Raw genomic sequence first — 72,089 nt, 5'->3', positions numbered from 1 at the left:
GGCACATTATGATAGCTTGGAAAAAATAATCTAGATCTTATTAAATAATTTATAATCATTAATAAGTTTAACCATGTCATTAATATTTATATATAATCACCAATAATTCATGTTACTTATATAAAAGAATAGAACTATAAAAACATAAGTGTGTTTTCAAAGTTACTGTAATTGATATATTTGTTGGTCAATGTAAGTTTTTCAGGTATTCCATAAATGGGATGATGGGACTTAATGGGTTAATGACCTCAGTTTTAAATCAGAGATTTTTTTTCATGGGGGTAGTACTAGAGACTTCCCCCGAGAAATTATGCACTGTTTACAATTTTTAATGCATTATCATGAGGCTAATTATAATATTTTTACCTGATAATCTTTGATGCCTGTGGCACATATACTAACCTCTCTGATGGCTTATTTTTGCCCTGTCTCCTTTTCTATATAGTTTTGTTAAAGATTTCTAATTTTATTGGTATTCAAAAACAAAATGTGACCTTTGAAACTTTTTTCCCTTGTGCAATCTCTAGTTTATTAATATCTGCCTATGTTTTTGTATACATTTGTGAGAATTTAATTTATGATTTCATAACCTTAGGAGTTACATTTTTGTTACACTTTTTTCTTGAATATTTTTAATAATATATTTTATTTAAGACAGTACATCTAAGGTATTATCATTTCAGCATATAATATTTTTAAGAATTATTAATGATACATTTATATAATTTCTGTACTAAATCCAGTATATATTTTATATTACAGCAGCATCTCAATTCAGATGCTGACTTTGTATCAGAAAATCTTATATTAGAAAATTGATCTTTATTAAATTCCTGTAAATTTCCAGTTGGAAAAATCAATACACATATCAGGTTCTTCCAACCATGCTTAAATATCTTTGTTCTTATAAATTTAAAAAAGTGTTAGCTAACATCAGAAAATGTCTTTAGGTATTTCATTCTAAATCGAAAGCCATCTTTATCAAATATGATGGAACAAAATATATTATGAAGGCTTGGCTAAGAATAATCTGCCTACATGATTACATTTTAATTATTTCAATAAAAGTATGTAGGGATGAAAACTACATCCTGGAATATGTTTTTGGAAAAAGTATTGATATATAAATATCAAGAACTATGAAAGGAAAAACACTATGACCTAGATATATGGAGAATGAAATCATATGCTGTAACAGACTTGTCATAATATCACTTGTAGATAATATATCTTGCAATAGAAATGAAAAGTATTTGTTGTTAAATTTTATATAGTCTTAATGCTCATTATATCTCAGTATATGACCCTGCACTGTCAAAACAGGTAGCCACTAGTTACTTATGGCTCTCAAGTACTTTAAATGTGGCAGTGTAACTAAGGAAGTGCATTTTAATTTTGTTTTAAACATACAGATACAATTATATGAATTTCCTTATAACATCTTGTCACCTCATTCCATGAACTTTGAGGTTTCTGATTTGTATTACAATTCAGTTCAAATCACTTTCTAATATCCATTGATGTTTATGTTTCAAATTAAAGATCTGTTTGTCTTCATGTTTAAATTTTCTATATTTGTTTATCTGTGGTAGTATTGATTTTTCTCTATTCTCTCTGTAATTAAGATGAATTATCATCTTCCAATATTAATGTCACATAGAGTTCTCTATTTTCAAATTTCTTTTAAAATTCTTCTCTTTATTTATCAAGTAACCAAATTTTCTTGCTGATTAACTCCCCTGGATTTAAAACTTAGTAAAATTAAGAGTATCAAAATCAATAATCTGTTCCTGGCAACATTTCATCACCAATCAATATCTCTTCTTCACTGCTCTCAGCTCAGCCTCTCATTCACCAAGCAATATATGCCGAAGTCTCCAAGGCCACCGTGATTCTCTCACTTGAGATCCCTGGTCTGTTCTCACATGCCTAAAGAACAACCTATCCCTGAACACTGCCTTGTATTCATTATTTACAATTTCCTCTTCTCTCTGATTTTTCTCTCTACTTCTATTCCTCTTTCCATATTTCTTGAAATATTACAGTATGATACTCAATGTAGGAAATGCTTTGCTTACACTATTTTAATCTTTGCAAAAATCTTAGAAAGTTAATTATATTATCATCCATTGTACAGTAAAAAGAACTACAACTTCCTTGGCAGCTGCAAGGAGACTCTGAGTCCGAATATGAACCCTGATCTAGGGGGCGGCAGCTTTTTCAGTCACAACGGTGTGCTGCCTTCACTGTCTCTATGGATTATTCCACATTAGGTTCATACCTTCCTTAAAAGACTGCTGATTCCTTCATGCTTCAAGCATTGTCAGTGTTTGTCTCCATAAATTTTCCACAACTGGTCTGAGATGATATAACCTTGATAGAACCAAACACTGTTTTTACCTCTTCACAAAGCATCCACTTTGACTGAACATTTTTTGTTGCTTCTTTTTTTTAACTTTTATGTTCTTTCAATAGCCAAACCATATCCTCATGGAATTTATGGGTTCTTTTTTGTGGATTCCTTCAAAATTATACATTCTGATACCCTGCATTACTCCTCCTATTTTCTTGGTCAGTCTAAGGTTGAATATAGAACCTTTCTTTCATTCCACTGTGAATTGTAATTTAGTACCTGCTGGATGATCCAGAGGTGAAGTAAATCCTGTAGTCACAGTTCTTATACCAAATGTCTTCAAAGCCCTAAAGCTCACTACAATGCTCAGTAAATGTAGAGTTCTGTGATGTAGAGACTACATGTACATCTGAGGTGCAAATTTCTTCCTATGTGACCTTGCTGTTTTTGAGCAGCTGTTTTATTTAATAAACTTTTTTAAAACTTAGTATCACTATAGAAAGCATTGGGATGAAGAAGATAGAAGAAATACACTGGGATCCCAAACACCTGCATTTGTATTTCACTTAAGACACATGGTAGTGTATACAAGTGTTACCTTGAAAATGTGCTTTGATGTTATTCTCCTCTTTTATAAAAGAGGCAATAATATTCATCACACAGTGCTATGCAGAAGGTCAGAATAGATATCCACATGAAAAATTATAGAGCAAAAAATTATTCAATGGTTTTTGGCTTATACGCAGCACTCATATTCATTTCTTGCCTTTCTTCTCATTTTCAGATGTCCAACACTAGCGTTTTCCTCCAAATTTCAGAGCTGTTCATCAGAGAATTCTGGACATTTCCCTAAACTTCCACCATTACTATATTTTCACCATTCCTTTTATTTAGATAATATTTATATGTTTCTAAATAAGATTAATTCATTGACTTATCTATGTTTATGCTAGAGAATTATGGCTATTTCTGTTTCTCAGTATCTGGTATTGTGTGCATTGGAACATGAGTTAATCTACCTTAGATGGCAACTGACTGACAACACACTTGCACTGTGAGCTTTGACGAACTTCCTCAGGCCACTGTAACAACAGCAACAATGGTAGTAAATACTGGCACCTAAAGTGGTAGACTGATTTTCAGTTTGTAGAGTTACTTTCCAGTACATTATTTTACTAAATTGTAACTTGAGTCTATTGAGCCACATACAGCTAATAGGTATAAAATTAGGTATCAGACTTTTAATTTTAAAAAATAGTGGTTATTAATGGCCATGCTTGCAATTTATTCATCTTCTGTCAAGGACACCAATACTGTAGTTAAAATGGGTGGCAAGGTTCACAGACCTATACCATAGTGAGCTATTAATAAACTCTAGATCTGAATTTGAATCCAGTTTTCTTTATAAATTATGATGCATCTTTTGAACTTCCAACTTTTCTAGGCCAAAATTAGAATATATAGGAATATAAATTTATATCTCCATTGTTAGAGAGACCAGATTGCCTCAGTGGCTATATTTCTTTTTATTAGGTTTATATAGCCATTCCTTTACTAATGCATTGACTAATTTGACAGTGATATTTGAGGTACTACTTCTTTATTTGCCATTTTATTCCTACTGCATTTCATTACCTAGCATATTCTGAGGGGGTATCTTCTATTATTTTATAAATTCTGTGATATCTCAAGATATAAATGCAGCTGTTTTTGATCCATTGATCTTTTATGGGGACTAATTACTTCTGAATCTCATAAATAAATTTAACAAATAATGGTTTTCTTAATAATTTAAATATCTAAAGGAAATATATCAAGATCTGAAAAAGATGGAGGTTCTCACCCTCATCATCCATCTCATTTTATATGTACATTAACTTTGAAAGTGAGGTAGATAAAATGCACAAGTACATATTATTTTAAATGAGGAATCAAGATTCAGTATAATCAAGACCCTTAGTTGGCAATATTAAGAACCTATATTTTCTAATTAATAATCTAGTATTTCTATTTCTAGCTAGAAGTTATGTTATAAATATTCCAGAAACATTCTTTTTACCTTGTAAAATGAAGGTCATGTAACACAGAAAATGAAGGAGGTAGGAAATGATCTTCATTCTGTAGAAAGCAGCAGATAAAAAATTTGGTAACAGAATCTAGAGGACTTTTTAAAAAGCCAATGGACATTTACTATTTATAGTTTTCTAATGGAAAAGAAACTGTCTTTGTCCAGAAATTGCTTTCATTTTGTGTACCTTTCTCTGCTTCAATGACTAGGGCTGTGGGCAGAACTTCCCAAATTGAAAACCCTTGAAAACTACTGGACTTCAGGGAGGAAGTTCTGTGTGGTACCTGCAAATGTGGCAGCTTCTTAGCAGAGGTGATTCACAAAGCATCAGCACAAAGGAGTACATGTGGAGTGGGTTTCAAGAAAGGGGTCTTTTCCATTTCTGCTATGAAAGGATTGAATGTCATTTGTTAAACATGGATTGCATTCAAATATATTTCAATCACTAATCTGATGTGCCAGTTCACCAACATGTTCATCATCCAAAATCCTTGTGTCATCATCCCATTAATTTACCCCAAATTACTCATCTACAGAGGCCAAACATGAAACCTCAATTCATCACTGGTTTTATTATTTCCTTTTTTTTAGATTCCTTATAATTATTCATGAACTTTTTTTTAGCGTTTCCTTTTATTTAAATAATTTTAGCACAGTGATTCATGCATATAATAAAGAATGAAAAGAGACATTGCAATGAATGGAAATAATGTTTCACTTTGAATTTCCTATTTTCAGGCCTTTGGTGATTACTTACATTGGAATTAGGACCTAACTTATATGTTGTATTCACAATATATCCCTTGGATTCTTAAATTTAAATTTAGATTACTTAAACTATTTCTTGTTCTGACTTCAAATATTTGAAATTTTATATTAATAGCTGAAAATTTCTATAGCTCACCTTCAGACATTTAAATACTGGTGTTTTTCTCACACTAGATTTGGTCACAATATTAACTGTTCACCATGTAAAATGAATAGCCCTCTTGCCTTTCACTCCAGCATTCCTCCATCATTTTCATAATTCATTCACTTCTTACAATTTTTTCTTATATCCTGGAGGATATATGTACTCTGTGTATAATCAGAATCAAAGCCCCTAATTTTGAAAGATTTGAATACAATAAGCAATATAGATTGTATTGTCTTATTTCATCTGTTTAACATCACAACACCTGTGCGAATCAAAGAAAAAATGGTCTTGGTGTCCAGGTCAAAGGATTATTTATTATTATCATTACTGTTATTATTTTAATATTTTATTTCTCACCTTCATTTCTCTTAATTTTTAAAGTATATTTGCATAATGCTTGATTATAATATTATTGAAAAGTAATAATCTTTCATTATGGAAGAAAAGTATATATCAATAATCCCTATCTTCAACTTTATCTTAGTAAAGATAAATTTGATGTTACTTTATTATAATGGGCTTTTATGAACCTGTACTCTTGATCTAACTCTATTGTCTCTCTCATGTTCTCTTTTTGTGTTTTTCTCCATCCAGATGTTTTCACAAAACATATGAGAATTTCCTTAATAAAAATATGTTTAACACTTTTATATTTACTTATTTATTTGGATGTAAAATGTAAGCTCAAAGTCATGCTCATTCAAAATATCAGAGTCACTAACTCCTAGTGTATCCAGTCTTCTTCTTCTTCTGTTTTTTTTTTTTTTTTTTGGTATAGGGAATTGAACTTAGGGTTGCTTAACAACTGAGCCACATCCTCAGCCTTTTTTTAAAAAACAAAATTTATTTAGAGACAGGCTGTCTCTGAGTTGCTTAGGGCCTCTCTAAGTTGTTGAGGTTAGCTTTGAACTTGAGATCCTCCTGTCTCAGCCTTCTGAACCACTGGGATTACAGGTGTGGGCCACTGGATCCAGTACATACAGTCTTCTTGAAGAGAAATCTAGGGCTAGTGTAGCCTTATTTAAATTATTTGTTTTTTTTTTTTTCTCTTTTGATAATTTTAGAACTTTCTTGTTATGATTCAGACCTTAAAATTTTATGATTCACACATTTTCTGGTGCAAATTTCTGTTTTAAATGGTATTTGTCTGGAATCAATGAGCTTGTATCTTTCTTCAGATCTGGAAAATGTTGTTTCTGTACTTTCTTTTTTCTGAAACATTCCTTCTCTCCTTGTTTGTTTTCACTTTTGGGGGACTTCTTTTCATAAAATATTGAAATCTCTATAATTCTATAATTTCTCTCTCTTTTCAAAATTTCAAATAAATCTTTCACTTTTATGGTCAGCCTTTCTTTGAGGGTATGCAGTGGTGCCAGACATTGAACTAAGGGCCTGATACATGCTAGATAAATGCTGTACAACTGACCTACATCACCAAGCTCTCTGATTGTAGTGATGCAACAGAGAAGCATTCTTGTTTTATAGATGAGAAGGCTTCTTGAATTCTTCTGTAGGTACATTTAGATGGGTTTCTTTTTCTTTGTTTTATTCAATTCTGGTAGTTTCCTTGAACTAGCTCTGTTTTCTCAGGGTTGAGTGTCATTTGTAATGACCTTATATATTGGTGCTGCCATTTTCACTTGTATGTTGGAAAATCAGTGATTGTAATATCAAGAACTGCATGTATACATTTTGGGATTTCCTTGGCTGTTGTACAAATCTTTCCATTTGAAATGCCTCTCTTCTTCTATTAAATTCTCATGGTATGATCTATGAATATGGTTAGAATAGACTTCTTTCCTATAAGCATAATGTTTTAGGAGTTTTGCTATCTCCCAGAAGAAATCTAGGCACTCCTCAAAACCCTGCAAACACTTCTATCCCAGAAATCTTAATTCTTTTCATGTGGTTTCAGTTGTTCAATTGGCTATGATTTTATTGGAATTGAAACTAAAAATTCATGAGAAAGGAACTATATTTTTCTTGTTTTACAGTGAATTCTCAATATGTGGAATCATTTTTATCAAAATAAAATTTACAAAGTGGAGATGTAATTCAATTGAATTTTTCTGGCATTTTTGTAAAAGTCAACTGATTATATATGCATATTAGATATTAGATTGTATATTATACATTTTTATTAGATAAGTATATCAACATTAGTTTGTAAATTCTATGTTCTACTTCATTGATATAAACCTTTCTCCTTTAGGTCAATACCAATTATATTGATTAATATAATTATAGTGAAATCTGAAACCAGATACTGTCAATTTTACAACTTGGCTCTAAAATCTTCTAATTATTATGGGTATTTTAGGTCCTATGGTTAGGGAAAAGACAGATGAGGATGGGAACCTGAGGTTAAGAGAATAATTCTGTAAAATGGGCTCAATGTGCTGACCCCCATAGGCTTTCTTTCCCAAGAAGCAATTCACCTGCAGCCCTGCCTGGCCTAGTGATATATCACATTGCTCAACAAAATGCAGACCCAAAGTAATGTTGATAAGAGGAACCTAAGTTAGCCTGAAGGAGGAGACATTTGTGACCAGATCTTGAAACTCTAGGTGTGGCGGGCGAAACCCAGGGCCCAGGGTTACGCCACGTGCATCTAAAGATGGTGACTGACAGAGAGTAAACGGCGTCCTGATTATGCCTGGAGAAGGGCAGAAAGCGTTTACCATTGGCTGTATGATAATCAGTTCTGCCACCTAGTGTGTGGACAGATATACTTTACATGTATGCTCGAGCGAGTGATCGCTTGACCTTTAACAGGATTGGATGGACATATCTGGTTACAATTGCTTATGCATGAGACTGCTTATATATTGAGGGTGTTATTTGAATAAAGGGGAAGCTGCTTCATGAACCTCTGAAGTGTAGGTGTCTTCTGTCCTGCTGGTCGGGCCATAAGTGCGAGAAGCGGCGCAGAGCCGCTTGGAGCAGTCAGGCAAAGAAGCCGAGGTTTTCCGTAAGGGGAGCCGCTTGGAGCAGCCCCGGCGGCAAGCAGCGGATTTCAGTATCTAGGGGCTAAGGATAGCTCTGGGAATATGGCACCAGAAGCCAGAGAGAGAGTCTAAGCTCAGCTTACAATGACATGTCAATCTATAACATTCTAGAACATTTTGGCAAGTGAAGACTGTGCCCTAAAAAGAACCATACATGAGAGTGAAAGATAAACACCTCCAAACAGATTCATAAAACCTGTTATGGTTTAGGTAAGAGATGTCTTTCAAATCTCATGTGTGAAAACCTGGAAGAAATTTAACACATGAAATGATTGGGTTATGAGATCCTTAATGAAGTCGTTGCAGTAATCCCCTTGTAGCGATCAACTAGATTGTAACTGTGGGAATATAGGATAGGGTATGGCTGGAAGAGGTGGGTATTGGAAGCATGCCTTTGGGGTATATATTTTGTGAGCTGAGCTTAGACTCTCTCTGGTTTCTGGTGCCATATTCCCAGATGCTTTCCTCTGTCACACCCTTCCATCATGGAGTACTGCCTCACCTTGAGCACCAGGGATGGAGTCTGCCATATAGACTGAGACTGCTGGAACTATTAGTCCCCACATAAATTTTTCTTCCTTAAATTGTTCTTGTTGGGTCTTTTGTTCACAGCTACAAAAAAAGTGGACTAAAACAAAACCTAACACAGAAATACAAGAATTATGATAAAAACAAGGAACACAACACTTCCAAAAGTTCACAATTCACCAGCAACTACCACCAAAGATTTGAAACGGATGAAATTGCAGATTAAGAATTCAAAAGAATCATTGTACAAATGATCTATTAATTCCAAGAGAACACAGAAAAGCAACTGAATGAATTATGGAAGCTAGTACAGAATATGAATGAGAAGTTCAATAAGGAGATAGAAATATTGAAAAGAAACAAACAGAAATCTTGGAATGAAAGACATAATAAATCAAATAAAATGTTCAGTTGAAACTCTCCCTAATAGAGTAAAATATGCTAAAGACAGAATTTCAGAGCTGGAAGACAAAGTGACCAGCCTTGAACATTAAGACAGTATTAAAGAAAATAAAATAAACAACTATGGTCAGAATATGCAAGAATTCTGGGACAACACTTGGAATTGAGTAGAACTGTGAGGTACAGGCTTAGATAAGTGATAACCTCTTTGTAAAAATAATAACAGAAAAATTTCCAAACCTTGAGAATGAGACAGACATCCAAATTTAGGAGGCATTCAGAACTTCAAATAGACAAAATAAAAAAAAAAAAAAATCCTCTCCATGATACATTATAACTAAAATGACTAACAGATAGAACAAGGATAGAATTTTAAAAGCCTCAAGTGAAAAAAAAATGTCAGGTCACATTTAGATGCAAGCCTATCAGAAATACTTCTGATTTCTCTAAAATCAGCTCTAAAAGTTGAAAGGTTTCAAATTATGTATTCCAAGTCCTGAAAGATAGTAATTGTCAACCATAACTGTTATATCCAGCAAAATTGTCATTCAAATTCAAAATGAAAATAAAATCCTTTTAAATAAGCAGACGCTAAAAGAATTTATGAGAACTAAATCCTTACTACAGAATTTACTTAACAAAATACTCCACACAGAAGAAATAAAAAACAAATGCAAGATCACAAATAAATCTCGTTGAAGAGTAGCTAAGCAAATAAGAAACAGCACCAAATTTAATATTATAAATAAATCAAAATGGTAAGAATTGGGGCTCAGAATGTGGCTCAGTGATAGAGTGTTTGCCTAGTATGCATGAGGCCTTGGGTTCCATCTTCAGCACCACCTCCTAAAGAAAGGTAAGAATTAATAAACAACTCTTTGTAATAACATTGAATGTAAATGTTATCAAATCTCCAATTAAAAGATTTAGTCTGGCAGAATAGAAGAAAACACAGGACTCAACTACATGTTTTTTGAAAGAGAAACTCCTTACAGGCAAAGAGTCAGAGACTGAAAGTGAAAGGATGGAAATTAATATACAAAGTGAATGAAACTCAAAAACAAGCAGGAGTAGCTTCTCTCACATCTGACACTGCAGACCTCAGATCAAAATTAATCAGAAGAGACAACGACTATCACTTTATACTGGTAAAAGGAACAATCCCACAAGCAGACATAACAATAATAATTATTTATATCCCAAAAGTGTGTGCAACTACTTACATAAAAGAGACACAACTCAAATTCAAATCTCAGATAGACCCCAGTACTATCAGTAATTCTGAATGATTTCAACACGCCTCTGTCACCATTAGAGAGGTCATTCAGACATAACTTGGTAGAATCTTTGAAACTGAAAAATAATATAAATAAAATGAACTTAATAAACATCTGTAGAATATTTCATCCAGCAACAGCTGGACACTCTGCTTAGCAACTCATAGAATCTTCTCCAAAATAGAGCATATTTTAGATCATAAAACAACTTATCAAATAGAAAAAAAATTGATAAAACTTTTTGCATCTTATCAGATCATAATGATATGAAATTAGAAATCAATATGACAAAACCCTACAGAAATTATATAAACACATGGAAGTTACAAAATCCACTTTTGAATTACAAATGGGTGATAGAAGAAATAAAGGGAGAATTTTTTAAAATCCTTAGACTCAAATGAGTCTAAGAACTTTTGGGACACTATGAAGGCAGTTCTAAGATTGAAGTTTATAGTTATGAGTGCCTACATAAGAAAATCAGAAAGATCCTAAACCAACAAACTAATCATGCATCTCAAAGTCCCTGAAAAACAATAAAAACATTGCAAAACTAGTAGAAGGAAGGAAGTACATGAGATCAAAGATGAAATTGAGAATAAAAAAAGTAAAGGATGTATAAAATAAAGAGTTGGTTCTTTGAAAAACTAAACAAGATTGAGAAGCCCTTAGCCAAACTAGCTAAAAGAAAAAGAGAAAATTCGAATTAATAAAAATTAGAGATTGGAAAAGAGAAGTCACCATAGACATCACTGAAATCTAGTTGATCATTAAGGACTATTATAAAAATTTATATTCCAAAAATTGGGAGACCTAGAAGAAATGGATACTTTTCTACAAATAGGATCTGCCAAAACTGAATCAAGAGCACACAGAAAACTTAAATAGGCCAATAACTAGCAATGAGAAGGAAGCAATAATCAAAAGCCTTCCAACAAAGAAAAGCTCAGTGGCAGTTAGATTCTCAGCTGAATCCTACCAATCCTTTAAAGAAGAACTAAGAGCAATAATCCACAAATTATTCCCTGAAATAAAAAGGGATGGAACACTTCCAAACTCATTCTATGAAGCCAGTATCACATTCATACCAAACCGGATAAGGACACATCAAAGAAAGAAAACTACAGACCAATATCCTTGATGAACTAAGATACAAAAAAATACCTAATAAAATATTAGAAAATAATGCTCAACAACCTATTAAGAAGATTTTACACCATGACCAATTTTGTTTTATTCCAGAGATAAAGAATGTTAAGGATAGTTTGATATATACAAATCAATACATGTAATTTACCACGTTAATAGAATTAAGGAAAAAAAATCACATAATCATCTCAATAAATGCATAGAAGGCCTTCAACAAAATTCAGCACCAAATCATGATAAAAAAGAACACTGAAGAAACTAAGGATAGAAGAAAATACCTCAACATCATAAAGTCCATATATGCAAAACCCAAAGCCAACATCATAATAAGTGTGGAAAACTGAAAGCATTCCCCTTTAAAATCTGGGGCAAGGATATCTTCTCACACCACTCCTACTTAGTATCGTGCTAGAATTTCTAGCCAGAGCAATTAGGCAAGAGAAGGAAATAAAAAGTGCTAAAAGTAGTAAAGGAAGAAGTCAAAATATCACTGCTTGAAAATGATATGATCCTATACCTAAAAGATCCAAAAAACTCCACCAAAGACTTCTAGAGCTAATAAACAAATTTTACATTTCTTTCCTCTTTCTCCCTTTCTTTTTTTCTCTCTCTCAATCTTTCTGAAAGGCAATTTTTACATTTAAAGAATCACCTTTTGTTTTCACTCTATTTCTTAAGTTTGTTCATTTTCTGTTTAATTGTCTGCTGACTGACCTATTTATTGTTCCTTTTCTTTGGTTAAGTAAGGTTAGCAACTTCATTGAATTGTATGTTTGTATAAAAATGGCTTTAATTTGTACTTCTTTTTCTATATTCTTAAAAGATGAAAGCTTAAGTGATTGATTAGAGAAATTTGTTGCTTTCTATATAACCACTTGGATAAAAAACAAAAACAAAAAATTAAACCAACAACTGTGGTTCCAGTCTTAAGCAAGCATGCCCCCTCTCTCCCTGTCTTTCTCTTTCACTCTCACTCAGACTACTTATGCTGGGGGATGGGGTGGGTAAGGTGCTATGTGTGAGAATCTTATTATGAGGCCCAAATAATGTGAAAATCTGAATCCCTCTGTTTAAAAACTTTAATGAACTGGAGCCCTAATTCAATAGTCTCCAAGAACAGAGGCTGCCAAAAACTACATGGGACAGCTTAAAAGCAAAGCTTCCAATTCAGTTGAATCTGGAGATGACTGCAACCAGGTTACCTACTTGAATGAAAATTTCATCTGAGACCACAAGATAGGAGGACCACATTAAACTGCTTCTGGAATCTTTCTGCGTAGTATTTATGCTATTGTAAAAGTCTGTACCTATTAGTTGTGAGTAATTTGTTAGTAGATATGGATAACTAATGCAATATCCTAGTCTTTATTCTCTTATATGGTATGTACACAATATTTATGATAATTGAAAATTTCTTTGGTATTGAAATGAACGTGGTTGTTTTTAAGCTTTCCTCTTATTTATTTTCTACTTATTTTCTTTGACTTCATTCCCTTTTCCTCTTTTTCCTGTCTATGAATTATTTTGTGACAGCAGTTTCTCAACTAACCAGCTATATATACAGTTGTTGTTTCATGGTTTATGAGTCTTTAGCTTTCACATGTAATATAGGAATCTTAAAACCCTTTACCTATATTTCTCCCATCTAATTCTTTGAGCCGATTGTCTTTCATACCTTCTGCAGTGCTACAAACCACATGACATGTTATTTAATTTTGCTTTAAGTAACCAATTAACAAATTTAAGAAAAGACTCTCTTTTCAAATTCACCAATTCCAGTTCAATTCATTTATCTGTGTGAATCCAAATTTCCTTTTTTGGTGGGGTGGTGATACCAGGGATTGAACTCAGTGATACTCGACTACTGAGTCACATCCCCAGCCTATTCTGTATATTATTTAGAGATCGGGTCTCACTGTGTTGCTCAGCACCTCGCTTTTGAACTTGCTATCCTCCTGCCTCAGCCTCCTGAGTTGCTGGGATTACAGGCATGAACCACTGCACCCAGCCCAAATTTCTATCTTATGAATTTTTCCTGGACTAGTTCTGTTTAATATTTCTTTAAGAAATGATGATCAGAAATGTGTTTTTTCAGGTTTTTTTGTTTGTTTGTTGGATATTTTGCTTGAGCGTGTCTTTATTTCATACTTTTTTGACACTTTTTATTTCAATGCATATAATTATAGGCAGAATTTTCCAGAATTTAAAATCTGTTAATATACTGCTTTTTTGGCATGCATAATTTCTGACATGAAATTTTTCTTTTTTATAAAATTATTGATGTATAACTCATTTATTAATTAATTTGCTATTAAATGCATAACATTCAATAGTAATTAGTATATTCATGGAGGTATATAGTCATGGACTTAAATAATTTTAAAGTATTTTTGTTAACCTTTTGGGAAGGAAGAATTGTTTATTTTTTTCCATCACTAAGTTCATGGTTGAGTCCTGTATAACCACTGAAAGGTTAACAAGAAAAAAGCATAAACATATATTTAGTATAAATTGTGCATTAGAGAACATCAGAAATGAAGAGTCAAAGGAACAGGCAAATTTTTGCATTTTTATGCTTAGTTTTCATGAAGAGTGGCTAGTTGTTGAAAGGCATGATCAGACAGAGTAGCTCCTGTGTTAATAATCTTCGGTGATCTTAGCCATGTCTCTTTATTCAGATTCTTATTGGTGCCTAGATGCTTTCAGAAAGGATGTTTCTTTCATTTGGTGTATAGTGAGGGCACTTTCTTTTTTTGTTTGTTTATTTTTGAAGTGAGACTCACTAAGCTGCTCTTAGTCCTGGGCTCAAATTATCCTCTTGCTTCAACCTGCCAAGTAGCTGGGGTTACAGTTGTGTACCACCACATGGACTCTGTGAACTACTTTAGAAAAGTGTCATCTAAATTTTGTAGGATGCTTCAGGGGAGATGAAACAAGGGGAAGATGAGATTGTACTTCCTTCTGCTTTTTTTCTCAGATGCTATTTGGGGATAGCACCTCATCAACCCCCAAAGAAACTATATCCTTTAACCATTACCTTTGAAATTTCCTTTACTCCCTTTACCAACCAGGTTTGTGTTACTACAAGGCAGCTAACTTATAAAACAAAGAAGTTTATTTTTCTTATTCAGAGGTTTGAGGGCACGGCCCCTTCATCAGCTCAGTTCTGGAGAACGCCCACCCAACTGCAGTCGAATTATGGCAGAGATGTGTTTATGTGAGGAAGAGTTTACATCACCAAACAGGAAGTCAGAGAGAAAGACTGAGTTCCTCCATCCCTTGGAAGGGCTCACTCCCAATAATCTTAGGTCCTCCCTCCAGGTCCCACCTCCTAAAGGTTCGACCACGTCCCACTGCTGTCATCCCATCTTGGAGACAAAACCTTCATCTCAATGGCCCTTTGAATGATGTAAACCATATCATGCAAACAATATCACCCATTAACACCTAGGAAAAGTGGTATTCTACTTTCTATCTCTATAGTTTTGCCTATTCTGAATATGTCACGTAAATGCAGTCATATAGCATGTGACAATTTGTGAGTGGCTACTTTCGATTAGCATTTTTTTCAAGGTTTATCTATGTTGTAGCATAAACCAATACTCAATTCCATTTAGTGGTCAAATTATGTTCCATAGTACAGATAAATCACATAATGTTTATTCACCCATAAATTTATATACTTGATTATTGCCAAGCTTTTATTACCATGAATACTATTGCTATGAACATTTTTGTATACAAGTGTTTGTGATGATATATTTTTATTTCATTTGTATATGTGCTTAGGAATGAAACTATGGAATCAAATGGAAAACTCCAGGTTCAACTCTTCCAGGAACTTTCACATTGTTTTTCAAAAATTTTTCCCACCATCAGTGTATGAGAGTTCCGATTCCTTCTCCATATCCTAGCCAACTTTTGGCATTACCTGTTGTTTTGATTATGACCCTCTTAGTGAGTGGGAAGACAGATATCTCTTTGAAGTATTGATAAGCATTTCTTTGATGACTATCCAAGATAAACATCTTTTCACATGATTGGTAGATAATTTTATGTTTTCCTTAGAGAAATGTCTTCTCAAATCTTTTTCTCATTTTTAGTTGGGTTAGTTGTCCTTTTGCTATCAAGTTATAGTATCCCTTATATATTCACAGTTAACATGATTTCAAGGCTGCTGGATTTCAAGGCTACTCTGGAACTGAAGAGAGGAGAATAGAAATAGGGAGATTAAAATATCACAAACCTCCTCTTGCTGTTCTTATTGGGTTTCAGCATTTTTTCTTGAATAAAGGTTCATTATTTGTTTTGCAAGTCTGGCTAATCTGAAAAGCTATTAGAAAGTTGGACTTAACAACTTCGTGCCAATATTTTTATAGCTTTTGTCAAAGAGCAGATTTTCAGAGTTCTTACTCTATCATTCCTGAGGTATTACCAAGGATTCGTTTATTGTTAAATTTTTTTTTTTTAACTTTTGCAGTCTGAAAGTTAGAATCTGTTCTGAAGAATATTTCTATGTATTAAGCTACTCCTAAAGTTGATGACTTAAAAAGCATTTTACAATATTTATGAGTTATACTGGACAAAAATCCACACAGAATGTGGTAGGGATGGGGTTCTTGTCTTGTAATTGTGGGACCTCAACTGAGAAGTTATAACCTGAGAGTGAATTATCATTGCTTAGCTTCTCCTTACTCTTCTTTAGATTTTCATTTTTTTTTTTTACATTAGTTAAATGTTATTCCTTGGGATTGCAGATATTTCCTTTTTCTTCTCAAACTTAACCTTTCTTTGGGTTATTTAATCTCACTACTTCAGTTAACGGCTCCACAGATCTGTCTGAAATTCATTTTTCTTTCCTGTGTCTTACACGCATATGTAGCAAAACTGTCTACACTTAACATGTCACAAATGTTCCTTTCCAAATCTGTTCTTTTCACTGTATTTCCTAATGAATGACCAACTTGTTAGCAAATTGTCCAAGTAATAAAATTAGAAGTTATATATCCCTGCTAAACCTGAAATTCACTGAATTTCTTTGTTTTCTGTGTGTCAGAATTCTGTTCCAATTTTTTATACTATTCATATGAATGCTATAGGTCTAAATAAAGAATATTGTAAGCAGGTAATTTAAATTGTGCCTGTCAAGTTTTACTGATGCTTTATAATTCATAAGGAAATTCTTGTTAAAATTAATTCAATATTATGACATAAATTAATGAGGAATGTGGAAACCTGGAAACACAATGAGTTCATTTATGACAGGATAAAGACAGAAGCATTAAATATTGAATTCAAAGATTCAGAACACCAGAAGAACCCCACTTGAAAATAAATGGATAGAAAGTAAAAATTAATTTTATTAATAATATTGTTACAATTAGTACTGAGAACATATTACAATCATAAGGTACCTTTGCATGAGTTGCTGCACTCATTATTCTAAGGCAGTCTGTATTCCCGAATTACACAGCAGGGTTCAGCGTCACAGTAATTAAAGATATATTCCCAGCTGTTGCATTCAGGCTTGCAAACACCCAGGACGAGGTCACATTTATTTTTTCTTTCTATATCATCTCTAATTTTTTGTTCTGGAACTAGGAAAAAGAAGCTATGATTACAAATTTGGGTTTGATGCTGATAGATAAACAGATAAAGTTCTTTACTGCATACAGGTTAACCATTTTGTTTCTAAAATCATGGCCTAGGCATCACTATTGAAGATCTTTTCCTATATAATTTGGTATAAGATAAATTCTTATTTATCTAACAGTATTTCTGTTGTTACTAGCATGTTTTGTAACTAGAACATCCTTAAATATATAATTTGTGGATGAGCTCTCAAGAGTAAAGATTCTCAGGAGCCAGGTGCTGTGGTGCACACCTGTAATTCCAGCTATGTAGGAGGCTGAGGCAGGAGCATAAGTTCAAAGCCAGCCTCAGCAACTTAGTAAGACCCTAAGCAACTTGGGGAGATCCTTTATCAAAAATATTAAATTAAATTAAATTAATAATGACTGGGTATGTGCCTCAGTGTTTGAGTGCCCCTTCATTCAATCCCCGGTTCAAAAAACAATTAAATAAAAGACCAGGAGAAGGGAAGGGGACATGGAAGAAATAGTCTATTTATAGAAAAACAATTTTGTTAACAGCTACAATATCAGTTAATGAAATTACATTTTAAAAGAAAAGGCTGTAGAAAGCAGTTGAAGAATCAGTTTCATCACCTAAATCAACAGAGGACATAGATCTAATGCTACATATTGGGAAAACATTTTCCTAATACATTTCCTAATGTTTCCTAAACAATTTCCTCAATGATTAGTTTTCATTTCTTTCATGAAAAAATAGAATGGATTTTCTTTGAAGAAGTTCATATGGAGTCCCCTAACAATTTATTTATTTATATTCAAATTAGATTAAGGCATTTATAAAAACATTTTGTCCTTTACATCTTTTCCTTATTACAAATATTACCTGATTTTTTATGACCAAGCACAGTGAAGACAAAGACCAGAAAAATGAAAAATATCTTCATTGCTGATGCAGCTACTTGAGTGATGTGGGATAGCTCAAAATGTCTTTGGTAAGACAGGGGGACTCTTGGTTTTATATCCTTCAAATGATCACAATATGATTAATGCTAGCTTGCCAAATTGAGCAAGGATTGTGAAATAGGAAGTGAGCAGAAGATTTGGTTCCATTAGGACTTCAATGGGCCAAATGTGAACTCATGTTCAATTGAACAAGGGAATTACAGGTTCAGGTACTCTTGGTTACTAATTAACTGGAAACACATAATCCCAATCATTTACTTTTTCATTCAAATGCTTTTTGAGCATTTGTTACATGATAGGCACTGTTCTATGAATTTCATATGGATAAAAACTAGTTTAATCTTCATGACAATAATAGGAACTTTTCATTTTCTAATTGAGGACACTGTGGTACAGAAAGTTTATTTAATTGCCTCCAAATTATAGATGTCATCATTGGTAGAGTTGAGGTTTAATCTGAATTAACACAGAGACGACAGCCATATTCTCAGTCTCTACCCTCTTCACCCTCAAAAATGAGCAACAGGTTTCTAGAATGTGAACTTGTTCTCTGTAGACATGGCCTAAGCCAGATACTCATTCTACAAACAGAAAAACTTCATGTAACACAGTTCTAATAATGTTACATTAAAAGTAGTCATAGTTATACTATAAGAAAAATCAGTATCAGGTCTGGGATTGTGGCTCAGTGGTAGAGTGATTGCCTACCATGTGTGAGGTGCTGGGTTTGATTCTTAGGACCACATATCAATACATGAATAAAATAAAGGTCTAACAACATCTAAAATATATTTTTTAAAAAATCCTAACCCTATATATTTATAGTCAAACCATGGCAAATCCATTTTCTCAGTATCTCTCTCTATAAAATACCAAAAAAACAATTTTTAAATTGTTGTGGATTTAATAGGACTAACTGTATATAAGCACAGCATTATAGTAATCATGTAAAATACAAATAAAATTGGAAAAGTCTGGCATTTTCATAATGATGAAATGAATAAGATGACCTGGGAAAACCAGGACTACTTCTGCTATAGTGTAGCTATATTCAGTTCATCTAAGATAAGCTACTCTTATCAAGTGCTCAAGTGGGTATATTAGCTAAATTCTTACAAATTTTTAGTCCTTTCATTATATAATTAAAGGTAACTAGTAGCCTCTGCATTACACAGAACTAAGGTAAGGATCTTTATTATCCAGGAAGAAATATAAGTAGAATCAAACTTGCTGCACAAATGATTTTGTTTATTTATTGCTTGTAATGGATATACTAAGGCCTATTTTATGAGGATCTATAATTTATGTGTATGTATGTATATTTATAAGTATATATTAGAGAAAGGACACATTCATCTATATAATGTATATAATGTCTAATGTATATATATGTTAGAGAATGAAAGTATGGAAAATGAGTTGAGAATAAGCCTGGTGGTCTTGATTAAGGAAATGAAGAGATGGTATAGAGAAAAAATTTTAAAATAGAGAATTCACTGAAGTACATGGACCAAATGTTAAGGTAGATGAGCCTTTATATTTCTATCTGCTTTCATCATGATTTTGGAGTTTGTGATTAGAAACAGAATGCTGTAACTTTATTCTTACAAAATGATATGCGCATAGCAAATAATCGTATAGTTTGGAACTACAGGAAAAGATTCATACAGAGTCAAGCTCTCAGTAGAAGAGAGGGTGTTCGGCATAATGGTGGGTTTGAAGAGAAATGCCCATGAAGGGAGATGTCTAGGACAAGACACGAAAGTTTAGAACACAAATAAAGAACATCATTCGCCATTTACCTGTCACTTGCCCGTCCATAGCCTGCCTTTCACCTACCTATCACCTTCCATCCGAGGTTCACCTCCCAATAGTCTGACAGCAATCAGCAAACTGACCACCGACTGCCAGTGGAGCACCAGCTGCCTGCTGTTGCCTGGAAGTTCACTGTCACAGTACTTGCAGGTTTGGTTACACGTGGCTGCCACCATTTTTAGACAACAGCCAGGACTTGTAGGGCCCCTGGTCAGACTGACTGAGCCCCATCTTCAGGATCCCTCAGCCTGACAGATCACTCCCTGCCTGCCTCTGGGGCCCTCATATCAACTGACTGCTCCCCGCCACCAGGACCCCCAGACTGCCTGTACTTCACCTCCAGGATCCTGCAACCAAACCAACTGCACCACCCCCTCCAGAACCTCCAACCGACCACGCCCACATCCCGAGCTGCAGCTCCCCATTTGCCAACACATTTGGAAGCCAGAATGGCGGTCTTGGATAATCCTGGAAGCTGTATCTCCCATCTTTAGGTGGGGCAAATTCTATCCTGAGATGCCTGCTGGAGACTGGAAGCTCATTGTCTGGTACCTCTCATACATCAGGCTACTGAAGACTGGGAGGTTTGAATACTATATGACTGTTATAGTGTAGATTTTCTTTGTTCTACTTATCAAAAAATTTTAAGTTTTTATTTCTTTACTTTCTTGCTCTTTTTTCCTTTTGTTTACCTGTTCCCTTATAGTCTCTTTCTCCCTTTTCCCATGCTAACAACTGACTTCTTTTGATTACACTCTCACACTTTCTATTATCTAGAACTTCTATATATTCTTTCTTATCCTGTTAAAAGCTACATCTTAACACCCCTTCACATCCTCTTTGTCCTCCATTAGAAACTGTAGACCTTATTGCAAATCTATTTGTTACACTGAAGATAATATTTGAATTCATTCTGTTTATTATGACAATATTGTTAATGTCCTCATAGAGACTGTTTGGTTTTGGGTTGCATACTATCTGAACTGGGCACTGCTAATATTGATTTCCCCTTTAAAGAAAAGATTTTGGAAACCTGTAGGGTCACTATAAGCCTATAGGGGGAAAACTGCAGTACCCCAGATCTGCACAGCTACACAGCTACAGGGGAAGATACATAAACAACATGAAAAAACAAGGGGAGAAAATGATCCAAACAAATCTCAATTCAGTATTAATAGAATCCAGAAAAGAACTTCAGATTATACATAATTAAAATGGTTCGTGAAGCAAAGGATGAGATAGGAGAGCAAATGTAGGCAATAAATGATCATACCAACAAGAAGTTGAAAGAGCAACTGTGTGAAGCTAAAGATCATTTCAACAAAGAGAGATTCTAAAAAAAAAAAAATCTTTGAAATGAAGGAAACAATAAACCAAATAAAAAACTCAATGGAAAGCATCACCAACAGACTAAACCACTTGGAAGATAGAACCTCAGACAATGAAGACAAAGTATTTAATCTTGAAAATAAAGTTGCCCAAACAGAAAATATGGTAAGAAATCATGAACAGAATCTCCAAGAATTATGGGACATGACGAAAAGATCAAATTTAAGAATTATCGGGATTGAGGAAGGCACAGAGATACAAACCAAAGGAATGAACAACTTATTCAATGAAATAATATCAGAAAATTTCCCAAACCTGAAGAACGAAATGGAAAATCAAATACAAGAGGCTTACAGAATACCAAATGCACAAAATCACAGCAGATTCACACCAAGGCACATTATAATGAACATACATAACATATAAAGTAAAGATAGGATTTTGAAGGTTTCAAGAGGAAAGCATCAGATTATGTATAAGGGGAAACCAATACAGATATCAGCAGATTTCTCAGCCCAGACTCTAAAAGCTAGAAGGGCCTGGACCAACATATTTCAAGCTATGAAAGAACATGGTTGCCAACCAAGAATCCTATACCCAGCAAAACTAACCTTCAGATTTGAAGATGAAATAAAATCCTTCCATGATAAACAAAAGTTAAAAGAATTTACAAATAGAAAGCCTGTGCTATAGAATATTCTCAGCAAAATATTCCATGAGGAGGAAATGAAAAACAACAATGGAGGTCAGCAAAGGGAGGAACTACCTTAAAGGGAAATTCATTCAAAGGAGAAACCAAGTCAAGTTAAAAACCAAAAATAAGCCCAAATGACTGGGAATACAAATCATATCTCAATAATAACCCTGAATGTTAATGTCCTAAACTCATCAATCAAAAGACATAGACTGGCAGATTGGATTAAAAAGAAAGACCCAATGATAAGCTGCCTTCAAGAGACTCATCTCATAGAAAAAGACATTCACAGACTAAAGGTGAAAGGATGGGAAAAAACCTACCACACACACACAGACTCAGTGAAAAAGTGGGGATTTCCATCCTAATTTCAGATAAATGTGGACTTCAAGTCAAAGTTAGTCAGAAGGGATAAAGAAGAACATTTCATACTGCTTAAGGGGAACATAAATCAGGAAGACATAATGATCGTAAATATTTGTGCCCCAAACCATGGCGCATCCATGTACATCAAACAAATCCTTCTCAATTCCAGGAATCAAACAGACCACAACACAATAATTCTGGGTGACATTAACACACCACTGTCACCACTGGAATGATCTTCCAAACAAAAACTAAACAAAGAAATCATAAAACTCAATAACACAATCAATAACTTAGAATTAACAGACATACATAGAACATTCCATCCATCAACGAGTGAATTCACTTTCTTCTCAGCAGCACATGGAAACTTCTTGAAAATATACCGTATATTATGCCATAAAGCAGGTCTTAGTAAATGCAAAAAAATAGAGATACTGCCTTGTGTTCTATCAGATCATAATGGAATAAAATTAGAAATCAATGACAAAATAAAAAACAAATTACTCCAACACATGGGCATTAAATAATATGCAATTGAATGAAGCATGGATAACAGAATACATCAGGGAGGAGATAAAAAAAATCTTAGAAGTAAATGAGAATGACAATACAACATATCAAAATCTCTGGGACACTATGAAAGCAGTACTAAGAAGAAAATTAATTGCATAGAGTGCATTCAAGAAAAGAATAAAAAGTCAACAACTAAATGATCTAACATTACAGCTCAAAGTCCTAGAAAAAGAAAAACATAAGAACACCAAAAGAAGTAGAAGACAGGAAATAATTAAAATCAGAGTTGAAATCAATGAAATGGAAACAAGAGAAACAATTCAAGAATTGACAAAACAAAAAGTTGGTTCTGTGAAAAAGTAAACAAAATTGATAAACCCTTAGTCACACTAACAAAGAGAAGGAGAGAGAAAATTCAAATTACAAGAATTCATGATAAAAAAGGAAAGAACATGACAGACACCATTGAAATACATAACATGATTAGAAACTACTTTGAAAATCTATATAGTCCAACAAAATAGAAAATATCAAAGACATTGACAAATTTCTAGAGACATGATCCTCCCAAACTGAATCAGGAAGACACACACAATTTAAAAAGATCAATTTCAATTACTGAAATAGAAGAACCCATCAAAAGCCTACCACCCAAGAAAAGCCCAGAACCAGATGGATTCTCTGCTGAGTTCTACAAGACCTTTAAAGAAGAACCAAAACCAATATTCGTCAAAGTATTCCAGGAAATAGAAAAGGAGGGAACCCTTCCAAACTCATTCTCTGAAGCTAGTATCACTCCGATACCAAAACCAGACAAAGACACATCAAGGAAAGAAAATTTTAGACCAATATCATTGATGAATATAGAGGCAAAGATTCTTAACAAAATACTGGCAAACCATATTCAAAAACATATTAAGAAGATAGTACACCACAATCAAGTGGGGTTCTTCCTGGAAATGTAAGGTTGGTTTAACATCCATAAATCAATAAATGTAATCCATCATGTCAATCGACTTAAGGATAAGAATCATATGGTTATTTCAATTGATGCAGAAAAAGCATTTGACAAAAAACAACATCCCTTCCTGCTCAAAACACTAGAAAAAATAGGGATAGTAGGAACATACCTGAACATTGTAAAGGCTATTTATGCTAAGCCCATAGCCAACATCATTCTTAATGGAGAAAAGCTGAAAGCATTCCTTTTAAAAATGGGAACAAGACAGGGATGCCCTCTTTCACCACTTCTATTCAACATCTTACTTGAAATACTAGCTAGAGCAATTAGACAGACTAAGAAATTAAAGGGATATGAATAGGAAAAGAAGAACTCAAGTTATCACTATTTGCTGATGACATGATTCTCTATTTAGAGGATCCAAAAAACTCCTCCAGAAAACTTCTAGACCTCAAAATTGTATTCAGTAAAATAGCAGGATATAAAATCAACACATAAATCTAAAGCATTTATATTCATAAGCGATGAAACATCTGAAAGGTAAATGAGAAAAATAACTCCATTTGCAATAGCCTCAAAAAAAAAAAATACTTGGGAATCAATCTAACCAAAGAGTTGAAAAATCTCTACAATGAAAACTATGAAACATTGAAGAAAGAAATTGAGGAAGACCTTAGAAGATGGAAAGATCTCCCATGTTCTTGGATATGCAGAATTAATATTATCAAAATGGCCATATTTCCAAAGGCACTATACAGATTTAATACAATTCCAATGAAAATCCCTATGACATTTCTCATAGAAACAGAAAACGCAATCATGAAATTCATCTGGAAGAAAAAAAGACCCAAAATAGCTAAAGCAATCCTGCGCAGGAAGAGTGATGCAGGAGATTATCACTATACCAGACCTTAAACTCTACTACAGAGCAATAGTAACAAAAATGGCATGGTATTGGCACCAAAATAGGCAGGTAGATCAATGGTACAGGATAGAAGACACAGAGACATACCCACATAAGTACAGTAACCTCATACTAGACAAAGTTGCCAAAAAATTACAATGGAGAAAAGATAGCCTGTTCAACAAATGATCCTGGGAAAACTGGAAATCCACATGCAGTAAAATGAAATTAAACCCCTATCTCTCACCCTGTACAAAACTCAACTTGAAATGGATCAAGGATCTAGGAATTAGCCCTGAGACCCTTCACCAAATGGAAGAAAAAATAGGCCCAAATCTCCATCACGTTGGCTTAGGATCAGACTTCCTTAACAAGACGCCCATAGCACAAGAAATAAAAGCAAGAATCAATAAATGGGATAGATTCAAGCTAAAAAGTTTTTTTCTCAGCACAGGAAACAATTAATAATGTGAAAAGAGAGCCTACAGAGTGGGAGAAAATCTTTTCTACACACACTTCAGACAGAGCACTTATCTCCAAAGTTTATAAAGAACTTAAAAACTTTACATCCAAAATACAAAGAACCCAATCAATAAATGAGCTAAGGAAATGGGCAGACACTTCACAGAAGAAGATATACAGGTGGTCAACAAATAAATGAAAAAGTGCTCATCATCCCTAGTAATTAGACAAATGCAAATTAAAACCACCCTACGATTTCACCTAACTCCAATTAGAATGGCTGTTATCAAGAACACAAGCAAGAGTAAGTGTTGGCGTGGATGTGGGGAAAAAGGCACACTCGTATTTTGCTAGTGAAGTTGAAAATTGGTGCAGCCACTTTGGAAAGCAGTATGGAGATTCCTCAGAAAACTTGGAATGAACCACCATTTGACCCAGCTATCCTACTCCTCGGTTTATATCTGAAAGACTTAAAATCAGCATACTACAGTGATGCAGCCACATCAATGTTCAAAGCAGCTCAATTCGCAATAGCTAGATTGTGGAACCAACTGAGATGCCCTTCAGTTGATGAATGGATAAAGAAATTGTGGTATGTATATTACACAATGGAATATTACTCAGCCATAAAGAAGAATAAAATTATGGCATTTGCTGGTAAATGGATGAAGTTGGAAAATATCATGCTAAGTGGAATGGGCCAAGCCCAGAAAACCAAAGGCCTAATGTTTTCTCTGATAAGTGCATGACAATATATATCGAGGGCGGGTAAGGGGGTAAGAGAAGAATGAAGAAACTTTGGATGGTGTAGAGGAAAAAGGGGTGGGAGGGAGTGGGGATGGAAAAACAGTTGAATGAAACAGTATTATTTTACATGTATGTATGATTACATGAATGGTGTGAATCTACATTGTGTACAACCATAGAAATGAAATGTAGTATCCCATTTGTGTACAATGAATCAAAATGTGTCTGTAAAAATTAAAAAAAATTAATAAAAAAAGAATAAAAAGAGAACATCATGCTATGAAGAGAAAGTGAAGGATGTTATTGTGAATGCATTGTATGTCATTTGAGGGTTTAAAATTCATTCTAGCTTCTTAGAGAACTCTTTGAAAGGCATGGTTAGAATTAAGTTATTCTGAAAATTACTGCAGTATTCTCTGAGGGAAAAGCATGACAGCTTGGGAAAGATATGTTCCTGAGTCTACTCTCCATTTTCTTCATTTTCATGGGGTCTTTACATTTCCCCATGGCTTCACTTGGCTCTTCAAGTTTTGAACCTTCCCCTATTGTCTGAACACTTGTCTACTCTCATGTTTGAACCTGTCTCATGTCTGAACACAGTCAAGGAGAGCCTGTCCCTGTTATTCTAATCCATGGTCAGCCCCTGGGTCATTGACATGTATCTGACATCCTCTTTCACTTTGACATCAAGTTAGCCTGAGCTTGGGTTCTCTGTGCCTTCTGATGGAACGGTTCTGTAATATGACATACTCATCCATGTGGGAGTTAGGAAGTGGGTTTTCCATAATACATGTACACTTTAAAAGACAACTATGCCCTAACTATATTGAAATTTACCTCAGACAAACAAACATAAGAACAAAACACACAAGGGAAAGTTCAGATTTGGTGAGGGACGAGTAAACTCAAAACAGAAAAAATAATGGTGAGAATAAATGTGAGAGAAAGCAAAGATGGGAAAGAGAAAAGACAGGGAAAAGAAAGGAAGGAAGAAGGAAGGAGTAAAGAAAAGTAATTGATTAGTGGATGACTGTATCTCTGGATGTCACTAAAACAGTATTTCCTGAACTTTGATATGCAGGTGAATCACCTGGTTCCTGTGAAGATGCAGACTCTAGTTCAGCAGATATGAGACAGGACAGAGATTCTTGATCTCATACAAGCTCCCTGTGGTATACATGATCCTGGTCTATGAAGCACAGTTTGAGTAGTCAAGCCCTGGAGCTTATAGGCCATCTAAGCTCAAGCACTGATTCTATCACAGTTGAGCTACGGATCCTCTCATTAGCATCACCATACCAGAGGACATCCCCATGGGGTGGTGATACAAACAAATTGGTGCATTGTTACAATGACAATTATTCTTTTGTCAATCTTCAATATTTATTTTTGTGGTAGTGAAAGTTGGAAAAAGGGGCAGAAATACAAACATGAATTTCAGTTTGAAGGAGAATGAAATTATGCAGCTAGATTCTCTTCTAGTCAGTGATGTAGTGATATTTCAGAGGAAAAAAAATATCACTCCTTTTAAAGATATAGCATCTTTCCAACTTCCGTGGGTAGCTTTGGGAATATAATCAAAAAATGTGGGTGCAAGCTACTGAACAATTTGTCTCTGAGATTCTACTTTTCAGCACCCGATCCCACAGGTCTCTTCATCTCCATCAGGGTCCTGCTGTGGCTCCTGTGTTCTGCTTGAAGTACAATATGTTCCCCTTTGAAGTAGCTACTCAGTCTTCACCATCTTGTGACTTAATTGCACCTTTGATGTTTGTTTATGGCTTTGAAGTTCACTGCTGTTATTAGTGATTTGACATGCCCACCTTCTCAGGATGAGGGTCATTCCTGTTCTAGGCTTCTATTGCTGCCCTTGATGTCTCAGCTAAAGTCTAGGTTCTCTATTGACCTATTTAATGACTCATTTTGCAAAATTTCCAAATGGTATATCCATGTGCTCTTATTTTCTTATATTTCCATAGTATGGTGGTTATAATTTTATGTGTTATATTTTATGTTATTTATCCTAATAACACTCTTCTTCTTCTTCTTCTTTTAATTTTGCAGTGCTAGAGATGTAACCCAGAGACTCATGAATGCTAGGCAGGTGCTCTACCAGTAAGCTTCATTTCCATTCCCTAAATGATGTTTTATTTTTGTTGGGTTTTATTTTATTTTATTATTATTTTTAACTTTCAATTCTCTGTTTTGAGTGGAACTATGTCCCTAATGTCCAGGGGTAAGACCTCAAGACTCTTGCTGGTTTTGGTTGTACTTTTCCCTTTGCCCACAATGGACTACTTCATTTCTAACCCTTATCACTCTGATTTTTCATTTTTTCTTTCATTTGGTATGCAGACTCTCATTCTGGTGAACACAACTGTATAGTTAACTATTTTTAAGTTGTTTTATATCTAACACTTTTGGTAGTTCATTGCAGAAAAGGTAATTACTTATATCTGTCATATTACCAGAACCAGAAGTATCTGAGATTTTGTTTAACATATGTTTGTCTCCAGTGATACAAAGTCTCAAGCATGAACATAGGAAGGGAATTTATTTAAAAACAAGGGCATATATAAAATAGTTCTCAAAAGACAAAAGTGATGGTCTTAATTTTTTATTATCTAATATATCAAACAGAAACCAAAGCAAAAATATCAATGTTATTTCCTGAGTTTTGGCTTATTTAATAACTAAATGTCACTATCCTTACAATTTGCAAAAAAAAATTTGAAATATTTTATGGTTTGACCTTTGAAGTGGTGTCTTTTACCTCTGAGTATATAATTCATGTTATTGATTGGTCTTTCTGCTAAAGTGGCATTTATATACAAACAAGACAACGTTAATCAAAATATTTAGGTTTATAAGGTAACATACAGAAGCAAAGCTCTATAAGACAAAATTTAATTACTGTCAAATAACATTTGGGGAAAATCAGCCTCCTAATTATGTTTATTCATGTGAAATTTGGGCCAGCCATAGAATAAACTTACTTTGGGTAAGAAGGTATCAGGTCATAATTTTGATGCCATTTAGCATTTGAACTGTACCCCTAATTCCAACTATTCTTACTCTATATTCATTAGAAAAATTTCATATAACTTGGCAGCATTGCAACTCTAAATGGCAGACTACATTCTCCAGTGTTGCAACAGACCCCAGCAGCTTACTGCCAGCTCCATTCCAAGTTCTTGAATCGAAAATCTGAAGGATGAAATTCACAAGGCAACAGAAGGCAAGAGTGAAAGGGAGTAGGATTTATTCAAGTGTGAAAATACAACCAGAACTCTAGGCAGGGGCAAGAGGGAACTCCAATAGGGTTTGCTGCTTGAGTATGCTAGTCTATGGGTTTATATAGCACTTGGATCAATACTATTGGTTCAAATTTATGCTCATCCAGGTTAGGAGAAGTACTAACACTATTGGTCCCTTATAGGTCTGCCCCACTTCCATTTATCTACCTTGGTGGGGAAGCAGGAGATTAAGTTCATTTCATCCCAGATGCTCAGGGTTCCAGGCTGTGGTGCTGTGCCGAGTGGGCATTAGCATCAGGCCCAGACCAGGCGCCACCGTGCTATAGGTCAGTAGACCTCAGCTCACCTTGGCCCTGACTTGCGGGGCCTCAGGCCTGTGCTGACATGCATGCTCCCTGAGGTCACAGTCCTGCCTGCCTGGTCTATAGTTCTAGAGCTCAGGACAAGGGCTTGGCTTTATTATGAGACTGATTTATGAGGATACTCTGATGTGATGTGATATTTTGTTACAAGACAGAAATTCAGAGAGCTATAGAGCTGTGGTGAAACTATACAAGGTAATGGTTGAAAATCTCCATGGAATCAACATGTAGGCCTTCCTGAGAACAGCTGTAGCTTGGCAGGCAGAGACAAACCATTACTAAGGTATTTGGCATGGGCCTAGCTAGGTACTGCCTTCTGTGGCAGTGGAGCATTCTGATCACTCACCTCTCAAAGGATTATTAGGAAAAAGCAACAAGCAAAGAAAAAGGAAAAGTGGATTCACAGAGGAGTTTTGATCAATTTAGCCATTGAGGTATACCAAGAAAAAAAGATTTTAAAAAATTTTGTTTGTTTCTTTCTTTTTTTAAACAATAGTGAGTATTTATTTCTTGGTAATGTATCTGCAGACTAGTGGCAGTTTGGTGGATAAGGCTGGGCTTAGCTTCCAGTCACAGGTTTGCTTGGGACTTCTCTTTGAATTAAAGTTGCTATATTTAGCAAACAAAAGCACAGGTTCTCCAATCAAACTTGAATTTCAGGTAAACAATGAATAATTTTTATCATAATTATGTCCCAGGATAGATGGCGCACACTTACACTTAAAGAGCATTTGTTGTTTACGTGAAATTAAAATTTATTTATATTATTTTTAAATGTTTCTCTTGGTGAACTATAATTATATATAATATTTACGTTCATTGTGGCATATTTGTATACACATATAATTTATCAATTTCCTTCCATACTATCACTTTCCCCCTTTTTAACTCCCTCCTCTTGACCTGCTTCCTCTACTTTATTGCTTTTCCTTCCATTTAAAAAAAAAAATGGAACATTATAATTAACATAAAAGTGGAATTCATTATGATATATTGTACATGCAAATAGTATATTTGGTCTTAAAATACATTCTCAAAAATTCATATTCACCAAAATATGAACCTACACAGTCTTGTATATATATAGTTGGTGGTGTGTGGTGTGTGTGTGTGTGTGTTGACAGAGGAGTAGGAGTGTGCATATTCTGTCATTCACACCTTTTTAATACATGGGGAATATCATTTTGCCCAAAACATTTGTGCATGTGTGTGGAGAGGTCCTATTCCACACCAAATTTACACGCTTTAACTCTCTACTTTTCTCAGATTGGTCCTGTTAAATTAAATTTGGCCTAAGTTTGTTTCTGTGTCGTGATTTCCCGTGTTGTGAACTGCAACCTAACTTCGTAGGTAAACACTTTGAAATCCACCTTAGGAGTATAAGAAACAATCCCGTTTCAGCCATAGAAGAAGCCAGGTCTCTGTCAATTACTGGGAGTCAACTGAACTAACTATGACCAAAGAAAACAAAAGTCTCATCACACTATGCACGAATAAGGCAGATGCCTAGCTGTAGCCGTTCAGGTGATTTTTCTACTTTGCTCCTAAGTTCTCAGCAGAAGAGCTCACTGCTCTCCCTGTAAAGTGAAGCTCTCTAAACTTCTGCTAATTCAAGGTGAATCCTGATTTTTGAATCATTCTTTTCTCAAATAAAATGTGCTAAATTTAATTTGTCTGTGGTTTTTCTTTTAACAAGCCCGAATATCTAAACTAGATAAGGTAGAAGATCATAGGTTTTTTTGTCCCCTGACAGGCGACTTTTCAAATGGAGTTACAATTCTGGAGTGGTGAAACTAGCAAGACAGTGAAGTAACAGTGATTGCTAGAGGGTCACCGGGGAGTGAGCGATGAATAGGATAAGCTCAAGGAAATTTTAGGGCTGTGAGATTGTTCTATGAAATTATAATGGTGTGTATGTGGCATTATGCCAGTACTTAACAAAATATACAACACCAGTAATATTGTGCCCTAATATATACTCTGAACATGTGTTGATAATGATGTATCAATATGGATACATTGTTTGTAATAAATATACCAGTATAAAGGGAGATGTCCTTATAGTAGGCTATTTTTGTGTGGGGGAAAGTGTATATGAGAATTCTGTACTTCCCAATTTTGCTGTAAACCTAAAACTCCTCTTAACAGTAAAATATTTTTTTAAAAAGAAAAAGCATGACAGATAAATATTAGTTAAATTATTTACAGTTGTGAATAAAAATATTTTATTGAGCTGGTGGTGTTGTAGCTCAGTGGTAGAGCACTTGCCTAGCATGTACGAGGCACTAGGTTCAATCCTCAGCACCACATACAAATAAAGAAATTAAATAAAGGTGTTGTGTCCATCTACAACTGAAAAAAATTTAAAAATTATTTCATGGGCTGGGGATATAGCTCAGTTGGTAGAGTGCTTGCTTCATAAGCACAAGGCCCTGGGTTCAATCCCCAGTACTGCAAAATAAGAAAAAAAAATATTTCTGCTTTGTTATTTTAAAGATGAGGAAACTAAAAGCCCGAGAAGTTTAAAAAATTCCAAAGTTATCATTATTAAAATATTAATAGTATCTTCAAAAATGTTTTTAATTAGTATATATCTTCATGTGGCCCACCAATACCCTTCAAGTAAAATCTCTGATTTATAAATTTATTTGAAAGTAGCTTAGGTGCAAATATGGAATTTAAAATCTCATATCAAACAAAACCAACAAAGAAGAAAATAAAAAAATGAACTTACATCCAGAGTGACTGCAGTGGGGCTTATGATCAACAATATCCTGTCCCACTAATTCTCCTACATTGTTCTTTGCACAGTGGCTTCATATTTTTCTTCTCTGAACTCATCAAAAAGTTTTGGTGAGTGAAGTAGGTTATGTAGTTGATGGAAACACCAAACCAACTTCTTACTAAACAGGATAGCAACACCAGGGGAAAACTCAGAGAAAGGAGTGAAAGGTTTATACTTTATCATTATTATTGTCAGGGAACAAGAACTATAAGATAACGTCAAACCCTAGAAAACTCTTGAAGCTAGAATAATGAGAAAAATTCCCCAATAGAAGAAGTAAGCTTGGGCAATTAAACTTGCACGTATGTTAAATAGGAAGGAATTGTTGTCTTCATTTTAAACATAAGGGAACAAAGACGGAAATGATACTCATGTGCCTTTCCATATATGAGACATTCTCCATGTCTTTGCATTACTTTACATAATTTCTGATGAGATTCTTCATTTTCATATTAATTGCTTGTGGGTGGAGTATGTAGATTGGGTCAAAAAAGAATTCCTTGATTGTTAGAGGTGCATGCAAAAGATAAAGAACAGTATTAGTTCTTAATAACATTTAAAAAAATTTCCTAACTTTCTCTTCTCACAATTAAATGGGCATTTGCATCTTAAATACATCCACGAGAATGACTTATGTCAGTGGCTTTAGTCATGTTTCACAATTGAAGAGACTCTTAAAATTAGGCGATGTTTTTATTCATCTTTCTGTCTTTCAAAGGATCCAATACACATTGTCAGTACCTTGGATTATAGGCCTGAAGGATGCCTTAATAAGGGCATCATAGAGTCAAAAATCTGAGGTCAAACATTATATATCTGTCATTGTGTTGCTGAGCTCCCTTACCCAGTATGGGAGAATTTTTAATAAAAAAGAAAGCTCTAAATTGAAAAATCTCCAAACCAGTGAATTCTGACCTTCCATAGCATATGGGAAGTTTGGCAATTGAAATAGAAAACAATGAGAATGTCATTCGGTCTCATTTCATAATTTTATGAACTAAGCTACTTAAGATTTTCAGAAGCCTTCCTACCATTTCTGCAAGGGATAGGCCTTTCTTATTGCTTTTTATTGCTGTCTGTAGGCCCAAGGCCGTCAGATTGTCAGCTTTCATATTGCATGAGGCAACATGATGTGAGGAAGTATATTGCAGTTAGACCAGTGGCTCCCAGGCATCAGCATGCAGAGGAATCACCTGAAGGGCTTATTAAAACAGAGTGCAGCTCCTCACCTGAAGTTTCTCATTCCTTAGCTTTGGAACAGTGGGGTTGCTGGTCAAAGGCTAATATTTTGAGAACCACTGAATCAATTTGTCCCTGTCCTAAGCAATGTTGAGGAATATTTTTTCACATTAGAAAATTTCTTTACATTTTTTGAGCCTGAGGTTCCTCTGTTGTTGAATGGGGGTACAGAATGCCACTGGAATTTGTTTCAGACATTCACTAAATATATTGTTTTAGGTGTTTGCATAAATGCCTATACCTTCATTAGAGATAAGATAATGCTTTAGCTGATGACAAATTTTGTCAAAATGCAAAATCCTGATCAATTTGCTGTTGCCATAATTTAAAATTTGGAATTCCTTTATGATATTAAGTTTTTAAATCTACAATAATAATCTGTGGGAAATCAGTAAAATAGTATAATTTATGAAGAAAACCTACTTGAACTAGTAAGCGAAAATTCCAGTTATAATGATTTCAATGTACTACTGTTATTATAGTACATTATCATATTTTATGCTAATACAATACATATTTTAGTATGAATAATTAATAGAACTTTAGGCTAGTTTTATTTTAAAAACACTCAAAAAAACTTGAACTAACTTAAAATTTTAACTCATTCCAACAACAGGAGCAGAATGTACATTCTCAAGTGAACTGAAAACATTTGCCATGTTATGCTATGTTCTGAACCATGGAATGTATCTTTTAATAAAATAGCTTAATATGGATATTGAAATATAATTCACTTATTATATTGTCTATTTTTTTTACATTCACTTAATAGTATATTGTACAGGAATGAGAATGAGTCCATTATAACTCCAAGCATCAATATGAATGAATCTTGCAAAAGAAACCAGGCACAACAGAGTACAAATGGATGATTTCATTAAAATGCAGCTCCTTATACACAAAACTTGTGGAAATCTGAAGGTGACTGGGAATGACAGGAAGGATATATGACAAGGCCTTCTATAGAGCTGGTAGTATTCCATTTCTAGACCTGATCTATTTGAAGTGTATAATTCAGGAGTGAAAGCAGATTTGGGCAACCTCCACTTTGATCAATTTTAGAAAATCCTTATCTCATGAAAAAAGAAAAGAAAAGAAATTCCACTAGTAGTAGTCATTAGTAGTAGTCATTCACCCATTTAGCTCCTTACCCTACATATCCTTCTCCAAAACCTGGTCCCAAGTAATCCCTTATCTATGTATTTGACTATTTTGGACACTTTTAGGATTATATCTCCTATGTAAGTATAGTACTTTATCCAACATGTTCCCATCTCTCCTAACCACTTCTTACTTCAATGATACCAACTTTTGTAGATTCCGTATATGAGTGAGATCATGTAGTCATTCTGTGCCTGTTTCATTTATTTTGATCTGATATTTTGCAAGTCCATCTATGTACTCAAAAATAATAAGATTTTATTCTTTTTTTATAGTCTGAGATTTCACTGTGTATCTATACTATTTTTAAAAAATCCAATCATTTGTTAATAAACAGGTTCATTCTCAATCTTGGCTATTGTGAATGGTATTTCAATAAATATAAGAGGTAGATATTTCTTGGATATGCCGATTTTATATTCTTTACATATATACCCAGTAATATAATATGTACCTAATCTATGTATCTAATAATATACAGAGGTATACCACACTCAAAATTTTCTGGAACCTAATGAGGATTGATTAGGTCAATGGTTGTGTGCTCTTAGAAAAGATGTAACACAGTTCTTATAGGATCCCAGTTAGACACTGTGAGAAGGGGTTGCTATAGAAAAGCAAGACTGTCCCCTCCCCACTCTGGTTTTCTGTCTCGTCATGAAATCTCTCCATCAGGCATGCTTATGCCATGTGAGGCCACCTATCATCAGGCTTCCAATGGAGCCAAAGAGAATATGAAGCCACAGTCTTTGGTCTTCAAAGCTGTGAGCTAAATTAACCTCTTTATTTTTACAAATTACACAGTCTCATGTATTATTTCATGGCAATGGAAACCAGAATAACATTTGTCTTCGCTTTTGAGGTAATATCCAAAAAAAATGATTGCTTAGACCATTGTTACAACACATTTCCTTATGTTTTTAGTACAGTTTTGGTCTACATTTAAATTTTTAATACATTTTGAGTTGATTTTTGCATATAGTGAGAGATAAGCATCTAATTTCATACTTATTCCTGTGGATATCCAGTTTTTCCACAATCATCTATGGATAGTACTTTCTCCCCAATACACATTATTAGCACCTTTGTCAAAATAATTCCAAACATTCAGGTGTTTATTTCTGGGTTCTTTATTGTTCCCATTTGTCTGTTTTTGCACAGTACAATGATGTTTTAATTATAATAGCTTTGTAGTGTATTTGGAAGCCATGTAGTGTGATGCCTTTCAGTTTTGTTCTTTTTGCTGAAGGTTGTTTTGGCATGTGGTAATTTTAGTGTTTCCATATGAATTTTGTGATAGTGATTATAAATAAGTGAAAATGAAATATTCTGTTGAATTTTGTCAAAAGCTTTTTCTGTACTTATTGAAGTGATCATTTGGCTTTGTCCTTCATTATGTTAATATAATTCGTTATGATTATTTATTTTTGTATGCTAAAACATTCTTACATGGCTCTGATAAATCCTATTTGATTGTGGTGATTGAGCTTTTCAATGTTTTGTCAAGGTTAGTCATACTCAATATGTCCTATGACTATAATAAAATTAAATAGAAACCTATCAGAAAAATATCATAAATGTCCTAACATAGCAGGAAAATCTCAAATATTTAGAAGCCAAGTGACACATTTTTAAAATTATTCATGTGTCACTTAAATTGAAATGGAAATTAGAAAGCGATTATTTAATAAGAGAAAATGAAATAAATCAGAGACTCAGAATAGTCAAAGAAGAATAGTCAAAGAAATACTTAGCAAGAAAAGTGAAACAGGAGGCATCACAATATTAGACCTCAAACTATACTAGAGAGCTATGGTAATAAAAACAGTATGGTATTGGCACCAAAACAGATCAACCAATGGTACAGAATAGAAGACACAGAGACAAACTCACATAAATATAGTTATCTCATACTAGACAAAAGTGCCAAAAATATATATTGGAGCAAAGACAGTCTATTTAACAAATGGTGCTGGGAAAACTGGAAATCCATATGCAGCAAAATGAAATTCAATCTTTATCTCTCACCTTGCATGAAACACAATTCACAGTGGATCAAAGATTTAGGCACTAGAACAAAGATCCTGTTACTACTAGAAGAAAAAGTAGACCCAAATCTTCACCGTGTTGGCCTAGGATCTAACTTCCTTAATAAGACCCCTAAAGTGCAGGAAGTTAAAACAAGAATCAATAAATGGGATGGACTCAACTAAAAAGCTTCTTTTCAGCAAAAGAAACAATGATGTGAAGAGAGAACCTACAGATTGGGAGAAAATCTTTACCACATGCTTCTCAGATAAAGCATAAATCTCTAGGATATATGAAGAACTCAAAAAACTGAACACCGAAAAAAAAAAAAGTAGAAATCAAATAATGCCATCAATAAATGGGCTAAGGAACTGAACAGGCACTTTACAGAAGAAGATATACAATCGATCAACAAATATATGAAAAAATATTCAACATCTCTAGCAATTAGAGAAATGCAAATCAAAACTACTCTAAGATTTCATCTCACTCCATTCAGAATGGCAATTATCAGGAATACAAGCAACAGTAAATGTTGGCGAGGCTGTGGAGAAAAATTTACATTCATACATTGCTGGTGGGAATGCAAAATGGTGCAATCATTATGGAAAGCAATATGGAGGTTATTCAGAAAACTTGGAATAGAATCACCATTTGACCTCAGCAGTTATCACAGTCCTTGGTTTATACCCAAAGGATTTAAAATCAACATACTACAATGACACAGCTGCAAAAATATTTATAGTAGCTCTATTCACCACAGCTGAAATATGGAACCAACCTAGATGCCCTTTAATAGAGAAATGGATAAAGAAAAATATGATATATATATTATGGAATATCACTCAGCTTTAAAGAAAAATGAAGTTATGACATTTGCTGGTAAATGGATTGAGTTAGAGAATATCATGCTAAGAGAAATAGGCCAAACCCACAAAACCAAAGACTGAATGTTTTCTCTGATATGCAGATGCTAATTCACAATAAGGTGTGTGGTGGGGAGGATAGGGAAGAGTAGAGTTACTTTATATTAGGTAGAGGGAAGTGAACCAAGGGGAAGGGGTATGGGGGTAAGAATGATAGTAGAGTGAAACAGACATTATTACTTCATGTACATACATGACTGCATGACCAGTGTGATCTTACAATATGTACAATCAGAAAAATGAGAGATTATACTCTATTTATGTATGATCTATCAAAATGCATAAATGCATTCTACTGTCATGTACAACAAGTTCGAACAAATAAAATTTTTTAAGTGAAATATGTCAAATATTCCTGATACAACTAAACAGTATTATGAAGGAATTTTACAGCATTGGATGTCTAGATTAGAAAAGAAGAAATACCATAATTTACTGATATCAACTTCCACCCTCCGAAACCAGGGGAAGGGGGAAGCAAATTAAAACCACATTAAGGAGAAGAATGTACATCATTAATAACAGATTAAATTAGTAAAACTAGTTAAATTAGAAATCTGAAAAAAAAATAAAAATTCAGAGTCTTTGGGAAGCTTTATAAATTTAACAAATCTCTGTCAAAATATTCTGGTACAAAAGAGAAAAAATTCATATTCTCATATCAAGAATATTGAAAGCATACACTTTAATCAATGGTTCTGGGAAAACTGGATATCTATAAGATTGAAATTGGATTCCCTATACAAAAGTCAATTCAGAATGGATCAAAACCTAAGTACAAAGTCAGAAATGTTGCATATGTTAGAAGAAAATTAAGAACTCTTCAACCTATAAATATAGACAGACTTCCTGTAATAGGACCCCTATAACTCAGGAAATAAAGATCAATAAATGGGATGACAACGAGTTAATAAACTTCTGCACAGCAAAGAACACAAGAAGGTGAAAAGAGAGCCCACAAATCGGGAGGAAGTTGTTGTCTTTTACTCTTTTAACAGAGGATTAATACCTAGAATATATAAAGAACTAAGCAGGGCTTATTAGGAGTGCAGGTTGGTTTACCATTTGAAGAACTGTTGATGTTATTTAGTGTAATAACAGAATAAAAAGAAAAGTACATATAATCATCTAGAGTAGAAAAACAAATTTTGACAGAATCTACAGCAATTCCTAGTAAAATAGCTCAGGAAATTGTGAACAGAAAATATTTCCTAAATTTAATAATCAGTATCTGTGATAAAATGGTGTTAATATCCTACTTGGTGATTTTTAAAGAAACATGAACTTTTTTTTTCTCTAAATTGAGGAACTGGGAAAGGATGTCTGCTTTTGTCACTTATTCAAGATTACACTAGAGAACTTATTAGATGGAATAGGGCAAGAAAAAGATACACAATGATCCTGGTTGCAACAGAAGAATTAAACTATCTTTATTTGAAGATTACATGATTAATTAGGAAATATTGTGATATTTATAAGAAAGTTATTAAAACAAATTAACAACCTTCATTAACCAAGATTTCAGGATACAAGATTGATGTGTGAAAAACAATTCTATTGCCCTATGCTAGAAATAATTAAAAATGGAAACTTACAAAGGAAACATGTACAGTAGCATCAAAAAATAAAATAGGAATATATATGCAAATATATGTCAAACTTTACACCAAAATTATATAAAAATTCTCATAGAATTTTAAGAAGCAAAAAAGGAAAAGATATGCCAGATTCTTGGTTGCAATACTTAATATATTGAGGATGTAAGTTCTCCAAAAATTTATTTACATTTTCAATAAAATTGAAATCAAAATCTCTATGATTTTTAGAGACATTAATTCATTGATTTTTGAGTTCACAGGACCTGGAATAGTCAAGCCAATTTTGAAAAAGAATAATGTTGAAAGATTTACAATATTTATTTTAGGCTTAATTATAAACCAGTTATAATCAATCCAGGGTATTAGTGTTTTCCAAATATATATATCTTCAATTGATTTCTTAAAGGGAAACTTAGGGGAAAGAGAAAAGCTTTAAAAAATGGTATTAAAATCATTAGAAATCCATATATGAATAAACGAACTAAATCTCATACTTTGTACAAAAATTAGCTAAAAATTCATAATAGTCATCAATGTAATATATACAACTATAAACCATCTTTTAATTTTGACCAAATATTTCTTAATTGCAATTGTATTTCAACATGAACACCATCTTTTTCTGATGTACTATTGTACAGTAGGATGACTATTGATAGCAATAACGTATTGTACATTTCAAAAAGCTGGAGGAAAGAATTTGAAAAATTTTACCATAAAGAAATCACAAATGTTGGAGGACATAGGTATGTTTAACCTGACTTAGCATTATATAGTGTATATGTACATCAAAACATTTTGTGACCCCCATTAATATATGCAATTTTTATGTTTTCATGTATCAGTTAAAATAAAATGTCCTTTTGAATATTTAAAACTAAAATTATGAAGACCTTCTGGTCTCTCTTCACTACTAAGAGAATGAAAAACTAATGAGAGAGAGAACAGAGACAGAAACTGAGAGAATAAAAATATTTGCAAGTTGCATATCTTACAAGACATTTATATAGACTATGCAAAAATTTACAAAACAATAATCCAAACACTAATCCAATTTTACAATCTGCAAGATTTAAACAAACCCTTATCAAAAGACATGTGGTAGCAACTAAGCACATAAAAACTCTTAATATAACTACTTATTTGATGTTACTAAATTATATAACAAAGTTACACAACTACACAGCTATTATAATGTTAAAATTAAATACAACCATACTGTGTTGTCAAGGATGTGGAGAAACTGTAACTCTAATATTTACTGAGGGAGATGTAAAAACTTACACTTTGGAAAGCAGTTGACAGTTTCTTTAAAAAGTTACACATACATTTAGCGTACCTCAGCTATTTTACTCCTGGGTATTTACCCAAGAGGAATAAAAGAAAACTCATGTTCACATAAAGTCTTCACAGTAATATTCAGAACACTTTTATTTGCAATAGCCAATATCTGAAAACAATCAGTATGTCCTTCAAGAGGTGAATGAAAAATAAACAATGGTATGATCATAGAATGGATTACCATTAGCCAATAAAAAGGAATTAAATATGTACTAAAGTGATGGCATGGATAAACCTTAAAGCTATTCTGAGTAAAATAAATGAGAGTTTAAACCAGGCACAGTGACATACACCTGTAACCCCAGCTACTCAGGAAGCTAAGGAAGTGGAATCACAAGTGCAAGGCCAACCTGAGCAATTTAGTGAGATCCTGTCTCAAAATAAAAATAAAAAGGTAATGTAGTCCAGTAGTAGAGTATCCCTGGGTTTCATCCCTAGTTCTGCAAAAAAGAAGAAGAAGGAGGGGTCTTCTTCTTCTTCTTCGCCTTTCTTTCTTTCTTTGTTTCTTTCTTTCTTTGGTTCTTTCTTTGTTTCTTTCTTTCTTTCTTTATTTCTTGCTTTTTTTTCTTTCTTTCTTTCTTTCTTTCTTTCTTTCTTTCTTTTTGCAGTAATTGGGAGGAGGAGGAAGGACAGGGGGAGGAAGGGGAGAAGGTGGAAGAGGAGGAGAGGGAGCAAGATTTTAAAATGACACACTGTATACAAACCTATATATATATATATATATATATATATATATAGAGAGAGAGAGAGAGAGAGAGAGAGAGAGAGAGAGAGAGACCAAAAAGCAAACAGAACTACCATTTATTTCTTGGGAGATGGAAGACCAAAAAAAAAAAAAAAAAAGAGTGGGAGGGAAGGAAGGAAGGAATGTTGAGGGACGGAAGGAAACTTCTGGAGGTAATTAGTGTGCTCTGTACCTCAATCATGGGGAAGATTTTTAGTGCATACATAAGCCAAAACGCCAAATTTTATAATACAACCATACGCATTTTATTAGAAAGGGAGTAAAGAAACTCAGATAAGTAATTCGAAGGTCTGGGTGGTAAAAAGGTGATATTGAGATTATAAACTTAGTCTGTTTCCTGTTTGATTAATGTCCACCTGTCTGAAATACAAAATCCCCAATGAATAGAGACTAAATTTTTTTGGTACATATATATATACACTTATACACATACACACACACACACACACACACACACACACATATATATATATTTAGAATTTAAGGTGCATATTTCCATGAACGTTTGCAGACATTTTCTTTTCACCTACTCTGAATTAAATAAGATATATTCCTCTTCCAGATTTGATGCTCAGTAGTACTTCTGTTTTCCAGAGTTTATATGCAGCACTGATTTCTCCATCTAATGCAGTATCCGTAATCGTACTCATCATGATCACAAAATGTTGTACATTTTCCTTTCACTTTTTGGCATCTCTCCAATCTATATTTAGGTGGAAGTGCACTTCTTGCTGCAATTAAGAAAGATACCTAAAGTTATCAGTCTATTATTCATATGAGGATCGTCTAACTAAGGGGATGAAAAATCTGTTGTAGTCATGAAGTCATGGGTGTGTTAATATGAAGAGAATGAGACTTCAAGTTGTTCTGTGTCACAGTTTGTCATGTGAGAAGTGATCACACTATGAACATTCCACTTGAACAATAGGTTTAGGAACTTGTCTTGCAGCTCACAACAATAGTAGACTTCAGGGACTCCTGACACCTTTTTTTTTCCCCCTTTTCCTCAGTTCATTGAAACCAGATGTACTTTCTCATGCTTTCATTAAAATAATGGCTATATTTTTAACAACATGTAATTCTCCCTTTCCTGTTTTATCAATTTTAATACTTTTATTGTATTTCCACAGTGTCATTTGTCTAACGCTTTGTTCTCCATTCCATATCTTATTTTTAATTGAAACTTTCTTTCATTCTACTAGAGTAAATATATCAGCCTTTTTAGCCAGTCTACACTAACACTTAATAAACAGCATAACAGGATTGGGTACTTAGTTACACGCATTTTCTAAAGCATTTGTTATGCTATTTATGTTATTGCAACCAAAATATAAATCTTTACATGATAATTATGATTTATACTCAATTTTAACCTCTAAATCAGTGCAGTTCAACAACTGGAGTCTAGTGGTCATGCAAATACTTGATAGAGATACTGGGAAAACTAAAGTAATTTCCATATACATAGAGTAACTAAGTTTTGATGTATATTACATATGTAGTTTTAAAAGAAACCCCACATTAATTTTTTTAATCATATAAGACAATGAAAAGAAAGATGTTCCGAGATTCCAAAATCACTACTTGGATTCATACAGTAAAAGAAGAAAGATTATGTTACTTTTGGATTTTATTATTCTTAAGGATTTAATCATAATGCAATTATGTCTTTAAATTACAAAAAGATGAGTAGAGTGGGATACATTTTTATTTTCCAAATATATCAATATTCTTAATTATCTTGGGTCCATTATTCAACCTACCTGTTTTGCATGACACACATAATTATCACATACATAACACATATATAATTATGTAACATAATTATCATATATATCATTATCACAAATGTTTTAAATCTTACTATATTAAATATTAAATGTTATGCGTCAGGAAAAATAATGCTATTAAAATTTGAAGAATAAATTTAATCAAATATTAGACTTAAATTATCTACTGTCTACTCATAGAACCTAATTTTTTCTACCTATAATTTAGTTGAAATTTAGAAAGTTATTTCATTTCAACTCAGTATGACAGGCATTTGTTTTAGTACCTACTACAAATTTTGAATGAAAATAACATCTTTTAGTAGTGTTGTGAAAATTGTATTATGTGTATGAAAGCAATTTTTGAACTATATGTTGCTAAGTAAATGTCATCCATGAGTTACATGAGTATTTGAGATGATTCAATTATCTGATATATGGCACATAAAAATAAAAAGGAGTGACCATATGGAGGAAGGACACATACCCACTTTATATTTTTTTTTACCCACTTATATTTCTATTTATTTTGTGCATCACTTTAGAAAAGAGGACTGGCCATTGATAACAACTTTTCATAAAAATAGAAAAACCTAATGCTAATATGAGACCTCTATCAAGGAAGTATATTCCAGAAAAACTTCTGGGAATCTTTGGAAGTGTAAGGTACCCTCTTCAACAAACCCTGCATGCTTATGCATAAGGGCAATTCTATTAGGTAACCAAGTTTTAAAAGTTCAGTGGCTACCATATGTTAGGTTTCCCAAGTTCTTTGGATTGTTTGGGGCTTCCCAGGATAAATGTCTGACTTATATATCTCCACCTCCTAGCAAATAACTTCTCTTCAGAAGACTTCCAATTCAACCTCATGATCCTCCCTGAAAATACAGAAGCTGAGTTGGGAACTAAAGGAGGATTTTTGGAAGCTGTCTTCTCCTGCTGGGCACACATTGAGATCAAGGCAGGAGTAAAGCCACAGCCAGTTGAAAGTTTGAAAGGAAATGATCTTTCAAAATCTAATAGTACTGCCTAGATATTCTATTTATTAGTTATGTTCCTTGGGAAATCTATTTAGCTCTTGGGATTTCATTTCCTTCATTAAATAGAAGTTTTTGTGAAATTTCAAAAGGGATAATGAGGTAGAATGAGTCAAGATATAACAAGACACAAAATCCACAAGCAAGGATGGGATAAAGGTGCAAGAAATAGGACAGTGGTAAAGAACACCAATGAGCCATTCAACCTTCTACTCTTTTTAATGAGTCTATTACATTTTTTTTCTCTTTTCACAATTCAAAATATTGTTCCCCATCTTTACTCTTGGCTAATGATTTTGCTTCCTACCTTGATGAGCCAGCAGAAGATGCTAAGGCATTTCCTGTAGACTTCTGCCACCCTATCTGCATACCTGTCAGCATCCACATGTGGGCATTCTCCCTTCTTTCATGTTAGTGAAAATAGAATCTCCACACTCCAATGAAGAACTTATTCTTTAATTTGTGCAGCAGCTGAAACCCATCTTGTCAATTCAAAATTTACTATATACAACTAACCCAGATTACTGATTTTCTAACTATCTTTTCCACTTGTAAAATGTATCAAATATCTGACTCTTTGAATATCCAAACTTGAAAAAAATTCCAATGCCAATTTGTTCCACCTATTATTCTCCCCATGTTAGTCAAAGTCAAACTTCAGTTTTTCCAGATGCTCAGACAAGAAATCTTGGATTTATAATTGTCCCCTCTCTCTGTCTCACAAAGTTCCACTTCTCATCAACTCAGGCTAACTCTACCTTAGCACAATAATCCCTAATTATTCTTACTGTATCACTCTGCACTGAGCTATCAAAATTTATTTCAATAACCTCTTAACTCATGAAAATGCTTCAGAGAGGTCATTTTAAAACAAAATTCAAATCATGTTTCTCCTTTAGCTAAATCCATAGATTGCTCTCAGAATAAAAAATGAGGTCCTTTCCAGTTTCCAAAACTCTGTGTTAAGCAGTAAATACACTTCCTCTGTCATCTCCTCTTTCAGGAAATCTACTCCAGCAGTTCTTGCATCTTAGGCATAGCTCCCAAATTTCAGGTTAGCTCCTGTGATCATTTCTTTCAAACTTTTGTTCAAGTGCTACTTTTTCTTCTTTCTTTTTTTTTTTTTGGTGGTAGTGAGGATTGAACCCAGGGCCTTATGAGAGCCAAGCACTCTACCAATTGAGTCATATTACACAATAACAAGGTCCTTCTATTTGTAGAAATGCTATTTTTTTGCCTTCAGTGGTATTTTAATTTTTATTTTTAATTGGTCTCACATTTTATTGACAAACATATTAATATATTTTTGTTACTGTTATATATGAAATCTTTTCTTCCATAAAATCTTCCAAAAGACTGATTCCAAACTACTGATTTTTGTATATTGATTTTGTACTTGGTAATCTGCTTGTAGTAGTTGTTAATAAAATATCTTGAATCTAAAAATAAATTAATTAATTAAATAAAAAAATAAATAAATAAATAAAATGCTATTTCTCAATAGGTCTCTATAGAAATTTATATTTTAACTCATTTCAGCCCACCAGAATTTTGGGTTCTCATCACAATGTTTTGATTCCTTTTCTATAACATTCCTTTTTTATATCAGCTTTTAATGCACTACATTAGTGTGTTTATTTATTATACTGTTTATATTTGTCTCTACCCACTATAATTTGAGTTCCACAAATATGAGAAATATTGTTAGGTATATTTATTGATGTGTACCAATCTTTGCTGTACTCTTGTTGACATACAATAAGTGCACAATTAATATTTAATGAATGTATAAATAAATCAGGGAAGGTATGTTGAAGTGTTTACTCAATTTTTATCTCAATTAAATTGAATATTACCTAAATTCAGTTTGTGATCAGTCAACAGTAGTTCCTTAGGTCAAAAACCCATTATATAATGCTTGGGAAAAAGCAAGCTATTAATGAAATGTTGACTAAATAAATAACTTGCTAATTGGAAATAGATTTTATTCTTGCCCAAGGGTGTTAAGGTGAAATAAATCCTGCAGTAGGTTGGGTTTGAATCCAAGGTGTCATGTTGTATTCTAATTCTTCTCCTAGTCTGTGCTGGAACTTGATGGTGATAAATCACCTTTAAATATGATGTTTTCAGTTGATTCATATACCAAATAATAGCACATATATCCAACAGGTGGTGATATCAGGGTCAATATTCAATTAGACATAGAAAATCTCACAAGTGAAGAAAAATACATAGGGTTACAGAGTTTGATATCTGGGACCAAAGAAGGAGAAAACTTTCAGGATTTAAGAACTTAAGTAGCTTAAGATTTTCTAGTATATATATATATATATATTTTTTTTTTTTTGTAAATTCACACAATGAAAATTTCAGTGTTTTAGCAAGAAAGTTACCAAAAATTGTTCCATTTTGAAGCCTTTACCACATTTTTGCTTTTCTTTTTAAAAAAATTATGAACATATTATAATTATTCATATATTAATCATATATCCATTTAAGAATAAGGGAGCAGAATAACTTAGTAATACCTCCATATCTTTAAAGAAGCAGGTTGCATACCTTTGTAAAAGTGGCTTCAGGAGTTCTCAATCTTGATATGACACTTAAAATATTTCTGTAGGATAGGACATTGATTTCATCACTGATGTATATAGGTTCACAATCTCCTTTAATTTCTAAAGTATTTTTCCTGGAGCTGAAGCCAGAAGATATTGACTTGAGTATTCACTAGACTACACAAGGAAACAACTCAATGGTTGAGGGGTTTGGTCTCTTTCTGGTAAGCACTGAAGGATGAGGGTATACCAGTAGTCTTAGCACTAACGTGGTATGTGCAGAAGTATCTCAGTATTGAATACTCAGAAGTATTGTTTTCTAAAATGGTTCTCTTCGACTTCTTGGTAGACCCTAAAAAGCTCTTATTTTCCCTATATGAATAAAATATTAGGTCTCCCACTTCTTCTTGGAAGTCTTGGGGTAGAGATGGCTCAGTCTCTGCTTTGGTAAGACAAATAATAACCCAACTTCCATTTCAAGCAGGTAATTGTAACTGACCCCCTTCTTGACATAGGCTAATTCCTTCATATATCATCTTTAGCACAAGTATAATAATATACTAAGATTCTGAGTAGATAATTATTTTTATAACACATAGAAAATGTCAGATATCTGAAAATGTTACTGGTTATTTTATTGTTTCCATTTTTAATTTCAATTTCTGTGAGAACAAGAGCTTTGCTTTATAAATCAGTGATCCTCAATCAGGTGTGAGTTTTGTCTCCCAAAGGAAATATTTAACAAGATATACATTTTCCATTTTCACAATTAAGGAAAGTGGTGCTCCTGGCATCTAAGTGGGCATAGGCCATGGATGCTGGAGATTATCTTGCTGCTAAACAGATAATGCACCAGATAGCTCTATAACAGAATTGTTTAGATTAAAATACCAGTACATCAAGGGTTGAGAAACCCTTTTGTAAGTGAATATTATAAAAATACTTTTCAAAATATTTATATTGCAAGGGAACACATTAACTAATTAGACTATATTATGTAATTAGAATCTGTGAAATATAATATACATTTAGCTCTAATTAGTGTTTAGCAAAGAATTGTTTCATAATGGAACTACTGTATTCATTAAAATGAAACACTAAAAATCAATAAGTTCCTTGTGTGATGTGTTTGTATATATTTGTTTACCTCTATAGGGAAAACTTATTTCCACATGCAAATCACTTTATAGATAATGTTTACTATGAATATATTTAGATGCAATATCTGTATTTAGAGAATAGGATGAACTCACAGAGATGTAATAATAAAAACATAAAGAATTTTTAATTTATTATTTCTTTCTGAGCCCAACTTTACTCCCCTTGAATGTATTCAACAAATTTCCTCTTTAATTTGCCAAAATATCATTCAATTTTATTTTGGGGGAAGGCATATATCTGTGGATTTTTTAATTGTTATGTTCTTGCATTGCCAGGCTTCTTAAGAATTTTTATTTAATACCGATGACTATATGTTAAGCTCAAAAAAGAAGCAATTAGCATATTTTTGGACAGCAACTAAATGTCATCGAGTCCAGCAAGAAACTACTGTCAGTCTTCAGGGGCAGTTGGAAAGAAACTAAGGCAGAGTGGATTTTGAAAATGAAGGTTACTACTCTTTGCTTTGTTCTGTATCTCCTCAGACAGAATTATTTCTAAGGACTGAAGATCTGAATGAAATTATTAGCCAAAGTTTTTGACTTCCTAATCTAAACTATTCTTTATGTACAGTTTTTTTCTCCTTTCTGAAATTCTTCTCTTACCTTCCTCCTCCAATTTCTCTACTAAACAATAAATGAAAGTAGAAATTAGATCTTGTTTTGATCTTTCTCTGTTCTTTCATTCTTACATCCTGGTGATGTTCTCCCTTTAGCCCTGTGTCTCTCATGAGAAAGTGCTCACTCTTAATGCCTAGTCTCCAAATCCCTGTGGGTTTCTATTTTTTTCATGAGGTAATTTATAGAGTAGTATATTAAAATAACAGCACATTTCTATTGGAAGCTTGCATCTCAATGATACACTTCGCCACTTCTTTGACCTTTGGCCTAGGGTTTCCTACAATTTTATTTAAGTCAACTATCAGAGGGCACATAGAACTTTGAGTAGTTGTTGATGAACATCCACAAAATAAATTCTGCTTACTTCTGGTACCAAGAAATCAAGAGAAAAAAATGCAGTGTGAAGGCACCAGATACGTTTGTGTCATAGAGCCCTCTGAATGGTTCAATATTAAAATTTATTTAATTATTTGGGTTTTATAGAGACACTCAGGACTTGAAAGATGTGCTGGGAAGACTTAGTAACACTGGTCTTCTTGGAGTTGTGTCTCTTTTCTTCTGTCATTTTGAATTCTGAATGCAGCAATGAGTTCCAGGTCTTATGCAGAAAGCAATTCTAACTTCAGTGTTAAGGCACTGATTTTTACATTGACCATTACTCCTTATGCACTCTCTCCTCAAATCCAAACTACCATACTCAGGATATCTCTTTCTGGCTGTAAGAAGGAAAGAATTAGTGGAATTAGCAAGGGAGCTATGACATCTGTTTTTTTAAAGGAAACAGCCCCAAAAGAAAAAAAATCACAGAGTGAAAATTTTCACCTCCTGGGGGAAATTTAAGTAAGTAGACCCTCCCTGGGTGCAAGGAAAATCCTAGAAATCTAAAATTATCATGGCATTGTTTTCTTTTTCTTCCTTCACCAAATGTTTCTAAAATCGTAGTGATTTAAAAATAATTTCTCCCAGTCATGGTTTATGTTGCTAAAATTCTTGATTGCAAATGAACTCACTACGGACAAGGGACCAAATCTGGCCTGCCTCATGTTCTGGTAAATGATTTGATCGACAATCCCTTATTAACAGTGTTGTGCAATCACTTTTGCATTACACTGATGCAGTTGAGATAAAACCTAAAATTCATAAAACCTAAGTTGTTTATTATGAACCTGATTTCTAGCAAATATTTGCTAACCTCTGGTTCTCTCCTCATATTCTTCTCCTCATCAATCATGAAAAATAAGTGAGGAATTTGTGGGTGGAATACTGAGTACATTCTGACAATACTGGAAAAGTTGCCATATAGATTTGTCTTTCTCATATCAAGAGAAGCAAAAATATAACTAGTGTCTTGTAAATATACTCTATGTACTTTCTATCTAGATGGTGTATACACATATAGAGTATATTTATATAATATATGTCTATATATACACATATGTATTGTGTATATATTTGTAAATACTGCAAGATCCTATTCTTGCAGTTGTACATGATGTGGATTTCCAGTGGTCGTGTATTTATATATGAACATAGGAAAGGTACGTCCTATTCATTCTACTGTCTTTCCTATTCCCATTTCCCTTCCCTTCCCTTCATTCCCTTTTATCTAATCCAATGATATACACACGCTATATGCCAGGCACTAAGGCAGTGTTTCTCTCTCTAAGAAATATTGACCTTCTGGGTTGGCCAATTCTTTGTCCTGGAGCTCTCCTGTGATTGCAGGGTGTTTAGCAGCATCCCTGTCCTCTCCGCAGTAGTTGCCAGTAGTAACAATTGTGACAATCAGAAAGGCCTCCAGACGTTGCCTAATGTCTCCTTGAATGCAAAATCACTCCTCCCTGAGAAACATTGATCTAGTGAACTGTGAAAATCCAAGTGAATAAATTCTGTCTTTGTCCACAAATACATGACTTAAATACCACATTTTCTCTAGTCCTGCTGAGGACTTTAAGGAAAGTAATCTCACTCTCCATTTCTCATACAACTTCATATGTATCATTCACAATTACATGATAACATTTTTATAACATTATATTGTGTCAGAGTTTATTTAAATATTATATGAAGAACCACTTAATATATAATCTGGGATGTGGTGAACTGTTTTAACCCACAATTTCTTTTTATTTTCATTCACCTGCCTCCTCATTCTTTAGGCTAACATTAAACTCACTGGGATTAAGGGGAAAACCATGTCTTCTCTTTTAGTGCAAAAAATATACTATCCCATATTCAGAGTGCACAACAGACTCAAAGAGAAGTGGGTATTGACAATAACACATTTTTCAATTTTGCAGATAATATGAAAGAAACATGACATTTGCACTACATTCCAATTCTAGACTTTCTGTGCATGAAGGAGATAAATTATTTGAATGGAAATTACATTGCCTAGAAAATTTAAGAACTTCTATCTATATATCTTTTCATCTGCAAAAATGCGTTGTGGGTTTATACTTGTCTGTTTGTTCTTGTACCTCTGTTGGATGGAACTTTTACCATCTAGAAGACTGAATGTGAAATGTAAAAATTGAGAAGCTCTGGTAGAGTTCATCCATAGATTTGTTTATATTCAATTTAGTTCAAATGTCACATGTTGGTGAGCTACAGGGTAAAAGGATCCTAATTGCTTTATTAAGGTTTTTAGTTTCCACATTCCATATCATCCCTTTTCTAATCTTGAGGAGAAAATATGTGCATGGACTTTGTTTTTATGTTGGAGATTGTTTTTCATATAAAAGTTATCATTTTAATGCTATATGGTTAGTTAAGAATTTATTTATAGAGTAGTTAAAACAATATACAATGAAAAAAGTAAATCATGTGATAAGTAGTTGCAACAAAAATATCCTGTTAACTGATCTACAATTAAGTGGCAATTTTTTTCTTTTTAAGTGCAGCTCATATTTTAATATACTTACTTTTACTTATATAAAGTAATTCTTGACATTGAAACACGTTTTATTCTGAAAACTGAATTCTTCACTAAATATTACTTACGATTTTCCTAAATAAAGTATGAGAACCATAGCAAACTAAATTATTTTCACCACAGCTTGTAATTGGCATTTCAAAATAAAGTGAATATGTGTGTGTTGATATTATTCTTGGAAACTTTTGTATTAGTAATAATAGGAATTATATAATAGTTGAGTCCACGTATAACCAAAAAGAATAGTAACTTCATTTTAAAAATTTAAAAAATTACACTTAAGTGTATTAACGATGGTGTTGAAATTTACGTCATTAAATCCCCCAAATGGGTTATAATTATCTCAGACTACGGGGCATGTGATTGTTCTTGTTTATTAAATAAATACATAAATAAGTTATTATTAAGAGTAGTTAAGGTATAAGGAAATTAATGTAAAAACTAAAATGCTTTCTAAAGTGATTTATTAATGTTAGCTATTTTAAAATCAGGAGAAAGTATATATTACATGTTGAAAGCTATATTAATCTATCAAATGGATTTTTGTCCATAAATAAAGTTAAAAAAATCTAGACTAATAACTTGTATGTATTCTATATTTTGGTGACAATTTTCAAATAATTTTAAAAATAATTTCTCAAAGAAAGAGGAGGAATTTATTCAGTTCACTAAATTACCCAAATTTCATTAATGCTTGGTCTCTGTATAGAATTTTATCTATTCACATTCTTTAAATACTAAATTTGTCAGTTTTTTAATGTGCAAAATTTTATATTCTCATGATGTATTTTATGATAGTAGAGAATATATGTCACTTAGCCCTGTAATATGATTTCTGTTGGACCTGAAAATTTCAATTGATTTCCAAAAAGGGCTATTGCCCTAGAGTGAGTGAATGGATCTGAATGCATTGCCACTTTCACAAGCAGGCTAGAATTGAGAGGATCTTTCCACCTCAAGCTCTCTAAAAGGAAATGAGTAGAAGCAATGATTTTTCCATCTCCAAGGCTTACTTCATTTCTGTGCTATCAATGCTGTACATTAATTCAGGAGAAGACAGGATTGTTACTAATCTGGTGTGAAGGGAGAATCCTTGAGGGAAATTCTCACCAAAAAATACATCTTGAGCACAAAGTATTACTCAACGTTCTTGCGTGTTGTGGAGTAGGTTAAAAAGAAAGGAAAGGTAAATAGATCACTAACTGAACTATTTCACCCCTTATCAGTTGATTACATTAAATAATAATAATATTTTCCCATTGAGGATTAACATCTATCACGATTAAGTTATAACACAGTATTTCAGTATGAAAGTGAGGGGACTGCTGTGATGATCATATATATTTTTAGTTTGAAATCATTTTACACTTGCAAGTGAGGTGCAAAGTCAGTATAGGCCAGTTCCCCCTTATATCTCACATAACCATGGTAACATTCATCAAAACTAAGAAATTATTATTGATATGATACTATTCGCTAAACAACATTTTATTCACATTGCATTGGTTTTCCCATGACCGTATTTTTCTGTCTTAAAGTTTACTCCCAAATACTGTACCAAATCTAGTGTAATAATCTTTTAATTCCTACATTATTATCATGCTTTTAATAAGAAACAGGGTCTCCTCAAATCCATTAGTCCAGTACCCCCACAAATGTTTGCATATTACCTGGTAAAATTGTGACCCAAAAGAGCAGAATAAAGAAAAAGAGATGAATCTTCATGGTAGAGAGTTTCTTAGGGGAAAAGTATCAACAGATCTTTTTACAAGTCAGCTGTTTTAAAATAAGGAAACAAAGTACCCTTTAATTTATAGAGTCTCCTGGGAAATGGTTTTAACTACTGAGGCTTATCAAAAGCAAGAACATTTGTATGCTTGGTTGAGCTGCACCATGTTCAAAGAATGTGGTCACAAAAAGATATTATTAAATTTCCTCATAAAAGTAAAACCTGAATTACATTAAATAGACACAATCTTTTAGGGACTTTTATGGAAATGTTACAGGAATCTGACCCTTAAATAGATGGCATATGTAGTAATAAATATTCTAATGTTCCTAAAGTTACTGAATGTCTGAATCACAGAATTTAAAACTGGAAGTTTTCATTAAGATCACTTCTGTTTCACTAATGAAAACCATGAGAATCAGGATGGTTAAGTGATTTATTTCAATTAATATAATATGCAATTTAAAAAGCATATATGATTTGGAAATACTAGATTCACTAATGAATCTGGGAAATCTTCTGCACTGCAGATTTTTAATTATGATTTATGACTTTCTTATAATAAGTAGTCTGAACTCAAAATTCCAAGTCCAATATTTCTAATATTTTTAACTTTGTTTATGTAAGTGAAGGTGATATCTCATTCAATTTACACACCTGCAATGTTGATTATGTAACATACATTAACAAGGGTTGGAAACTTGTTCCATTATACAAAAACTGATGTTATAAAGAGAAAGCAATCAATTCTCTCCTACTACAAAGTCCAGGGAATTTCTAAGACAATAACTCTTAAACTACAACTGCATTATAATCCTCTGAAGGAATTGCTAAATCCAGATTGTAGGGCACCTCCTGCCCTGCATTTCTGGTTTAGTAGGGCTGGAACAGAGGTGAATCACTTGAATTTCTAATAAGACCCTGGAATGCTAATACTACTGAAAGGGGTCTTATATTACACTAGGTAATATAACTCATTCATTCTATAAAACATAAGAAAAATGAATTGCGGATTTACAAAATCTGTGTCAAATATTGATAAAGAACTGGAGGCTGTTGAGAAATTTTAATCAGTCACTTGTGTTACAGATGAGGAAAGTAAAATCAAGAGAAATAAACTTACCTGACAATTGTTATCCTTTACAATGAATGCTTATATTACAAAATACAAAAGGAGAAGTTTGAATTAAATCACACATGTGGAAAGTGATCTAACTGTTTTAATATATGGGAAAGAAAAAAATTGAAAATTCAGCATCAGTTGATAAGAGGAAGACCACTTCAACATATCGCCATGTAATGTTTATTTACACATATATTATAAAGCAATAAAATTCAGAATTAAGTTAATGATTTCTAAGTCATTCCATTGTAGTCACAGTCATGCAGAATCCTAAAAAAAAATCAGATTTAAGTGTATTGGCAAAATTCACAAAAAATGGTAAATAAATATCTAACACTGAATCCATTTATTCCTTACCAGTTGATTACGTTAAAAGAATGGATGAAGAAATCCCATTATCCACAAACATCCAAAAGAAATTGGAGGGAACCACAATAATACTAGACATAATAAACTTTAGAAAGAAATTCTTGCCAGATACAAAGGCATTATTTAATGATTAAACAACCAACCCATCAGGAAGATACAGCAAAACATCTGTGTACCTAACATAATAACCTCAAAACACAAGAAGCAAAATATGACAGAACTAAAGTCAGAAATAGACAATAAGTATAATAATAGAGAACTTTATACCCCACTTTCAATAATGTATGCAACTAGGCAGACTAGTAAAGAAACAGAAACAATTAACAAAACTATAAACTAACTAGACCTGTAGACACCTGTAAAGCATTCTATCCATCAAGTGCAAAATATTCATTCTTAAGTGCGTATGGAACTTTCTCTAAGATAGCCAGATATCAGGCAATAAAAAAGTATAAAATATTTTAAAAACTAAAATTATGGAAAATATTTCCCTGACTAAAATAGAATATATTAGAAATCAATAATTGGAGGAAATTTGGAAAATTCACAGATGTGAAAAGAAAATAATGGTTCAAAAGTAAAACAAAAGGAAAATTAGAATATACTTTTGATGAATGATAACAAAATCACAATGGACCAAAACTTTTGAAGTATAGTTCATATATGGAAGTGAAATAAGCCCAAAGTAGCCAAAATGAATTTAAAAATGAATAACAAAGTTGGAAGTATTGTTATTCCTAATTTCAAAATGTACTACCAAGACACAGAGCCAGAGGTTCCTAGTGGCATAGGACAGACACAAAAGAGCAAAGGAATAGAATTTGTAGACCAGAAATAAACCTGTAAGTCCATGTAAACTGTTATAAGGATGCCAAGATATTTCTGTGATAGAAGACTAGTTCTGCAAGACTGACTGAGGAGATAAGTGAATAGCTCAATGAAGAAGAATGAATTTTGACTCTGAACTCAAACTATATACAAGAATTAGCTCAGTGGGAAAATTCATAATCTGAGTTAAAACTACCCAAATTATTTTGAGAAAACTGTTGTGAATCTTCATTACCTTGGGATAAGTAATGACTTCCTGTATTTAAAACCAAAACATGACAAAAAAAAATGATCAAATAAACTTCATCCCCATAAAATCTGTGTACCTCAAATGTTACTGTCAAAGTAGTTGAAAGAGCTGATAGGATAGAGAGTTTTGTGCAAGTTATATGCCCAAAACTAATCTACTATTCCAAATATAAATGGAATACTTAAAACTCAACAATAAGAATCAAGTAACCTAATATAAAAATTAGCAAATTATTTCATTTGAAGATTCTCCAAAGACCATCTATAAATTGAAAATAAGTACATAAAATATGCTCAACTTTTTTAGACATTAGAGAAATGTAGATTAAAAACTATAGTGAGAAGTCACTATAAAAGGAAAAACAACAGAAAATAGGAATCCTCATACATTGCAGGTAGAATTGTAAAATAGTGCAGTCACTGGGAAAAATTTCTGGCACTTACTCAAAAGTTAAAGTTTAAAGAAATTCATTGATAGGCCTATGACCAAAAGACTTGAAGGTAATATTCACACATAATTTTTAAGCTTAGTGTATGTATCTCCTTTTTAAAAATTGGTACATTATAATTATACAAAATATTGGGATTCATTGTGATATATTTGCATATATACATCACATAATTTGATCAATTTCAATGCCCAGTACCTCCTTTCTCCCTCTTGCCAATACCCATCCTCTGCTCTACAGTCTCACTTCTTTTTTTTTTTCCCTTGAAAATTCCTTTTTACAAATCTTTTTTCTATCTTTCAAATATTAGAGAAAATATAATCGGACCCTTGACATTCTGAGTCATGCTTATTTTGCTTAACATGATACTCTCCAGTTCCATCCATTTTCTTGCAAATGAAATAATCATGTTCTTTTTTATGACTGCATACAACTCTACTTCACACGAAAAAATTTACAGAGAGATATTCATAGCAGCATTATTTATAATTGGCAAAAAGTGAAAAACCCAAGTACCCATGTGTATGTGTATATGTGTGTGTATATATATTTATACCACTTAATAGAAACCAGAGGTGGTTAACCACCAAGTCACATTCCCAGTAAATTTTATCTTAAGATAGCATCTTGCTATGATGCTTGGGGTCTGACTTTATTGCTGAGGCTCACCTTGGACTTGTAGTCCTCCTGCCTCAGTCTCCCAAGTCTCTGGGATACAGGCATGCACCACCACACCCAGTTCACACGCAAGCAACTATTTTTCAGCAATACAAAGAAAGAAACTGGGCTGGGGCTGTAGCTCAGTGGCAGAGTTCTTGCCTAGCATTTGTGAGGTACTGGGTTTGATCCTCAGCACCACATATAAATAAACAAATAAAATAAAGGTATTCTATCCATTACAATTACAAAAAACTTAAAAGAAGCTGAGACATGGGTGAGTTTTGAATGTATTATGCTAAATGATTTAAATCAGACACAAAAGGCCATACATTTCCTAAATTCATTTCTGTGAAGTCTCCTGAATACTCAAATCTAAAGAAATAAAAGAATAGATTAGTAATTTCCAGGGAATTAGAGAAGGAGGGATGTGGTAGTGACTGCTAAAATGAAGTTTCTTTTTAGATTCATGGAAATCTTCTAGAATTAATCAATGTTAAGCAATGACCATGCCTACACAACACTGTGCATAACTGAAATGCACTAAATTGTATGCCTTAAAATGACTAAATTTATTTTTATGAATTATGTCAGAATTTTAAAAGAATAAATATTATGGGATGGGAATATAGCTTAGTTGGTAGAGTGCTTGCCTCATATGCACAAGACCCTGGGTTCAAACCCCAGAACCACAAAAATAAATAAATAATTAAATAAATAAATAAATAAATAAATATTAAAAACCAGAACCTATGTCTGTTTTATTTGCCCCAATCTTCCACCACCCTCTTTCATCACTGATCTTAAACCAATTGCCCAGCAGGCTAGCATTGCTACTCCTGTGGTTCTCATCCGTGCCAGTGTGTAGAAGCAGGTGATGGCTTCCATTGCACAAGAAACCAATGAGAAAACAGAAAAAAAAAAAAAAAAAAGATGTAAAGGCAAAAAAAAAAAAAGAGTCCAACATTGAGAAAGCCCATCTTATGAAAACCTAAAGACTGAGGATTACAGAACACTAAGAGAAGAAAGAAATAAAGAAATAAGACTGAACTGCAGAAAATAATTCAGGTGTCTAATTCCATGAGATAAGCGAGGTTCTGTCTTCAGAGTGAGAGATGACCTTGTCACTGACTTACTGAATGAAGCAGAAAAGAATGAGCCATGTGCTAAAAGACACAACCATATACCAAGGGCTGCTGGATGAACTAGTCTTCTAGGGTTTGCACAGTTGTTGGAACGCTGAATATTGTTCATTGCAGGAAACCAGATTTCTGTCTGGTAAAAGCTGCATGACAGAAAAAGTATCCCTATGTACAGGATTGCTACCAGGAAAGATGTGAATATCAAAATCGATCAGGAGACCTACCCCGAAGAAACAGCTGGTGAAGTTCAGATTTATAATGGGAATATTAAAATAATGGTTTCCAATACCCTGGAAAGCCTGTTGAAGCTCATATCTCAGCAGATGATGTCTTATTTGGTGCAAATACCAATAGAAAATTTTTGGACTAAATCTTTGAGGGGTAGAATTCATCTACCATTCTACTTCTAAAGAAGAAAGATTGTGTAGCTTCCTCTCTGCTATTCTGACATTGCTCTGTATTTATCAATGTCTACCCTTCTGTAGTTAACACCATTGGCCTGATATTAACAATGATAGGTTCCTTTCAGTGTGATCAGGACCCACGTCTAGTTCACCTGAAATAACACAGATGTACAATTGGTTTTGCAGCATGAAGGGGAGTGGTTAGTTGGTACTCCATGGACTTTGAGTCTTCTACTCTTTTTGCTATTTTTGTTATTTAGTCTGAAGGGTGATTCCATGGTTTTTCTTGCTCTTTAGGTATAAATCACATGTGGGCATGTACCTCCTCCAGTAGAAGTGCTTTCACTGTAACTTATCTGGGCCTAGAAAGTTTCCTCATCTATAAATAGGATTGAAATCTAAGTCATGATTATTTTCATTTATTCTTCATTTTCACACAAAAGATTTGTGTGAAAGAATAATACAAATTATTTTAAAAACTGTCAATCTAGAAAGTAGATTCAAATGCATAAATCTTAGTTTTAGACCTTGCTTGTGCACAGAATTTATATCAGGAGGAATGGGACTATATGGATGTATTTTAATAAATGTGTTTCATTACTTTTGTAACACATGGCATTAGTGAGACTCTCCAAGGACTGCTGCTTCAAAGAATGACTATTTTGGAAAACACAACTGTCAAACATGAGAGAAGAAATAGTGAAAAAAATATTTATACTATATAACTCTTGTAAATTTATGCAGGCCCAATCTACACAGAATTTAGAAATTGTTCCCAAAATCAGTAAGGCTTGCTGCACTATCAAGTGTTGAAGTTATTTGCTACTGCACGATTCCCCAGCCACCTTTTTAAAGAAATTGACATGAGTTTCAATGTTAGTTGATGATAAGTAATAATAATTATAATGTAATTATCCATTGGTCTGACTCTGAACCAGACTCTTTGGTAATTATATATGCTATTTTCTAAAACTTAAAACAAGCTCATTAAGTTATTCTTTTCTCCCCTTAAAAAAAGAAAGGAAAATTAAAAATTAAAATTAAAATTTAAAAAAAAAGAAAGGAAGGAAGATAAAGAAATGGAAATAAAGCTTAAATAACTTTCCTAAGATCATAAAGTAGTAGAATGGAAATCACTAGACTTTGAAAGGTGAGGTTATTGTTCTAAATCAGTTACCTTAAAACTTTTAAAACTGTGGTGTTCTGGGATCCAACTCAGCAGTACCCTTGGGCACTATGGAGAAACACAGTGTAAAAATAACCTAATTAGAAATTCTCCAAGGGACCATGTTGCTCTTCCAAATCTCAAAATTCTCACCATTTTTCTGTAAAAGTCTGACTTTATATGTCCACAATGATAAGACTTCATGGACAAATACAATATTATTTAGAAGCAAATTATGATTCAGGGGTCCCTTATAACTTCTTTCCAAGGAAAGAACTATAACTTCCGAGGAAGTTCATTGAGACCAAGTTCACTTATTATTCTTCTCTCAATATATTAATCATTCAAATCAAATGAAAAGAATCTCTTAATGTCAGAATTGTTTTTGCCCTATCAAAATAGTTATTCCATGGTAACTATTTTGAGCCTACAGAGTGGGAGAATATCTTTGCCACTCATACTACAGATAGAGCACTAATTTCCAGAATCTATAAAGAACTCAAAAAACTCTACACCAAGAATACAAATAATCCAATCAACAAATGGGCTAAGGAAATGAATAGACAATTCACAGAAGAAGATGTACAAGCAATCAACAGATATATGAAAAAAGGTTCAACATCTCTAGTAATAAGAGAAATGCAAATCAAAACTACCTTAAGATTTCATCTCACCCCAATTAGAATGGCGATTATCAAGAACACAAGCAACAATAGGTGTTGGTGAGGATGTGGGGAAAAAGGTACACTCATACATTGCTGGTGGGGTTGCAAATTAGTGCAGCGACTCTGGAAAGCAGTGTGGAGATTCCTCAGAAAGCTTGGAATGGACCCTCCATTTGACCCAGCTATCCCACTCCTTGGCCTATACCCAAACGACTTAAAATCAGCATACTACAGAGATACAGCAACATCAATATTCATTGCTGCTCAATTCACCATAGCCAGAGTGTGGAACCAACCTAGATGCCCTTCAGTTGATGAATGGATAAAGAAACTGTGGCATATATATACAATGGAATAGTACTCTGCCATGAAGAATGATAAAATTATGGCATTTGCAGGCAAATGGATGAAATTGGAGAATATCATGCTAAGTGAGATAAGCCAATCTCAAAAAATTAAGGACGAATGATCTCGCTGATAAGTGAATGAGGACATATAATGGGGGGTAGGAGGGGTTAGCATTAGGGTTAGGGTTAAGTTTAGGGTTAGGGATAAGAAGGGTAGTAAGAATGGAGGAAGGAAGGACTGTATAGAGGGAAAAGAGGTGTGGGAGGGGTGGGGGAGAAGGGAAAAAATAACAGAATGAATCAAACAATATTGCCCTATGTAAATTTATGATTTTTAATTAAAAAAATAAATAATAAAAAAAAATAGTTACCCCATGGTGTCTTTCTGCCAAAAGGCTCTGGGGAATTTTATATATATATATAAAATTTTATATATATATAAAATGTATAAAAAATATATATTTGAATGTGTGTATAAATTCAGTTCATTTTTTTCTGATGCTTATACAAAATAAATGAGGCTGGATAATGGATAAAGAAAATACATTTATTTTAAATCTCTATCTTAGAGACTGAAAATCTGAGACTGGTCATGCCCATATGTTAGTTTTCTGTTGAGGGCCTCATAACAGATGATCTCACCATGGTGGGAGCACATGTGTGGGAGGTCACATGACTAGACAGAAAGCTAGAACAATTCAGGAGCCTCACTTAATCACTCTTAAGTGCAATTCTTACTAGTTCCTGAAAATTTCTTATTCTTTCTACTTTAATATATACTTTAATATATATTTTCTCTGATCTCCCAGAGTTTTCTCTGTCAAATCATAGTTGTCATCAGTTGAGGTTGAATTCAAGTAGCCTTTTGCTTGGCCTGATATCCTCATAGTTAAACATATTGACCATTACTTGGTCTTCGGAAAATTTAACACATTGTGTTGTGCATTATTTATCAGTGATATTTGATATTCCAGGGTAGATTATATATTTTGCTCACCCATCAGCTACTACAGGGTCTGGCATTTCCTAACCTAGACATAGAATTTAGAGATTCAGATTATCATACTAGCAACGAGGCCTTCCAGATTTTTTTTTTTGTTGGTTTGTTGAAATTCAGAAATATTTTTGAAAGCATAAAAAATGCTTATTCTAAACAGGAGAAAATCTTTGCACTTGCACCTCATATAGAACATTATTTTCCAGGTTATATAAAGAACTCAAAAAACTTGGCACCAATAAAACAAATATCCTAATGAACTAATGGGCAAAGGAACTGAATAGATACTTCTCAGAAGAAGAAATATGAATGATCAAAAATATATGAAAAAATGTTCAACATATTTAGCAATTAGAGAAGTGCAAATTAAAACTAAGATTTCATCTCATCCCAATCAGAATGGCAATTATCAATAATACAAGTAACAATAAACGTTGGTAAGGATATAGAGGAAAAGTACAAGCATACATTGCTGGTGGGACTAAAATTGGTGCAACCACTCTGGAAGCATTATGGAGATTCCTCAGAAAACTTGGAATGGAACCACCATTTGACCCAGTTATCCCACTCCTTGGCATATACTCAAAGAACTCAAACTCAGCACACTATAGTGATCCAACCACATCAATGTTTATAGCAGCTCAATATACAATAGCTAAGCTATGGAACCAACCTAGTTGCCCTTCAACAGATGAATGGATAGAGAAAATGTAATACATATATATATATGCATATATATGTATATGTGTGAATATGTATATATCACATATATATATTCAAGTCAAAGGTTGAATGTTTTCTCTGATATATGGAAGCTGACCCACAATAAGTGGTGAGTGAGGGGAAGATATTCAGAAGATTAAACATTGAGAAATGAAGGAAAAGGAGTGGGGATAGGAAAAGGAAAGAGAGTGGAATGAATATGTAATAATTTTCTGTCTACTTATATGAATACACCACAGAGAATTCCACCATTGTGTACATCCATAAAAATGGAGTACTAACCAGAATAAGATATGTTCCATGTCTTTATAATTATATCAAAATGGATTCGACTATCATGTATAACCAAAAATCAATAAAAATTAAATTAATAAATAGGCCGGAGAAAGCAGAGAAGCAGAGCTAAGGTTTGGGAGAAGATGCTGCCTCTGTTCTGGGAAACTATAGAAAGAGCATTTGCTCTTCTAAGTAAAATCTTCAAAATTATGTAAAGGGGATGCCTAGGGAAATCAGGTTCCTCTAATACTTGTTCAGGTGATGGGGCTCCAGGAAAGCCTGTCTGAAATCCCAAGGCACAGTGTGAGGGATAGTGGTGGACATCTGCCTACCATGGCTTCTAAGGGGTTTGCTAGGTCAGTTTTCAAGTCAGAGTCAAGCAGGCTTAGATTCGTTCAGATGTCTTGCTCGTGGGCCTCACTTTCATTCAGGCACCACCTCAGCTGATGAGTTCTACCATCCAGATGAAGGGTGACAGTGCAGGTGCTAGGAGTAACAGAACTCTAGGCTCTTGGTCAGGAGGACAATTCCCAGGGAATGGGCCATTGGTGCTGGGTTTTAATTTGATTAATCACTTTTGGATATGAAGGATTATGGCATGTTAGACTCTCTTTGTATCTTATCCCAAGAATCAGAAAAGTTAGTGTCTCTCTTTGTCTTTCTCACTTTCAGTTTCATTATGTGTGAAACTTAATCTTGTTTAGCTTAACAACAATGATAATAACAGTGATACCCATCTACCATTGAAAGTAACGACTGACCACAAAGCATTGGTTATGCATACCTTCTCCCATTATTTATTCATGAATAAATGATTACAAATATTTATTCAGTGTGGTTTACAGGTATTTTTTATTATTGTTAGGGAATGAGAAAATTAAGACAGAAAATCTAATATGGCCCTTAAAGTACACAACTGGACATGAGATAACCAGAATATGAACTGATTTTTTCTGTTACAAATGCTCAGACTTTCAAATACTGTTCTGTACATTCACTAAATAATGTTCTTTGTGTAGTATGAGTATGTGACTGGGACAAAGATCATCACCACTACCATGACTTTATTCATGCATAGAATTTATCATACTGATTGCATTTGTTAATTTTTAATAAATTTTATTTTTTTAACATGTTTTAGTTGTAGGTGAACACAATACCTTTATTTTATTTATTTATTTTTATGTGGTTCTGAGAATCAAACCCAGTGCCTCACACAAGCTAGACAAGTGCCACTGAACCACAACCCCAGCCCTAGACTTTATTTTTAGAGGACATTTTAATCCCCAGTCAAATTGAGGGGAAAGTACAGATAGTTCCTATATTTTGCCAGCCAAACACACATGCATGATTTCCCCTATCAATTTCCTGCACAAGAATGGTACATTTATTATGGTCAATTGAACTATATTGCCACATATTTATCACACAGACTTTACAGTACACATAAGAGCTGTGTTAGTGTTGTATATTCCATGGATTTCACAAATGTGTAATAATATGTATTCATCATTATGGTATCATTCAAAATATCGTTGTCCTAAAAAATCTCCTGTGCTCTGCTTATTCACCCATTCCTCCTCTCTGACACTTTGTGACCATTGATCCTTTCATGATCTTCATAATTAGCCTTTCCCAGAATGTTGTTTAATTGGAATTACATAGCATGTAGCCTTTTTAGATTTTTTTATTTCACTAATTTACAGCTCAGTTTCATCCATGTCTTTCTGTGGATTAATAGCTCCTCTTGTGTGTTGAATGATAATGATGAATGGAATGGATCCAACACTGCTTATTAATCCATTCATGTACACAGGATATCTCGGTTGCTTCCAAGTTTTGGAAATTATAAATAAAGCAGTTATGAACTTCTTAGGTAGTCTTCTGTGGAGACACGTTTTCAGCACATTTGAGTAAATACCATAGGCATGATTGCTAGACTGTATGGAAGTGTGTGTTTAGTTTTGAATGAAAGTACCTTGCTTTCCAAACTGACTGATTTTGCATTACTAACAGCAATGAATGAGATTACTGTTATGACCCATTATTGCCAGTTTTTGGTTTAACCAGTGTTTTTCGATTTTGGCCATTGAAATAGGTATACAGTGTTAATTCTTTGTTTTATTTTCCAATTCCATATTAAGGTATTGCTTGTGATGTTTAAGTTTATGTGAAATCTTGCCTCAGTTAAGGAATGCCCAAATAATTGGTGAAGATTATTTTTGGATGTGTCTGTGAAGGTGTTTCTGCAAGAGATTGGCATTTGAATTAGTAGATTGACTAGAAAAGACCTGCCCTGACCAGTGTGAGTAGGTTTGTCTGATTCATTGAGGGCTCAGCACAGAAAGGCAGAGGAAAGGCAAATTTCTATCCCTCTTCTGAAGCCAATATACCATTTTCTTCTGTTCTTGGACATCATAGTTACTAATTCTCAGGCCTTTGGAATCTGGAACTTGTACCAGTAACCTCCTGCTTCTCAGATCTTCATGATTGAACTAGGTTACTCCTCAAGCTTTCCTGATTCTCCAGTATGCAGAAGGTATATTATGGTTTTCTCAGTCCCTAACTGTGTGAGCCTTTTCTTACAATAAATTCACTGACATCCCATTTGTTCTGTTCTTTTCCTGGAGACTTTTGACTTACACAACGTTGAATATCCTTTCACATGATTATTTTCTATCTGTAAATCGGCTTTAATGAGATTTATTGCCCATTTTTTAACTGGGTTGCTCATTTTCTTTTCGTTGAGGTTATCATGGGGTTTTTCTTTTTGTCGTTGTTGCTATTGTGATTGTTTTGCCATTCTGGTTGGTGAACCACAGACCTTGAACATGCTAGCTGAGTGCTTTACCACTGAGCTACATCCCGAATACCTTTGTTGTACAGTTTTAAGTGATCTTTGTTTATTTTGGTAGCATTATTTTTTATCAGATATGGCTTTTGCAAACCTTTTTCCCATTCTGTGGCTTGACTGCTCATCCTCTGAGTGTCTTTCACAAAGCAGAAGTTTTAATTTTAATGAAATCCAGCTTATTAATTATTTCTTTCATATATCATACCTTTGATGTTGTATCTAAAAAGTCACTGCCAAACTCAAGGTCATCTACATTTCTCTTCTGTTACCATCTAGGAATCTTTACATTTAGGTCTGATCTAGTTTGAATTAATTTTGATAAAGAGTATAAGATCTGTGTGCAGTTTTTTTTTTTTTTAATGATAGCACTTTATTTTAAAACTTTACAGAATGAATTTAAAAACAAATTAGTAAAAATAGAAGAAATTCTAATATGATAAAATACATTTTTATTTGGCTTAATTTTAATTTTTAGGTAATATTTTGGCACATAGGATTTGATCAGATAATTTCAATGATCCCAGCCATTCTTTGTAATTTTATCTTTCTGTGCCATTTTTTTAAAGAAACACTCATGTTTTAGCTTACTATCAAGAAATCAGGCCATAAAAACAATTCCTATTATATTTATTATTCTGGTCCCAGATAGATAGGTTAATCTTTTATAAAAAAAAAAAAATTAAAACCAAAGGAATTATTTTTAGATATCTAATTTTCTGAAAGACCGTTTTAGTAAATTAGGCCATGCAATTATAAGTTTTGGTACAAATTCAGGAAGACTGACATTTTTTTTTTCAGTTTCAAAATCCTATTACGTTGAAATTATAATTTGTACTACATATACATAGAGATATATTAGCATATAAAATTTCTCCTTGTTTTATAGTATTGCAAAACTACTTTTAAGGCATTTGCTTAAAACAGTGTTAAAATGAATGTTGGCCATGTGTTCAAGAAATAAGACAAAATTAATGTGCTTGAATTTTCTAAGGGGAAATGCCTGTGGGGCAAGAGAGGGAAGAATTCAGAAAAAATTAGGAAAAGCCACTGAGTGGAGACTCCTTTATCCTTCTCATCTCACCTAAAAGAGGTGGTTTGGAAAAGCTGAGAGGTACATATGAAACTCACAACCCGTGACCTCAGACCCACTAAAAGACTGAGACCTAATCATGGAATTGCAGAATGCTTCCCTTCCCACAGCACTTAACCACCCATAGCAACAGGACTTCTGTGTCATATTGGAGATTGTAATTTAAAAATTGCAAGGCTTAAATTCTGTTTAAGAAGAAATCTCTAGGTAAGCCCAAGAAACAACAGAGGAAAATAAATCAAGGCACTATAACAAACTTCAGCCTCCAACATTTGTTGAAGAAAACAGAGGAATGTAACTCCTAGTTGAATAAACATCAAACTTCATTATAAAGCCCTATGTATCTTAGTTTATTTAACCAAATAGGTCATGTCCAGATATTACCAAAAAAGGTGAAGGTGTGATTGAAAGCAACAAGCAAACAAAACAAAAGGAAGCCAAGAAATAAATAAAAAACCACAACTTTGAAAAGACAAAGTAACCATCAGAACTAAACTCAGAAAAACAGTGGTGTGCAGAGAGTTTTAATAAGGGATAACAATCCATAGAGTTTATAAAGATTTAATATGAATTGGTAGTTATTATAGCTACCTTTTATATATGTTTCTTTAGAAGCAGTATTTTACGCACAACATGAGAGTCTCCTTATTTCATCAAGTTGAAATAATCCTTAAGACACATTGCTCTATGCAGGTTACCCAAAGTAAAATGTCAGACATTCTCGAAAGGACCAACCTGTTTTCCACAAGAAGCCTCAAGTAATTTATAATCTTCTCACTATTGTCCTCACAAGGACTGTGGGATCAGGTACTGTGGGTCAAGGACTTTCTTAATCTATCCACTTCCCAGACAGATCAAGTGCCAATACAAGTCTATTCTGCCTTATCAACTATTTCTTACCCAGAATTATAAAAGGTAACAGTCCTGTGTTGATGGGTAGAGGAAAGACATTACAAAATATTATTTTCCATATTTATTCCAATTAGACTCAGGGGTATTATAAAATCAGCTCCCACAGTTCATTTCCTATCATTGGTGTTTTATATTATTTAATTCATTTAACTAAAGTAGTTGAGAGTTAACCACTATTCAACAACAGTGAAGATAACATGTGTTTGTGATTGTAAGTTCATCCTAGTGCTACAGGTTATAGTAGTACTATAGCACTACCACCACCACTGCAAATGATAGTAATAATAATAATAACTAATGATTTTAATAAAGATATGCTATACCTTTTTATTTAATTTTTATGAGGTATGAGCTATAATTGTCTTCATTTTGTGGATAATTAAGCCCAAGGCTTAAAATTTAACTACATTTCTTACAATCATCTAAATGATAAGTGACATTTGAAATATGGAAATCTGAGGTATAGTCATTTTCCTCACCGATATATCCCACTGTCCACTCCTAAAAATAGGCCACCTAAATACAGTCTTCCTGTGCTATATGAGCAAGTGAAATTCATTTTAATGTTAAATCCAAGTAGAAAATTCTGGAAGTACGATTATGAGAGTTGGGGAAACATTGCTATAAAGATTGTAGAATCATTAAACTGGGTATAATGCCATCCATTCTTGATCCCCAAAATGATAATCCACACTATATTGAAATACAAAGATGACCTAAACTGAGATTTGGAAGATGAGTATTCATAGAAGGAACATTCTATATTGAAAATTCTTGGTCCACTAAACTGCATGTTTTCCAGTTATGGCTATTGTGTCCTTATATTGCAAAGATCTTTCAAGTTTAGTTTATTTGATTTTAAGGACTCAGCAACCTTTAATGGAGGATTATATATATATATATATATATATATTTTTTTTTTTTTTTTTTTTACACTCACACTTCAAGTTTCAGTATAGATTGCTTTGTCTCTGAATCATGAATCTTAAGGAATTGATGCTCTTATACACCAGGAGGCAATAGGTTGTTTATCACAGCATATTAGCATATGAATCAGAATTTCCTGGACTTCTTTGTGACTGCCTTTTTAGCCTCTCTGTTCCCTAGACAGTTGGTTTGTGCAAGAAATATGCTGGGCAAGACTATTGCTAAAGTTTTTTTTTTTTTTTTTTCTCTGTATCTTATCTTTTCACAGGCTTTTTTCTCAGACAAGTACACAGGGTCTGTGTGTGATTTACCTATATTAAGAGAAAGCAAAGTTAATTGGACAAAAAAATTATTTTCCAAATTCGTCTTTAAATTTAAGGCCTAACAAAAATATTTTGCATTTTCCAGGTGTGGTGGCACATGCCTGTAATCACAGTGGCTAGGTAGGCTGAAGCAGAAGGATAATGAGTTCAAAGCCAGCCTCAGCAAAGGTGATGTACTAAGCAACTCAATGAGACCCTGTTTCTCAAGAAAATACAAAATAGGGTTAGGGATATGGCTCAGTGGTCAAGTGTCCCTGAGTTCAATCCCTGATAACAAAAAGAAAAAAAAAAATCTTGCATTGATGTGTGTATGTGTGTGGTTGCTGGTGTGAATTCATGTTTGTAGATACTTGTGAGAGTCATGGGGTTTTAATTTCCTTGTTTACTTCCATATATTAAGTTTATTTAGTTTTACTACTTTATTTTAAGTTTTGTTCTAGTTTATTAAAGTTATTTCAATTTTATTTACCAAATTCCAATCAGGAAAGCAAAACAACTTAAAATGATCCAACTGGGGATTTAAAATACATAATTTGTTATATTGACATTTTAGTCAGCTATTCCACTGCTCTGACTAAATAACCTGACCATCACAACTGTAAAGGAGGAAAGGTTTATTTGAGGGCTCATGGTTTCAGAGGTCTTAGTCCATAGAAGTCTGGATCCATTGCTCAAGATGAGGTTGAGCATCATGGCAGGAGAGAGTGACAGAGGGAAGCAGTTCACATCAGGGTGATCAGGGAGCAGAGAGAGACTCTACTTGCCATATACAAATATATATATATATATATATATATATATATATATATATATATATACCTGAAAGCCATGCCCCAATTCCCACCTCCTCTAGCCACACCCTACCTGCCTCCAGTTACCACTCAGTTAATCTGATCAGGGATCAATTCACTGATTAGATTAAGTCTCTCAAAACCTTCTCCTCTTAACCTTCTTACATTGTCTCACACGTGACCTTTGGGGGACACCTCACATCCAGACCATAACAACTGGTAATGGAGAAGGTGAAAAATCAAATAGGATGGTGAACGAATCCCAAGTGGACCAACCGCAGGTGCCTTGAGCTTGGAGACAGAAGAAGCCACTGAATTTCCAGAATCTAAAAGCTATGGCTATTCAGTGGGAAGCAGAACTATATTGTGGTTTAATTGAAGAGAGGTGAGATCATGGAGGTTGATGGTGTCTAGTAAGTAGCTTTAAACAAAGGAGGAATAATGCTGTGCCAGAAAACACTGTCCTGTTTTCCTCTAGTGCTCTCTGACATATCTTTGTATCACTACCTCCCTCCAAGGGTCACCCAAATCCTGACTTTTATCACCACAGATATTTAAACGATGATGATTATGATGACTCTTTTGTGTGGAGATGTAGTCTCATACATGGTTTATTGTATCTCATTCTTTTACTAATTATTGTGTTTGAGGGATTTCTCCATATTATGAATAGAACTGTTTCCCATGCAATTCTCAGTTTTCTGTAGCCCATTATTTTGTGAACAGCACAATGTAATTTTCCATCCCACTGGCAATTTGAATAGTTTCAGTTTGAAATTTTCATGAAAACTGATGTTATGAACATTTGATTCATGTCTTTTGATGAATTTGTATATGTAATTCTCCTATAAACTTAGGAGTCATGTTTAAATTGTTTCCATTTGCTCCACATTCTTTCCAGTACTTGATTATGTCCCATCTTTTCTGTTTTAGCACTTTTTATGGGTGGCGATATTTTATATTGCTCTGATTTGCACTTCACTTAGTAATGAGGTTGAGTTCATTGTTAATTATTTACTGAACACCTGTTTTCACTTATTTATCAGTTCTTTCTTTATATTCTGGATTACTTCTTTTGGATAAGGGAATGTCTAAAATCTTTTCCCACTACATTTTCCTTTCCTAAATATATTTTAGTAAATAGAATTTCTTAAATTGAAGAAATAACAATTTATTAATATTTAGTAACTTTTGACAGATATTTGTAATATATTTGCTATTTGGGGTCTATGGTTTTTGTTTTATAATTCATATTTATATGTGTGATCTACCTGGAAATGCATTCTGATTTGAATTTTCAGGTATACTACATTTACTATGAATGAAGAGTAAGATCCACTTTTTTTTCATATGTGATATTCAATAATGTATCATTATTAGAAAAAGTTATTTTTCCCCATGACTGGTGTCTCATCTGTGTTATAAATAAAGTGACTAACATAAATATGTGGATCTACTAGACTTCCTAAATTGTTGTACCATACATGTTTAATTACTACATTAGGTCTCAATATCTGGTAGGACAAGTTCTCCAACTTTGCTCTTTACAAGAATAATTTGTCTCTTCTTGACCCTTTATTTTCATACACATGATACAATTAATATTTCAGTTTCAGGGTGAGGGGTGAATTCTGGGCTTTAACTCTGATTTCTCTGAATTGATAGCTTATTTAGGAAAATTAAAAAATTCACAACATAATTATTTGAAAGAAATTATAGTAATAATATGATTAATATATTTGCATTCTATTGGTAATGTTTTGTAGTTTGAGGTACAATTTTTTTTATTAGTATTATTTCTTGAATCTTAATGCTTCTCTAAAAGGTATCATTTTTTAAAACTTTTGATTTCAATGAGTTTCTTGTTGTTGTTACTGTTTTTCTTTTGTGGTACTCAAGATTAAACCCAGGGCAACATGGGCTAGACAAACATTGTATCACTGAACTAAATCCCCAGCTTTTTTATTTGTTTCCGATACATAGAATTGTAATTTATTTTTCATATTAAATTTGTTTAGTGACCTTGATGAATTGATAGCATTAAATATAATACTTGGTGGAGTTTTAAAATATTTCTGGGTATATATTCATGGTTTTTGAATAATGATAGCTTTATCGTTATTAGCCCATAGTACTGATGCAGTCCTCTAGCGTAATATTGTGCCAGAAGTACTGACAAATTTGACAGTCTTGATTTTTTTTTTTTAACATGGAGAAAAGTGTTTAACAATCCACTGTCAAATTCAACATGTAATGTAGGTTTCCATAGAGCTAAGCTTTATCACATTAAAAATAATCTGCTGTATTTTTTCATTATAAACTAATGTTGAATTACTTCTACAAATCAGTAGGAAAAAAGTCACAACAAATTTAAAAAAATGGGTACAAGATTCAAATACAAATTCAAGAAAGGTAGCATATCTAATGACCAATAAATTTGTAAAACTGATTATCAAGAACATTTGTGGAGAGGGAAAAGGAAATTAATCCCAACATGATAT

General features: G+C 33.4%; 1 protein-coding gene and 1 long non-coding RNA gene across 6 annotated transcripts; both read right to left on the bottom strand.

Annotated features, from left to right (window-relative positions):
* Positions 1-17,159: 17,159 nt before the first annotated feature.
* Positions 17,160-53,338, bottom strand: LOC306665222 (beta-defensin 110-like). Of its 5 annotated transcripts, none has more exons than XR_013764947.1 (3): positions 53,239-53,327; positions 42,025-42,225; positions 17,160-17,298 (listed from the first exon to the last, which is right to left on the bottom strand). XR_013764947.1 is itself a non-coding variant. In XM_079146559.1 (2 exons), exons 1-2 carry the CDS (start codon positions 53,291-53,293, stop codon positions 42,092-42,094), a joined length of 189 nt encoding a protein of 62 aa, XP_079002685.1. In that variant the 5' UTR covers positions 53,294-53,308; the 3' UTR covers positions 41,583-42,091. The 5 variants fall into 5 exon arrangements, 2 of the variants coding, with proteins under 2 accessions (XP_079002685.1, XP_079002684.1); XR_013764948.1 differs by lacking the exon at positions 17,160-17,298 and adding an exon at positions 33,131-34,768 and having other exon boundaries at positions 53,239-53,326; XR_013764949.1 differs by lacking the exon at positions 17,160-17,298 and adding an exon at positions 33,131-34,763 and having other exon boundaries at positions 53,239-53,323.
* Positions 53,339-54,588: 1,250 nt separating this feature from the next.
* LOC306665916 lies at positions 54,589-54,887 on the bottom strand. The gene is made up of 2 exons (XR_013765141.1): positions 54,778-54,887; positions 54,589-54,690 (listed from the first exon to the last, which is right to left on the bottom strand). It is a non-coding gene; the product is annotated as an uncharacterized lncRNA (long non-coding RNA).
* Positions 54,888-72,089: the final 17,202 nt, after the last annotated feature.

This window comes from Sciurus vulgaris, assembly GCF_902686455.1.
Source record: "Sciurus vulgaris genome assembly, chromosome: 7".
In the NCBI taxonomy this organism is placed as follows: domain Eukaryota; kingdom Metazoa; phylum Chordata; class Mammalia; order Rodentia; family Sciuridae; genus Sciurus; species Sciurus vulgaris.
Note: the sequence above shows the minus strand (reverse complement) of the source record. Positions and strands in the feature narration are given on the sequence as shown.

Coding starts and splice junctions, on each gene's coding strand:
- LOC306665222 (XM_079146558.1), bottom strand. CDS start 53,293: ATGAAGATTCATCTCTTTTTCTTTATTCTGCTCTTTTGGGTCACAATT. Junction 49,350..53,238: donor TTGGGTCACAATTTTACCAG/GTAATATGCAAA, acceptor TCCTTCTTACAG/CCAGAAAGAGATATCCTGAG.